Source organism: Mytilus edulis, chromosome 8 (genome assembly GCF_963676685.1).
Source record: "Mytilus edulis chromosome 8, xbMytEdul2.2, whole genome shotgun sequence".
Lineage (NCBI taxonomy): Eukaryota > Metazoa > Mollusca > Bivalvia > Mytilida > Mytilidae > Mytilus > Mytilus edulis.
Genome location: NC_092351.1, coordinates 53,568,637 through 53,640,725, shown reverse-complemented (window position 1 = coordinate 53,640,725; position 72,089 = coordinate 53,568,637). Strand labels below are relative to the sequence as shown.

General features: G+C 33.2%; 2 protein-coding genes across 2 annotated transcripts; one reads left to right on the top strand and one right to left on the bottom strand.

Moving 5' to 3' along the window:
• Positions 1–33,080: 33,080 nt before the first annotated feature.
• Positions 33,081–33,575, bottom strand: LOC139484193 (uncharacterized). The gene has a single exon (XM_071267925.1). It carries the CDS (start codon positions 33,573–33,575, stop codon positions 33,081–33,083), a length of 495 nt encoding a protein of 164 aa, XP_071124026.1.
• An 8,590-nt stretch (positions 33,576–42,165) lies between these two features.
• On the top strand, positions 42,166–55,254 carry LOC139485870 (paramyosin). Its single transcript, XM_071270518.1, has 15 exons — positions 42,166–43,048; positions 46,340–46,396; positions 47,777–47,863; positions 48,131–48,297; positions 48,643–48,721; positions 49,264–49,509; positions 49,816–50,012; positions 50,257–50,389; positions 50,651–51,108; positions 51,932–52,127; positions 52,341–52,469; positions 52,823–53,194; positions 53,439–53,639; positions 53,879–54,046; positions 54,450–55,254. Exons 1-14 carry the CDS (start codon positions 42,935–42,937, stop codon positions 54,038–54,040), a joined length of 2,598 nt encoding a protein of 865 aa, XP_071126619.1. The 5' UTR covers positions 42,166–42,934; the 3' UTR covers positions 54,041–54,046; positions 54,450–55,254.
• The last annotated feature ends 16,835 nt before the right edge of the window (positions 55,255–72,089 follow it).

The following is a 72,089-nucleotide window of genomic DNA, read 5'->3' as shown; positions in this document are numbered from 1 at the left end:
AATCCAAATACGTCAACATTTAAAATTGCTGTTCCTCCGCTAAGCAAGACTTTAGTGGAATTAATAATTTAATTACACCTCTCCTCCATTACATGATATATCTGTAAAAAAAGACTGGTATGCTCGAGTGGCTAAATGATGTCCAAATGCGGAGTGTTACCTTGTGAACTAGCACGTTAAAAAATCTTTCTCGACACTATCAGTCTAGAACAGGGTTCATATTCAGTATAACATTTGGAACTTGAATTTGTCTCTGGACAGGTCTGGATATAAGGCATATTCAACGTTCATTATATATCTACTAAATCGTTAATAAATAGAGAAGTATTTTCTTTGTACTGATTTTTATTTCATGTATTTACTCTTAATCCCTTTTTTCGAACCCAAAGGGTAGACTTGAGCACAGAAATATTGTCCACTCTTGACTTCATCATTCCTACCAACGTGAAAATTAGTTAACAGACTAAGATGGCCACTACGATGCTTTATGCTGTTGTTTTTTAATCGCTGCCTTTTGCAGCTATCATTCCCGGTTTTGGACAGTATAAAAAGTAGATTTGGTTCGATTGTGAATGAGACAACTTCAAACTATTGCTTTCCACCAAGGTCCACATGAAGCTGATGAACGCAAATTTATATAAAAAAGAAGAAGATGTGGTATGATTGCCAAAGAGACGAATGACATAGAAATTAACAACTATACATGTAGTTCACCTTACGGCTTCCCACAATGAGCAAACTTTTGTATCTAATTTTATTTTATATGATTAATGTATTGCCTTGTGTCGTTTCTTTTGTTTACTAGTATATTGAATGTCTCTGGTGGTATGAATCTTACTTCATGAAATTTAAAATTATACCCTTTTTCAATAATAGGCTACCGCAATAAAGATATAAGCTTAATAAAATAATTATTTCAGATTTTCACTCGTTCAGGAAATGTCATACGGGACAAGAATGAGTTTTAATGGCGAAAAATATTTTTTTAAACAAATGTGCATGTGTAAGCTGTTTTGTTATGTTCTATTCTATCAGGAGTTACAGAAAAGGGGGAATAAAAACAATTATGCCAAAAAACAGTTTAACTTGCGAAGCTTTCTTTGGTATTCAATGTTACAAAAATAGTTATTCTTTTGTAGATTTAGAACTTTGAACACAATTAAAAAAATGTCTATTGAAATTGGTAGATGGCAAAATAGTTAAAGAGAACATTTTATTTATTATATATACCACAGTGTGGGAACGGAACTGTACGGTTTTCTAATAATTTGGTCATTCGGGAGACTGTCAAGCGGTGCTCCGACATTTGCAAAAGAACAAGTTGCTTGATGGAAACTTTGACGAACTTTTATGTTACTATATAACGTTTCTGCTTCAAAATTTGATAGCTAAAACATTCTTTATGTAAATATGAACCAATAAAATAATAAGAAAGATATATGCATCAAAACGTTTTCCTTAGAATGGTGGAGCTCCGTGTAAAACGATCAAAATTGCCACACAACAGCGATCAAAAATGTCAAATAAACATCGAAAAATCAATGTTTGCTACCTGAATTTTCACATGTAACTTTTCTGATATATAGTCTTATCTGTCTGAAAGTTTCAAAGCCATTGTCCCTGTAGAAATCCAAATATATTCATTTTCTCCATGTCGGGTATTTTTATTGACTGTACAATCGCTTGCAAGTTTACTGTAATATCACTCGGAGCCTTCCTGTACAATCGCTTGGAGCTTTTCTTTTCATCGTTTGGCCAACTAGACTACCCCGAAAGGAGGGTAACATACTTTACCTTGTTATGACTTCACGGTCCGGCTAGCAAGCAAGCTAGTCTAAGGTAATACTTTTTCCTACACACTCATTGCATTTTGCTGTAATAGTTTCTAGGGGCATATGACTAATTATTACTCTTAAGTGGATAATGCTTACTACTATCTCTTCTGCCACATTCATTATCATTTTTGATACTTTTGTCATATAAATATTTAATAAAACTACTGCAATCCAATACAATATATGTCTGACATGATTTTTCTCTCCTTTTTCTGTTACGATTTAATAATAATTAGTTATTTGGTATTGTTATCATTTTTTTAAACCTAACTTGCACACTCAAAAGTGTTAATGATGTTTGAAGGTTTTATTTGGATGGATGCAGCCTGCATTAGTGGATCCGGTATGCGGGGAGAGGGAGTTTTGGTGGTTGAAACCCCATTTTTCCGATTATTTTTTTTTATTGTGTACGTTTCAGGGTGTTCTGTGGTTTGGATCCCCCTTTTGCAAAAAGGCGTGATCCGCACCTGGTCTGATATCGTCAATGATAGTATGATGATCCAATCATTCATCTGATTTTTATAGTTTGGTCTTCTGCTGTGCTAATTTTGGGGAGAAATGAGAGCACACAGACATTTTTAACCCTGCCAAATTCTTTATATACCTGGTTCAAGTCAAGAGCTCGTATAGTTCAGTGGTTGTCGTTGGTTCATGTCTGTCATATATGTTTTTCGTAAATTGTTTTATTATGTATTAGGCCGTCAGTTAAATTCAAAACGTATTGATTCTTATTTTTCATGTCGGGACCTTTTATAGCCGACTATAATTGCTTAAATCCATTTATTTTTTGAACTTTGACAATCATATCACATCTCCTTATTTTTATATTGATGATATAAATGTGGTTTGATGAACCAACTGTTTCGTTCATTTGTCGGATGCTATAGTTGGGAATATTGAAAAGTTCCTGAATCGTGACATTGATAAAAAAAATAATGTTGAAGGATTTTGTGTTTTCTCTGTCTTTCAGATAACAAGTCCTCTCCCATCCTTGATAAAATTTAATTTTACTAGAGCTCTTTCTGCCAGTAGCTAAAGCTTGTAATAAACAGACATCTCATTTGAAATTATACCACATCTTCTTATTTTAATATCATGTTTATTGACATATACGTGTCTTTTCTTGTATCAGTGGTAAGCTACCACCATTCCACATTCGAATTCCTTGTTACAATATCCCGGTCCTGTGATGAAAAATTCTTTGTTGTATTGTTCAAATATGTATTTATTAATTCTTTTTAAATTGCTGGTAAATAAAATATTAAGCAAAATTCAAAATATGCTAATTACCCTTCCAGAGAATGTAGTCGCCTTTTCGGTATATATAAATATTTATTTTGTACGAGGATTATTTTTATTTTTATTTTAGATTAGATTCTTAACCATATTTTGTACTGTCCTTTTCTTTTTGTCTTGTATACTTATTCAGTGGTTGCTGTTTATGTGTTACATATTTGTTTTTCGTTCATTTTTTGTACATAAATAAGCCGTTAGTTTTCTAGTTTTACATTGTTATTTCGGGGCATTTTTATATATCTGACTATGCGGTATGGCATTTGATCATTGTTGACGACCGTACGGTGACCTATAGTTGGTAATTCATTGTCATTTTGGTCTTTTGTGGAGAGTTGTCTCTTTGGCAATCATAACACATCTTAATTTTTATATGTATTGTACACATTTTGTTTTTGTCTCTGATATAGTCACCTTAAAAGAGTTCCTTGATAGAATCTTAATTGTCAAAATGACTGGTTATATGCTTATTTTCACTTCAAATACCATATATTATATAATAGGACAGCAAGAAACAACCAATACAATGCATTTGCAATGCATTTAATAAATTTTGCCAAGCAATTCTACAGGAAAGCTCCAAGTGATTGTACAGGGAGGCTCCGAGTGATATTACAGTAAACTTGCAAGCGATTGTACAGTCAATAAAAATATCCGACATGGAGAGTTGTCTATAAATATAGTTCCTGGCATTTTTTAGGAATGTAAACCTTTATTTCTGTGTTTTTTAACATATAAAAAACTATGACTAAAAGTATCAGTTATGTAATTTCTTTTATAGTGACCTTTATGATATTTTTGTATTATGGTTTATATCATTGGGGCATTGTGGGACTATGTGTCAAATTGTATGAAGGGCAACTCTGCCAATTCAAGCAGCGACGATTCGCACGTGTCTTGTGACTTCATTTCATGTTTAAGCAGTTCCAAATAAGTAAATTCTTGAGTTTACGCCAAGAGGAGCATCATCTTTTCAACTTTTGTTTCCTTTTGTAGACTGTGTACCTCAAATGTTTCATCTGAAAAATATGTCTTCACTGGGAACCCCAGAGCTGAAACGTGCACACGTCAGTTTAGCAGGGACAATACTCTGTACCCCTATTTTTGTCATTTTTGCACATGGAATCTTTACAGACGCTGTTAGTGGTAAAGAGTATTGCTTGTCATCGACATGTCTTACAAGATAGTGAATGCAGCATTCGAATAGGGACTGTTCGATTCATACTCAGAAATTTTGCAATTGTCAAAAATAGAAAACACCCTTTTTTATTCAATATAGATATTCTACATTATAAGGTGTCGACGTTAAGTTAGTAATGGAACTTGAAAAACTTTAAAAAGTTGAATTTTATACAAGACTTTAACAAAAAGGTTGCCACATATGTAATATGATGGACACATCAACCTTTAAAAATAAGACCCTTCCATTTTGATTTCATCGTGTAATCCTAACAAATCTTCTAACTTTTAAGCTTACCTCTGAACTTGTTTACAAATGATGAAAATAAAATTTCCCTTAAATTCTGCCATTCTTGTAGGTATAACAATGTTGCAAAGATGAAGAGTTTGTCCAGCGGCACATATTACAGTCATGTCCAGATTCATCATTATACCATGCTGAAAAACTCTATCGATAAATTCAATTTCAAATGAATATCGTCTTGTTTAACAAAAATAAGATATGTGTGTGAAACGTCTGAAATATACAATGATTGATTTATTCGTTGTTGGTCTTTAACGCCACTTTAATTATGTGTTTGCTATTTCATGGCGGCCAGCCTTTTGTTGATGGAGAAGAAAGCTGGAGCGCCCGGACAGAGCTACTGACCTTCGACTGGGAAACTGTCAAACATAGTTTTGGAGTCGAACTAAGCAACACGTGTAAGGCATGTAGGGTTTGAACACTAAAATAAGCAATGAAGCAATAATTTGTACCAATGACACAAGCTTTTTTATCACTTTATACAGTTTTCGTTTGATCTATAGTTTTTTTTTTTCTTTTTGGAATATAAATTGAATATAACAAGACGTGTTAAAACGAATTGAAGGAAAAAAAACGGTAGCTGAACAAAAATTGTCGTTAAGATGCTGTCCAGTTCAGGGAAATTCGTGTAGTCTGACTTACAGTCAAACTAAGCACATGCCCATGATTATTGATGTTGCTAGGTTTCTGTCTAATTGCTTTTACTTCATATTGTCACTTTGATGTACAATACATAAGTATACATGTTAAAACATAAAGTTAGGATGGTATGTCATGCATAATTGAGTGCTGAAAAGAGCAAAAGAGAGACTCAAAGAAATAAATAAAAAAAGACAAAATGATCTGATTTTCAAAAGTGACCTGTTTGGTCGCTCGTAATCGGTTGTCTATAAATATAGTTCCTGGCATTTTTTATGAATGTAAACCTTTAGTACTGTGTTTTTTAACATATAAAAAACTATGACTAAAAGTATCAGTTATGTAATTTCTTTTATAGTGACCTTTATGATATTTTTGTATTATGGTTTATATCATTGGGGCATTGTGGGACTATGTGTCAAATTGTATGAAGGGCAACTCTGCCAATTCAAGCAGCGACGATTCGCACGTGTCTTGTGACTTCATTTCATGTTTAAGCAGTTCCGAATAAGTAAATTCTTTAGTTTACGCCAAGAGGAGCATCATCTTTTCAACTTTTGTTTCCTTTTGTAGACTATGTACCTCAAATGTTTCATCTGAAAAATATGTCTTCACTGGGAACCCCAGAGCTGAAACGTGCACACGTCAGTTTAGCAGGGACAATACTCTGTACCCCTATTTTTGTCATTTTTGCACATGGAATCTTTACAGACGCTGTTAGTGGTAAAGAGTATTGCTTGTCATCGACATGTCTTACAAGATAGTGAATGCAGCATTCGAATAGGGACTGTTCGATTCATACTCAGAAATTTTGCAATTGTCAAAAATAGAAAACACCCTTTTTTATTCAATATAGATATTCTACATTATAAGGTGTCGACGTTATGTTAGTAATGGAATTTGAAAAACTTTAAAAAGTTGAATTTTATACAAGACTTTAACAAAAAGGTTGCCACATATGTAATAAGATGGACACATCAACCTTTAAAAATAAGACCCTTCCATTTTGATTTCATCTTGTAATCCTAACAAATCTTCTAACTTTTAAGCTTACCTCTGAACTTGTTTACAAATGATGAAAATAAAATTTTCCTTAAATTCTGCCATTCTTGTAGGTATAACAATGTTGCAAAGATGAAGAGTTTGTCCAGCGGCACATATTACAGTCATGTCCAGATTCATCATTATACCATGCTGAAAAACTCTATCGATAAATTCAATTTCAAATGAATATCGTCTTGTTTAACAAAAATAAGATATGTGTGTGAAACGTCTGAAATATACAATGATTGATTTATTCGTTGTTGGTCTTTAGCGCCACTTTAATTATTTGTTTGCTATTTCATGGCGGCCAGCCTTTTGTTGATGGAGAAGAAAGCTGGAGCGCCCGGACAGAGCTACTGACCTTCGACTGGGAAACTGTCAAACATAGTTTTGGAGTCGAACTAAGCAACACGTGTAAGGCATGTAGGGTTTGAACACTAAAATAAGCAATGAAGCAATAATTTGTACCAATGACACAAGCTTTTTTATCACTTTATACAGTTTTCGTTTGATCTATAGTTTTTTTTTCTTTTTGGAATATAAATTGAATATAACAAGACGTGTTAAAACGAATTGAAGAAAAAAAAAACGGTAGCTGAAAAAAAATTGTCGTTAAGATGCTGTCCAGTTCAGGGAAATTCGTGTAGTCTGACTTACAGTCAAACTAAGCACATGCCCATGATTATTGATGTTGCTAGGTTTCTGTCTAATTGCTTTTACTTCATATTGTCACTTTGATGTACAATACATAAGTATACATGTTAAAACATAAAGTTAGGATGGTATGTCATGCATAATTGAGTGCTGAAAAAAGCAAAAGAGAGACTCAAAGAAATAAATAAAAAAAGACAAAATGATCTGATTTTCAAAAGTGACCTGTTTGGTCGCTCGTAATCGGTTGTCTATAAATATAGTTCCTGGCATTTTTTATGAATGTAAACCTTTAGTACTGTGTTTTTTAACATATAAAAAACTATGACTAAAAGTATCAGTTATGTAATTTCTTTTATAGTGACCTTTATGATATTTTTGTATTATGGTTTATATCATTGGGGCATTGTGGGACTATTATATATGTCAAATTGTATGAAGGGCAACTCTGCCAATTCAAGCAGCGACGATTCGCACGTGTCTTGTGACTTCATTTCATGTTTAAGCAGTTCCGAATAAGTAAATTCTTGAGTTTACGCCAAGAGGAGCATCATCTTTTCAACTTTTGTTTCCTTTTGTAGACTATGTACCTCAAATGTTTCATCTGAAAAATATGTCTTCACTGGGAACCCCAGAGCTGAAACGTGCACACGTCAGTTTAGCAGGGACAATACTCTGTACCCCTATTTTTGTCATTTTTGCACATGGAATCTTTACAGACGCTGTTAGTGGTAAAGAGTATTGCTTGTCATCGACATGTCTTACAAGATAGTGAATGCAGCATTCGAATAGGGACTGTTCGATTCATACTCAGAAATTTTGCAATTGTCAAAAATAGAAAACACCCTTTTTTATTCAATATAGATATTCTACATTATAAGGTGTCGACGTTAAGTTAGTAATGGAACTTTAAAAAGTTGAATTTTATATAAGACTTTTACAAAAAGTTTGCCACATATGTAATATGATGGACACATCAACCTTTAAAAATAAGACCCTTCCATTTTGATTTCATCTTGTAATCCTAACAAATCTTCTAACTTTTAAGCTTTCCTGTGAACTTGTTTACAAATGATGAAAATAAAATTTCCCCTAAATTCTGCCATTCTTATAGGTATAACAATGTTGCAAAGATGAAGAGTTTGTCCAGCGGCACATATTACAGTCATGTCCAGATTCATCATTATACCATGCTGCAAAACTCTATCGATAAATTCAATTTCAAATGAATATCGTCTTGCTTAACAAAAATAAGATATGTGTGTGAAACGTCTGAAATATACAATGATTGATTTATTCGTTGTTGGTCTTTAACGCCACTTTAATTATTTGTTAGCTATTTCATGGCGGCCAGCCTTTTGTTGATGGAGGAGAAAGCTGGAGCGCCCGGACAGAGCTACTGACCTTCGACTGGGAAACTGTCAAACATAGTTTTGGAGTCGAACTAAGCAACACGTGTAAGGCATGTAGGGTTTAAACACTAAAATAAGCAACGAAGCAATAATTTGTACCGATGACACAAGCTTTTTTATCACTTTATACAGTTTTCGTTTGATCTATAGTTTTTTTTTCTTTTTAGAATATAAATTGAATATAACAAGACGTGTTAAAACGAATTGAAGAAAAAAAAAAGGTAGCTGAAAAAAAATTGTCGTTAAGATACTGTCCAGTTGAGGGAAATTCGTGTAGTCTGACTTACAGCCAAACTAAGCACATGCCAATGATTATTGATGTTGCTAGGTTACTGTCTAATTGCTTTTACTTCATATTGTCACTTTGATGTACAATACATAAGTATACATGTTAAAACATAAAGTTAGGATGGTATGTCATGCATAATTGAGTGCTGAAAAAAGCAAAAGAGAGACTCAAAGAAATAAATAAAAAAAGACAAAATGATCTGATTTTCAAAAGTGACCTGTTTGGTCGCTCGTAATCGGTTGTCTATAAATATAGTTCCTGGCATTTTTCATGAATGTAAACCTTTAGTACTGTGTTTTTAACATATAAAAAACTATGACTAAAAGTATCAGTTATGTAATTTCTTTTATAGTGACCTTTATGATATTTTTGTATTATGGTTTATATCATTGGGGCATTGTGGGACTATGTGTCAAATTGTATGAAGGGCAACTCTGCCAAATCAAGCAGCGACGATTCGTATTCAAATCAAATATATCAAGGGCGAGGTTTTAAGCACATATCCTTGCTTATTTATGTTGCTGATTTGCTGTCTCATTGTCAAATTGATGCACAATACATAGAATGAAATTCAAAACAGTGTGGCTGTGGCCATTGATTGACACATTAAATTCATCCATTGACTGGGACAATTTAAAACATAAAGGTTATTCCTGATTAATTTTTGAATTATTTTATAATTAAAGGCGTTAAGAAACCTTTGGTGACCCCACAGTTTAAACGTCTATCGTAGGTACGTCGTGAACAGTGGTCGTTACAGACAAACGTTCATGTAAATTGTCCCAGTCAATGGATGAATTTAATGTGTCAATCAATGGCCACAGCCACACTGTTTTGAATTTCATTCTAAGTATATTTGTTAGAAAATGAAGTTAAGATGTTATGTCATGCATACTTAATGACACCACTATTATATATAGTATATTCAGGAAACGTTCTATGAAGTTCTATTCAAATGACTCACGAAGAAAACAAGATTCCTTATGAAAACCACTGCGCGCATGCAGAAAAAACCAAAAGAGAGACTGAAGGAACTAAATAAAAAAAAGACGAAATGATCTGATTGTCAATAGTGACCTGTTTGGTCGCTCGTAATCGGTTGTCTTTAAATTGTAATTTTTTATGTATGTAAATTTTTAGTCCTGTTTCTTTACATATACAAATATATGGCTAAAAGTTTTAGTTATGTTAAATCTTTTATAGTGAACTTTATGATATTTTTTTATTATGCTTTCATTGGGGCATTGTGGGGCTATGTGTCAAATTGTATGAAGGGCAACTCTGCCTGTTCAAGCCGCGGCTATTCGCATGTGTCGTGTGACTTCATTTCATGTTTAAGCAGTTCCGAATTACTAATTTAATTCTTGGGTATACGACAAGACGAGCATCATCTTTTCAACTTTAGTTTCATTTTGTACCTCAAATGGTTTTTTTTAACTGAAAATAAAAATGTCTTCACTGGGTACTGAGCTGAAACGTGTACACGTCAGTTTAGCGGGGACAATACTATGTACCCCCTGTTTTTGTCCTTTTTGCACATAGAATCTTTACAGACACTGTCAGTGGTTCAGAGTATTGCTTGTCAACGACATTTCTAATAAGAAAGTGAATGCTGCTTTCGAATAGGGAATGTTCAATTCATTCTTAGAAATTAAGTATACTATAAAATTGGAATGGAAATGGGGAATGTGCCAAAGAGACAACAACCCGACCATAGAACAGACAACAGCAGAAGGTCACCAACAGGTCTTCAATGCAGCGAGAAACTCCCGCACCCAGAGGCCTCCTTCAGGTTGCCCCTAAACAAATATATATATACTAGTTCAGTGATAATGAACACCATACTAAACTCCAAATTGTAAACAAAAAACTAAAATTTAAAATAATATAAGACTAACAAACGCCAGAGGCTCCTGATTAGTATACCATCATGTAAGAAGACACCCCGGGGTTTATCTAACTGTAATGTAGGAGGGTGTAGACGGGGTTTACAGAATAGACTAAATAACGGGTGAAAGTATTAAGAATAGAGAAAAACGGCATAAAAAATTAAAACAGAACTGAAGGATACCATCTAGATACTGATGCTAAATGTCGTTGGTTCGAGCCTATAATGAAGTCATGAAAACCAAAAGTCCTCTGGGTCAGTTTTGTAGGTCGAGCCATTCTATTGAAATATTTGCTTGGATTATGAAGAGACAGCCGTGTTTATATAAGATTGCATAGATATGCATTTGAAATACCAAATAATATAATACTAAAAAATTCGTAATACGAACATATTTTTTTTTATCAAAGTTGTCAGTGACAGAACCGTATACGTACGCGCATGCGCGCATGGTTTTTAATGAAAATCTTGTTTTCTTCGTGAGTCATTTGAATAGAACTTCATAGAACGTTTCATGAATATACTTAGTGGTGTCATTCATCGTAGATAATTAGTACTTAACAAGAATATTATTATAATATTTGGCAAACTGAGTTAATAAGTACAAAAACAGTACAGTACATTTATATATCATGTCATCCCTAGTCATGTCAAAGTGTAAGAAATCTATTACTTGTTTTGCTTGTATGATTGTATATCAGTATAATGATAAAGTACGGGAATCTGGAAGTTTACAAACATCTATATTGAATTTGTTTAATGATGCTTTGTGTGGAAGTATATTTAAATGAACTCGTTCCTGGAAACAATGTGATACAAATTCACATTAATGCTATACTATGCTATGTATCATGTATCGTTATAAAGAAAAACGCATGTTCCTATATCATACATAAATAGGCACTATAGAAAGTGTCTATACCGACTTACAAACATCTATATTGTTTAATGACCCTTTGTGTTGAAGTATATTTAAATAAATTCGTTGCTGTACTCAATGTGATACAAATTGATATTAATGCTATACTATGCTATTTATAGGTATCATGTATAGCTGTAGAGAACAAGAACGTGTCCCTAGTACACGAATGCCCCATCCGCACTATCATTTTCTATGGTCAATTGAAATACAAATTAGAAAGATCATATCATAGGGAACATGTGTATTAAGTTTCACGTTGATTGGACTTCTGCTTCCTCAGAAACTACCTCGACCAAAAACTTTAACCAAAACTTTAACCTGAACGGACGAACGGACGGACGGACGGGTGCACAGATCAGAAAACATAATGCCCATAAATGGGGCATAAAAACTCATGTTCTTTCTGATACCATACAGAAATAGGCACTATAGAAAATGTCTCTACCGACCATTGAATTACTTCACCTGCTGAAATGACCCCTTACTTGCGGCACCATAGAAAATGTCTCTATTGACTTTTTTTTCTTACAAATGCTTTTAAAACCTCGCTGTAGGCACCATAGAGAGGTGAATTCTCACTTTCTTTATAACTCCCTACGAAAATGTGAAAACAATAACATTGTAACATGTATATTGCGTTTTCCTTGATACATGTACTTTCCTTACCGTGACCTATTCACAAAAATATAAAAGTTTCATTGTTGAAGACCGTACGGTGACCTATAGTTGTTAATTTCTGTGTCGTTTTTTTTTGTTTTTTTTTTAGGGGGGGTATCTTGTGGAGAGTTGTCTCATAGGCAATCATACCACATCTTCTTTTTATATTCGTAGCAGTTTAATCGAAAATCAAAAAAGAGAAGCGAACATCATTTGAAATTTCTAAGCATTTCTGAAAATAAACGTTGTTTTTATATGTTTCCGTTGACTTAATTGTAAGTTTTGCACAGGAAGTTATATAAAAGAGTGCTGATGGGTTTTTACTAAAAAGAGATGCACGGACAAAAAATATATAGAATAGAAAAAATGAACCCCAAAAGAAAAAAATGAACCCCAAAAAATACAGAATAGAGAAAAATGTTAACTTGTATTAAATGTAAGAATAGAGTAAAACAGCCTAAAAATTTTAAGAATACAGAAATGAAGGACCCCCCAGTAGTACCGACCTTCATATAAAATACCGTTGTACCACGCTTGAATTTATTGACCAGAAACCATGTTCGTTGATGCAAAGATAATATGAATGTCAAAATAACAAAATTGTTCGCCAATTTTGCTTTCGTTTTTGTCCTATCTACTACATGTGCCAGTATATAGTATTACCCTTTTAACTCTTATTTGCTTCATGCCATAATATAACAATACTTCCAGATTTTGCTTTCAATTAATAAATGTATAAGTAAAATATGTATATCTACACATAAAAAAAGAAAATGTGGTATGGTTTCCAATAAGACATCTCTCAACCAGAGACCAAATGACACAGAAATTAACAATTGTGGTAGGTCACCGTACAGCTTTTAACAATGAACTAGCCCATACCACCAATGAACTAGCCCGTACCACCAATGAACTAGCCCATACCCCATAGTAGCCATAACATGCCCTGAAAATGCTTACTTCAGAAAGACAGCATATTTATGCTTCATAAACAACAAACATATTAAAATGTTGCTGATAGAATATTTGGCATTGAATTTATTTGAAAAATATATATCAAACATTAAAAAACAAGCAAAAATTATCAACATGTAAAAATTTGATGAAAAATGGACACCGACATATACCTGACACTGAATGTGAAACAATTCCTAGCTTACATATAGGCAGATCCACATCAAATGGAAACAAAACACGTGAATAAATCACTGCTAAATTTATTATGTTGGTTTAGATATCCAATGACTTATTATGTCAACTGATTGTCTTGAAGTGCAGGAGACAAATGTCTACACACAAAATTCGAAAAACTCCTTTTGTGTTTTCTGCATTGATCAGATGGTAGTCTGTTTCCCGGCCGTTATTGAAATTCTTGACAATAATATTTGTATATTCCGAAGGCATACTGAATGTTTTACGGAGGGTACCAACCTAATCAGATGGAGACCGAGGATTTTGAACAAAGGGGAATCCCCGTTTTCTCAGACTAGTAAACGTTCGAGAAAAGTCTATGTGTTGCTCCATAAGAGGAACTTTGGTCCCCTCAATCTGGCACCGTGACCTTATCGTTATTCCAGGCTGACCCGAGATTCTGTACCGCTTGAACTATTGACGTCAAACGACAAACAGTTTTCCATTGTGGTGTCAGATATTTTGTATTATGACGTCAACATTTTAAGGGAACCTGTGTGAAATCCAGTAACGGACAAATCTATAGCGATCAGGTGTATTGTCTCTGTCGATAAAACAATTCTGCCGTTGTTGATGTTACCAGACAATTGTAACACTACTGTTAATACATTGGTATCTGTTTAAACATACTATCTGAAAAGTAAATGAGAAAAGCAAACATTTGCTCATCAGAGGGAAGGAGGGTTTGCGTTTCTTGACGAAACTATGACAGTGGATAGAAGTTTAGTGAAAACACGCGCGAAAATGTATTTGCAATTTGCAGCCATTACTTACCAGGCAATTTTTCTTTTTTTTTGGGAGGGGGGGGGGGGGGGTAAGGGAGGGGATATTCAATTTCTTCATTTCTTGCGAATGTTTGATATTTTTATTTCCTAATAAACACGACATCATGTCAACATAAATCTTCTGTCAAATCCCCTTTCCAAAAATTAGATAATGAAATCGCTACCACAATTTACTGAAGTTATTTCATTCATAATTCTACAAGATTTGATTCTTATTAATAGGAGTTACCTTCCTTGGTATCTTGGTATACACTTCGAAATACATTTTAAAGGAACTACTTTTGTTACCAGTGTAAACAATGTCCCGTTTAAATTATGATAAATTTATGCGCGATGCATAGAATCCCAAGGGTTTTCGAAAAGGAGAAACTTCAATAAAAATTAACAAATGTTTTGTTTGAGAATTATAGAATTAGTTAAACAATTCTGTGTCTAGTTATTCGTGTGTTCATTAGACAACTGACTCGCAATTTCAACCTTCTCTCTGGACGAGTATTCGATCAGTTAGTTAGTTTGCCCGTCTACACACAAATAACCTCGTCTAGAAAAATGTATAATTTTATAATATGTACTGACCTGTCAATGCACCTAAATGTACCTACAAATCCGAAAACACAATTTCAAAATCAGATTTCAAGCTGTAATACTAAACAGCTACTTTTGCACAGGTACTATTTCTGTACCAAAAGTCTGTAGTACTGGAAATCAGTACTAGTTTGTATTACAGATTTTTGGTTACACCGTTACATTTTCAGCTTTTAGAAAGTTTGTCTATTTCAAATCTCTTATATTTATGATTTTCAAACATGCATGGAATGTAGTGATCACTGTTTGTATTATTTCTGTACCAACATTTCAAGTACAAATCAAGTACTGTAAAATACAGGTACCTAAATATTACAATAGTTTTAAAGTAAAGAAATAGTACAAAATATTTAAAGTACATTCCAAGTACTACAGATTATAAGTACAGAAATAGTACCTATGCAAAAGTAGCTACGTAACAGCTAAAATTGTATTCACATCTGATCAGTTAAATGAAACTGTTGTTTTGCTGTGAGGTGTTTAAGAATATCAAAGTAAGTGAACAATGCTAGCACCTCATTTTAAATGAATGTTTTGAGAAATTCTGTCAATTGTGGTAGCATATGTGTATACAAAATGAGACAAAAGAGGGACGAAAGATACCAGAGAGACAGTCAAACTTGTAAATTGAAAATACATTTGTAAACTGACAACGCCATGGCTAAAAATGAAAAAGACAAACAGACAAACAATAGTACACATGACACAACATAGAAAACTAAAGAATAAGCAACACGAACCCCACCAAAAACTAGGGGTGATCTCAGGTGCTACGGAATGGTAAGCAGATCCTGCTCCACAATTCTCCATCAGATATATCAAACCATTTAAGAAGTTTGCAACTCAGGTTGACTTTTAGTCTTAAAAATGTCCAAACTGTGCTAACTCATAGTAGATATACTGCAAGTCGTCTTTTCGAGCAATGATGTAAGAATTACAGTTTTAATTTCTATAACTGAGAAAATATATATATATAAAAGCTGTGGACGCAAATGGTAGCAGTAACTTTTGTTAGGTTAATACATGTAGGTTAAAAATCCCTTATCCTGGATCGGAAAAAAATATGAGAAGATGTCCTACAAAACAATATGAAAATCAATCAAAAGAAAAAATCATGAGAAAAAAATCGTTAATTCTTAGTTACAACTTTCACACTTGCGAATTATCGTGTTGACGGAAGTTGCCGCATATGATTTCCCTCAAAATTGTGTATCTGATTACGAATAGATATGAGACCGCTATATATGACGAAAACAAGAAGGACTTCGTGCTCTTTTACCTATTGCGACTAGGGTTCTGTATAGACTAATTGACATTAATGATTCCGCAAACTCGTGACAGCGTTTCTAATAAAGTTGTTTATGATGCTAAAACCAACTCAAACGAGTTGTGTGAGAAGCACATGTCTAATGTTCTTTATTCCTTTTGCAAATTATACAAGTTCGAACAGTTATCTAATACACATTATGAATACATTCATTATCCTTTGATTTCTAATGCAAATATTCGTATGACTTCTGCAAGTAGATTAAGGGGGCACAATATATGGGGGGTTAACTCTTTAAAAATCAATTGAACGTATTTTTTAAATCACTTACTATAATTAGTAAAGAGAAATGAAGCTTCTCAGTGGTCAGAATAAGTCTTTGTTATATTGATATATAGATATATATCTATTGGATTTTTTCCTGATTGTGTCATGAAAATGTAGATCCAAATTTATTCATTTCAAAGTGTTGGGTATCCCTTTAAACTGACTGAATTTCTAAACAATTTTAAGGACTCTAAGAAAAATACGTTAATTTCAAAAGCTTTAATTTTTAAAAATTGCGGAAATAAGTAAACCCATTTTAAGGACTATAAAACAAAATATTGTTTAATGACTTGGCAGATTAACGAAATTTGTGACTGATGGTCAAGACGAAATAACTGTAGATTTAGTATAAGCATTCCTTGCTGACTTGCATGCAAAAGACACCACGTGAATATAATGTTATTTTAATCAAACGAAGACAAAGGTTTTACTATAGCATGCATGAACATCGATATCAGGGTTGAAGATTACAAAACAACTGTTTTAATGCTATTTACATAACCTGCAGCCTTTTTTTTTAAAATAAAACCATAATAAATTCTGTCAAACGTTATACACAATGCAATGTATTTCTGCCATTTTAAAGCACACAGAACAACGAAGACAGCAGAAAGCGCATACTGCTGCATTTAAACGCATACCTCAATTATCTGAGCACTCGATTAAAAAGAACACTAAATGTACATGCACACAACACAAAAAATACTATTATTTGCGTTTTCTAAATACAATGCATTCTGGGTAATATTTTTAAACGTGAACACCAACACGTCGTGATTGGTTAAATAAGGTCCGAAATAATCGAAATTTAGCTAATGGCACAATTTTATAATCATTTTGTTGTAAAAACAATAAAATAACCCATACATTGTTTTAGATTCTGAAATGGCCAAATTGACCATTTGTGTAATGGTTACTGGCATGCGAAAATTTCGTCAAGACGGTCAAATTGTCAATACGTGTCAGATAACACGCGACAATTTCGTCAAAATAGCTAAATTACCACTTCGTGACATGGCAACGTGCGATATTTTCGTTAAAAATTACCAAATTGCCGTGACATGGCAACATGCAAAAATTTCGTTAAAAATTACCAAATAGCCGTGACATGGCAACATGCAAAAATTTCGTTAAAAATTACCAAATTGCCGTGACATGGTAACTTGCGATAATTTTTTAAAAATTACCAAAGTGCCGTGACATGGTAACTTGCGATAATTTCGTTAAAAATCACCAAATTGCCGTGACATGGTAACTTGCGATAATTTCGTTAAAAATTACCAAATTGCCGTGACATGGAAACTTGTGATAATTTCGTCAAAACTAATGTCAAGCATATTTACTTTTCTAGATAAAACAATGGTAAAAGAAAGTACCATGATAAGAAATAAGACTTTAATCCAACTTTACTATGATCGTTTACTTATCTGACAATAGATACTGTCTTAATTCTTGTCTTCGTTTGAGTGCTTGACCCATGGCAGAACGACGCTTTTTTTGCTATATTACCCTCAATCAATTGCTGAAAAAAAAACAAGTAAAATTGTTAAGAAAAAAACATCAATGAACAAAAAATATTATAAATCGGAAAAAAACCAGAAATTAATGAAAGCAAAGGTGCAAAATTGTCACACGACAACTAAAACATCATAGAAGTATATACCAGCACACGTTTACCCATAGAAGAATTATTAATCCAAGTGGAAATTGTCAGTGCTTTCTTTAGCAGACGACGGAACTGCAGATAAAACATGCTCAGTCATAATTCAGACTCATTGCAAACTATTTTGATTCGTCAACATATTTTGATTAGACATAGTAACTGAATCGCTTGTACCAGTAGACACTCGAAGAAATTAACCTCCAAATACATTTTTCTTGCTAATTAATACATCTTTCTTATCTTAGTCATCAAGCGAAGCAGTTTTTCCATACCTATGTAACAATTAATTTGTTGAGGATTTTCCGTCAATGTATATCAATACAGATTACGCCATGATATACAGCATAGTGGGTTGGCTGTAACGTGCCAGACATTCTTGTTATGTACAGCAAAGAATTCAAGCAGGTTTTTTCTTGCTTTGTACAAGATCATTCAAACTACTGCAATGGTTAAAGCAGCCGTAAAATACATATCGGAAATATATTCATCAACAATGGACTTGCTTTTACTTTTTATAAATTGCACATTTGTATAAAGTTCCAATCTTTGACACAGGTCTGCGCATAAACTTGACACATTTTCAGTGTAGGGTACGTATAGACTGACGAGTGCTGTCCCCTGACTTGATACCTACGGTGATTTATCAGTCTGAGGATACACAGTATGGGACGGACAGATATGAACCTTGCGCCAGAGATTGGTTAAGGTCAGCATGCAGAAATATGGTTGCAGACGGTGAACCACTGAGGTTTGGTTGGCTGTTGTGGAATATCTGTACCACATATTATAACAGCTTCTACGAATATGTTTCATTTGTCGTAACCACAATCGCCTTCTCTCTCTTTTTCTGGATTGTTACAGGAATATTTGTGCAACGCTTGGATCAGACAATGCTTGTTCTTCAGGGCACCCCTCGGTTTTGTTTTAATGGGTCTTAAATTTTACATAGGGACCCCTAGGTATCTCCTTTTTTTTTTTACAAGAGGATAAAATTTGTGGTACATTTTAAATCCTTTATCACAGGCACTTGTCTCAGAAAAAAAAATCGTATATACCTTACTATAACACTATAAAGGTATATAAAATATAGGGGAAAAAAATTCTGAGACGAGTGCCTGTGTCCTTATGTCAAATACTACATTACTAGTATATAGAAGAAATATAAAATTGCTGTGTGGAATTTGCATCATTTCATTACACCTGATGTTTTTTAGCGACATGTTTTTTTCTATTTTAATTATTGCATTTTTTATGAATAAAACCCATACATTTTGTTTGTTCGTTAGTACAAGTGCAATAATATATTATAGCAAATGGTAATTTCTGTATTTGTATTTGATTGTCTTTTGTGAATTCATTCTCATATTTTTAGATTTACTGTGATTCTGAGTCTATTTATACACACGCGTATAGAAAAGAAACATCTGACAGAAAAAAAAACATTTTGCCATCACAAACGTCACTTTTTGATATAGCGATGATCTTCTTAGTACACCATATTACGTGAAAGTTCACAATGTATACGATTTGCAAGATGCGTTTATAAGTAAATCTGACATTAATGAAAGTATCCTTACGTTTAAATGATAAAAACAAAATGTATTGCATTTTTACACTTTTCACACTTACCGCAGTCTTGTCAATGTAAATATATCGGAAATTGATGACACTGTCATTAAAGTGAGAGGGTTAGCGCATTGGCGAATCCAGGGGGGGGGGGGGTTCCGGGGGTTGGAACCCCCCCCTTTTTTTTTGGCCGATCAATGCATTTGAATGGGAGCATATAGTTGGAACCCCCCCCCCCTTTTACTCTGGGTTGGGAACCCCCCCTTTTTAAAATGGCTGGATCCGCCACTGTAGCGCTATAGAACCAGGTTTAATCCACCATTTACTACATTTGAAAATGACTGTACCAAGTCAGGAATATGACAGTTCTTGTCCATTCGTTTTTGATGCGTTTTGTTATTTGATTTTGCCATGTGATTATGGACTTCCCGAATTGATTTTCCTCTAAGTTCAGTATTTTTGTGATTTTACTTTTCAGTAATTTAAAAACGTGTACAGTTTTATATTCATATGTTCATAATATTGGTAAAACCTCAATACTAACATAGAGAAGTGCTTTATGTCACAATTTAAAATTCAATAGATTGAATGACTGCTTTTAAAGGGCCCTTATGAGGAATAGATTCAGGAAAAAATGATCGTACTTCGTACTAGTGTGAAGCTAGTGTACTCATTGTGACTGGCTTTCAACAGCACTGAGGTTTAAAAATGGGACATTCTTCTTTTCTTTTTTTTTTATATATATGTATATAGTTTAGCGATTTTGAACACCTACTGGTTTCGCGTACTTACTGTCGATTTCGAAAACACATTGTGATAAAAATTAATGGCCCACCCGTCAGCCAGCCAGTCAGCTGTCCGTTGTAGGCTACATCCCCAAATCAATAACCGATTTTTACTTCGAAAATTCGGTTAACAATATCATTTTTGAAATTAGGTTATCGAGAGTGTATTACGTAATCACCAACTAATAAATTATCATTGATGCTAAAATATAAATGCAATTTCTGAGAAAACTAAACTCCCCATACCGCCCTAAAAATATCTATCAGAGCTATGATTGACATTGAGCATATTACCTCCCTTTGAATCAATCAGATAATTTGTAATTACATCATGAACTAATATAAAATGTATTCCTTAATTTTGACATTGATGAAAACCATTCAATTGTATAGATCAATCGAGATGAAATTGTTCTGTGGAATTTCTTCGTTAGAGTGTATTTTCTTTCAAATTTCGGCGTTATTGATTCGTTTGTACTTTCTGCTTCAAAGGAAAATACATGTGTGTAACACGCTCAATAGTACAAGAGTCTGAACGGGGTTTACAGATGAACCAATACCACAGAAAAAAATGGACCAAAAAACAGAGAATAGGATAAAAAAAAATAATGGGATGCTAAAATATAAAGAATAAGTAAGAATATGAGCAGAGCACAAAATGATAGATAAAGACAAATGACTGAAAAATAGAGAAAAAAAACTAATTGCTACAGAGTAGACATGGAGTTAACATCCCTTTTCACCATCTAGAACCTCGTAGATGATTGTTAAAACAGTTTTGGCATTTATTCCACATCTCCTTATTTTTAGATTAATAGTATAGACAACGATATCTATATAGATGCTTCGCAATTTTATCACTGTATATTCATATAGACACCTGCGATCTTCATGCAGTAGAATTGTATCGCTGGAATGCTGAAACTACAGTCCGATAACCATTAGCTGCCTGTCAACACCAAAATCCGATAACTTTGTGACTATTGTAAAATGTATTCAACACAACATTTCTAGAATAGAACTTTAAATCCTACACTTTTTTCCGTCTTAATGACTGACCTTTGCGATATGCTGAAGGGGGCAAATTTAGGTATTAACATCGCTTCTGAATTAATAAACTGCCTTCTTTTCGCTGATGACATTGTCCTATTAGGAAACACTGAAGAAGAGCTACAAATTCTCTTAAACATAGCGCATAAATTTGTTTCAAAATGGAGCTTAAAGTTTAATTCATCCAAGTCGAAGGTTCTGGTTACAGGTAAAAAGAAAGACTCAGATAAAAAATGGTATCTGGGGAACGATCTCATTGAAGAAGTAAATGAATACAAATATTTAGGCGTATATTTTTCAAGATCCCTTAAATCTACATACCATATAGAACAGTACCTGAAAGAAAATTTTCAACGGAAAATAAATCATGCAATTCGTATTTTAGGTGAACATGGGGATTTTAACCGTATAAATTTTGGACATTCTCTGTGGATATCGGCTATTCGACCATCACTGACGTATGGATGTTCAGTATGGTTCCCGTCATCCCAGAAATGTAAAGAATTACTAGAAAGTTTTCAATATAAAGTTGGGAAAATAATCTTAAACACAAAAATGAATATTCCTAAGTGTGCGCTCCTAGCTGAATTTGGGTGGGAGTCAATAAACAGATTTATGGATAGACAAAGAATTGCATACTACGCTAGATTAAAAAATCTGCCCAATAATCGGCTGTCTAAAATTATCCTAGATGAAATTATATCTGTTAAATGTAATGAATGGAAATATATCGAAAATATCGAAACTATTTTACAGACTGCGGGTCTTGACCATTATGCAAATGGAAACATAAACGTTAACACCTTTAATAAATTTTATGGTAACGAAACGACCAATACTCAACTTTGTAATATTTTAGGAAAGAGTAGCTTAAACTTGTACCAATCCTTTGTGGTTGTTAGTCGTAAGCAGCCGTATCTGTCAAATGTTGACGACTTCCGCTCAACAAGGCTAAAATTTTTGGCAAGAACGAATTGTCTGCCTATAAATGCAACACTTCAACGAATGAATCTGACAACAAATAATGAGTGTCAGCTATGTTCCTCAAATGCGATTGAGAATATCTTTCACGTTATGTTAGATTGTCCTTTTTTCTCGGCTATCAGAAAAAGAACAAGTACTAACATACAAGCATGTTTCGAGAATTTGAAAATGGATATCTGTTTTTCAGAGTTGCCACCCCTATCACAAATACAGTTCATGATAGGTGATCTGGGCTACTTGTATTCCCCAGACTTAGGTAATAGTTTAGATAAGATCGTTAAAAAATACCTTGTAGACGTAATGAATGAACGTTCTTTTCAAATTGATAAGATTTCCAATGTATAATATCTTGAACTGTGTGTGAACGTTTTTAGTTTTAAGTTTGATTTTTTTAATCTTTGATGGATGAAAGATTTTTAAGTATTTATGCATATGAAATTGTCACTGTAATGTACTTTTACGAAATAACCAATTTATTATGATATTTTAGCGTTAATGTATTTATAAGACTTATAAAGACATTTGCAAGTATCTTATATCATTTTTACTACAATCATATAATGTTGTTTGTAAATACTATGATGTGCATGTTTGATGACGCAGGTGTCAGTACCCCGCTGGCGCTTGCCCCCGTTGTAAAGGGGTAGTTTCACAATAAAATATATATATATATAAATCAGTACCGGATTGCGATTTACTCAACTTGGTGACAATTGATAGAAGTTTACAAGGGCACAAATATAGTTCTCCTCTGCACTTATGTAAAAATTAACTAAACAGATAGTATGATTTGTAAACAATTTTTGATTAAGTAATAGAACAAAAGAACCAACTTGATGATAATGACAAATTAGTTTTTAAATATAATATGCACTTTATATGAACACTGTGTATATCAAACATACACATCGTGTCAGATTTTTAATAGACTTCTTCACAAGAAAAACGTCCGAAAAAAATACCCAGATACTTTGTTCCGACTTGGAGCAGACAAAATAATGCTCTTACTTCTTAATGTTGCTACAATATTGGGATAGCATGCAGCAGTAATGTTTTAATGTGTCAAGGCCGAGCTTTGAACCTACGACCTCAAGATACCGAGACGCACGTAAAAAAATATTTTCTGCTGACCCTACCTTTTGCTTTTAGTTGTCTTTCTCCTGTAATTTCCTTTTCTCGCTTATTTGCAAGTATATAGTCATGCTTATTCAAAAAAATATATATTTGATTTTTTTTTTGTCTTTTCATTTTGTCGATTAATATTTAGTTTTGTTTCGTTTATTTCTGTTTTTTTTTTCGTTTCGTTTCGTTTCTATTCTTTTTTGGTTTGTTTCGAACATTAAAATCAACAGAATAAGATATTGTGTCTAGAACAAATTGTTTTCGAACATAACGTGGGCATATGTGACTGTCAACCAAAAACAGAACATAACGAGGGCATATGTGACAGTCAACCAAATCAGAACATAACGTGGGCATATGTGACAGTCAACCAAATCAGAACATAACGTGGGCATATGTGACAGTCAACCAAATCAGAACGTAACGTGGGCATATGTGACAGTCAACCAAATCAGGACATAACGTGGGCATATGTGACAGTCAACCAAATCAGAACATAACATGGGCATATATATGTGACAGTCAACCAAATCAGAACATAACGTGGGCATATGTGACAATCAACCAAATCAGAACATAACATGGGCATATATATGTGACAGTCAACCAAATCAAAACATAACGTGGGCATATGTGACAGTCAACCAAATCAGAACATAACGTGGGCATATGTGACAGTCAACCAAATCAGAACATAACGTGGGCATATGTGACAGTCAACCAAATCAGAATATAACGTGGGCATATGTGACAGTCAACCAAATCAGAACATAACGTGGGCATATGTGACAGTCAACCAAATCAGAACATAACGTGGGCATATGTGACAGTCAACCAAATCAGAATATAACATGGGCATATGTGACAGTCAATCAAATCAAAACATAACGTGGCCATATATATGTGACAGTCAACCAAATCAGAACATAACGTGGCCATATATATGTGACAGTCAACCAAATCAGAACATAACATGGGCATATATATGGGACAGTCAACCAAATCAGAACATAACATGGGCATATATATGGGACAGTCAACCAAATCAGAACATAACATGGGCATATATATGTGACAGTCAACCAAATCATGTAAGGCGACAGTTGTAAGTGTTCGAAGATTTGTAAGATTTGTTTTGCAGTATTGACTTTTAATAAAAATAGTTTGTAACCAATAAATATATATAAATCTAGAAAAAAACAAGGGGAACATGGTCTAGAAAATCATTTCAACTCAAAGATATACTTCATATATTTTAAATAGATAAAATCATATAAGAAGATGTTATATGAGTGCCAATGAGACAACTCTCCTTTCAAGTCACAACATGTAAAAGTAAACCATTATACTAGGATAAGGTCAAAGCACGGTCTTCAACGCGGAGCCTTGGCTCGCACCGAACAGCATACTTCATAACGTTTTGTCGATTGATCTATACACAGCTGTATGGTGTTCATCAATGCCAAGATGTAAATCTACAATTATATATACACAATGAATAATAGCAAGTCTAATTCTCATTTCTAATAAAGAGAAATCTGTGCCAGTAAGACACCTATCATTCATCAAATGTACATGGTATCACCAAATACATTTATAAAACCAAAAGTTACCAAACTTTGAATTATTCACGAAGTTTATAGTTATCCCAGGTACCAGACTTATAATTTCATATGCCAGACACGCGGCTCGTCTACATAAATGATAACTTCTTTTCATTTCTTTCTAGAATCTCATGGCTGCATTCGCTCTGTCTCAAAAATTTAAACGATTTGGCGACCGATGAGAAAAGGAGTGCATTTAGTTCCTATATGAATGACAGTTTTTGTTAAAGAATGTCTATCAAACGTGACAAATGCGATATATCAACAAAACAAATAACCAAACATCTAAATGATGTTATAGTGTTACAATTAATTCATATAACAAGATTTTTTTCATCTGCACTGGACATTCTATGTCGGAAAATTCTTTCAACAACGAAAATACGTTCTATTATACATGGAAAGGATAACGTTAGTTTTATATATACTAGTCAACAACAAAAACGACACACGACTTTGGAATAAAATTTATCTAAAAGTATTCAATATTAAAAAAATGAGATATACCATTTTAAAACGATTTCAATTGCAAAGTATGCACATTTATTAATGAATATCAAAACCTGTCGGAAAGTAACTAAATTCTGTGTAAACGATCATAGGGTGCACATTATTTTTTGCGGAAAGTTGGATAAAAAATCGACACACAATTTTCTGAGTACTAAATGAATTTTCAAATTTGTTGAAAAATAATTAATATGCTAATCAAGTTATGTTCATGTTATAACTAATGGGTTAAAATATCGTTTTTCTAAATTTTTGATAAAAAAAAGTGTTTTTATAAATCTCTAAAAATGCAAAAAAAAAAATGTTTTCGTCGCAAATCAATTCTTTACATATGAAAACAACACACTGTAAATTTGGAACCTTTCGGATTAGTTTTAAGATTGAATTTTGAATTTCACTTTTCACAAACTTTCTATGGTAAATCAATTGATAATTTATAAATTTTAACGATTTTTTGTAGGGCCGGACTTTGCTTTACAAATAAAATTGTAAGATTTTTTAAAAAGAATTGATGGCAAACATTGTCTTTACCTTTAAATGAGATGTTGGCATCATTATTTGGAATTTCTGTTTGTAAAATTGTCGTTTAATGTAAATCTTGTAAAAAAAAAAGAAAAAAATCGCCAAATGACGTCATGAAAGCGAATTTTTTTTTTTTTAAACGGAATTATATTTCCAAGGTCATTAAGTATTACTACCTTCAATATTGGTCCTATAAACGGAAAACTTCATCTGTAATTTAAAAGAAAAGTCGTGTATCGTTTCTTTTGTTGACTAGTAAACTATTGTACCGTTATGGAATATCCGTTTCACAAATGATGGCGGATATGATCAAATTGTCATTACTACAGTCCCGTCCTCTTTCCATCGAAATCGAAAGTAACCTACCGAATTAGACTTTTTACTGGGTTTGTACTGACATGAGCAACACGACGGGTGCCACATGTGGTCAGGATTTGCTTACCCTTCCGCGGCACATGAGTAACCCCAAGATTTTTGTGGGATTCCTGTTGCTCAGTTTTTTTGTTTTAAAAAGAAGGAACACCAGAAAGCATCCTTACAAAATAAAATATCTGAAGAGCATCGTCGAATTTTGATTGGCATTAAACATGTATTATTTATGCCATCCTCCTTCGATACATTTTGTAATTTCTATAGAAAGCTGTAAGGTTTAATTTTCATTTCATAGGCAATTAGTAACAGCATGGAATTATACAAAATATATTACTTGAAATTTACACTGTAGATTTGATGAAAGCCACACAGCTGCTTTTGGAGCGGTTTAAGAGAAATTGATCTTCAAATTTAATGAATCGTATTAAAACACTTTCTTTCGAATGTCTATGTAATTGAAAATATTTGTTGTTGCATTTTAGTCCATATCGTTTGGCGTATGGAATCAAAATGTAAGTTTTCGAATTATCTCTATTCAACTGACTGCTTGTATTATATACTGAGTGCATATATAAACGCAGCATAATATAATGCGTGCCATTAGAAACCATCATCAAGTATATTGTGAAAATAAAACACAACTGGGTGAAGATAGATACACATCATCAAATAAGGTTTATTCAAACAAAACACAGTATCAAGTATTGTTATTTATCTTACTTCCTATACATTTCTAGGAATGTGATTGGTTAAAAGCCGTGTATATTTCATATTAGGTTAGTACGGAGGCGGGGCTTATCTCATACAAGGTTAGTAGTGGTTTTACGTCACTTTATATTCCATATAAGGTAGTAGGTAGGCGGGTCTTATTTCATAGACGGTTAGTTGTGGTGTTACGTCCCTTTATAAAAACAAAACGGTAATGAGAAAAAAATCGTAAAGGTTTCAACAGACGAAGAAATTAATGATTAAGATTGAAATAAATTTAAAAAAAAACACATTTAAACCTAACACGTTGTTATTGTTGGTATCTGTTTTTCAGGATCAATGGAAGCATTCTCTCATAATGCTAAGGGAGCTACCATTTAATTTTTATGGGGGGGGGGGGGGGGGCTATGATGAAAAATTTTGTCCTGCATTTTTTTTTTAGCTGTAATCTCTGTCCTGCCTTTTTATTTTTCACTCTGTTCGGTCCTGCCTTTTTTTTTTTTTAGTTTATCCTGACTTTTTTTTACCTAAATTGTCGTCCTGACTTTTTTTTTTGCAAGTGTCTCATCCTGCCTTTTTTTTTTACTCAGAACTCCTGTCCTGCCTATTTTTTTCAAATTTCATCCTAACAAACACAACAACAGGTATTGTTTATACAAAAAAGAACAAAACATCAAATAATGTTCATACAAATACAACATCAAGTACTTTTTATACAAACACAACATCAAGTACTGTTTGTACAAACACAAATACAACATCAAATACTGTCTATACAAACACAAACACAACATAAGTACCGTTTATATAAACACAACCACAACACCAGATATTGTTAATACAAACACAAACACAACATTAAATACTGTTATTCAAATACAACATTGAGTACTGTTTATACAAACACAACATCAAATACTGTTTATACAAACACAACATCAAGTATTGTTTATACAAACACAACACTAGGTACTGTTTATACAAACACAAAAACAACATTAAATACTGTTATCCAAATACAACATTTAGTACTGTTTATACAAACACAAGGTCAAGTACTATTTATACAAACACAAATACAACATCAAATTCTGTTTAAATAAAAACAAACACAACATAAGTACCGTTTATACAAACATAACCACAACACCAGGTTCTGTTTATACAAACATAACCACAACACCAGGTACCGGTTATACAAACATAACCACAACACCAGGTACTGTTTATACAAACACAACATCAAGTATTGTTTATACAAACACAACACTAGGTACTGTTTATACAAACACAAAAACAACATTAAATACTGTTATCCAAATACAACATTTAGTACTGTTTATACAAACACAAGGTCAAGTACTATTTATACAAACACAAATACAACATCAAATTCTGTTTAAATAAAAACAAACACAACATAAGTACCGTTTATACAAACATAACCACAACACCAGGTTCTGTTTATACAAACATAACCACAACACCAGGTACCGGTTATACAAACATAACCACAACACCAGGTACTGTTTATACAAACACAAACACAACATCAAACACTTTTATCCAAATATAACATCAAGTCCTGTTTATACAATCACAAACACAACATTAAGTACTGTTTATACAAATACAAGATCCAGTACTGTTTCTACAAATACAACACCAAGTACTGTTTAAACAAAAACAAACACAACATAAGTACCGTTTATACAAAAACAACCACAACACCAGGTACTGTTTATACAAACACAAACACAACATCAAACACTTTTATCCAAATATAACATCAAGTCCTGTTTATACAATCACAAACACAACATTAAGTACTGTTTATACAAATACAAGATCCAGTACTGTTTCTACAAATACAACACCAAGTACTGTTTAAACAAAAACAAACACAACATAAGTACCGTTTATACAAAAACAACCACAACACCAGGTACTGTTTATACAAACACAAACACAACATCAAACACTTTTATCCAAATATAACATCAAGTCCTGTTTATACAATCACAAACACAACATCAAGTACTGTTTATACACAACACCAAGTACTGTTTATACATACACAACACAAGGTACTGTTCATACAAACACAAACACCACATTTAATATTCTTATCCAAATACAACATTAAGTCCTGTTTATACAAACACAAACACAAAGTCAAGTACTGTTTATACAAGCACAACATCAGGGACTGTTTATACAAACACAAATGCAACATTAAATACTGTTATTCAAATACAACATCAAATACTGTTATTCAAATACAACATTAAATACTGTCTATACAAATACAAACACAACATCAAGTACTGTTTATACACACACAAACTCAACATTAGTACTATTGTCTTGTGTAAATGCCAAATAAAACATCAAACATCAGGCACAGTGTACAAAATAAACAACACCAAGTACTGTTTACAAATACAAACACAACATCAAGTACTGTTTTTAGACGAAATGGAACAGGAACATCATGTATTATGTTTACATAAAGAAACGCAACATCAACTATCATGTACACCAAGAAAAACAACATCAAGTACCATGCACAAATAGAAACACAACACCATGTAATATGCACGAATAGAATCAGAAAATCAAGAATTGTGTACAAAATGAAATAGAAACAAAATATGAAGTACTGTGTGAATAGAGTAACACAACATCAAGTACTATGCACAAATAGAAACAATATCAATAAAACAAACGAGACTTCAAGTACAATATATAAAAAGAAACACAACATGAAGTATTGTGTACAAATAAAAACAAACATCAAGTACTGTGTACTAATATAAGCACAACATCAAGTATTGTTTACAAATAGAACATATACAAAACATCAAGTATTGTGTACTAATAAAACACAACATCAAGAATTTTTTACAAAAAGAAACAAAACACCAAGTACTGTGTACCAACAGAAACACAACACCCAGTACTGTGTACAAATAGAAACACAACTTGAAGTTCTGTTTACAAAAAGAAACAATACTTCGGGTTCTGTGTACTAACAGAAACACAACACCAAGCATTGTTTACAAAAAGAAACAAATTATCGAGTACTTTGTACTAATAGAAACACAACACCAAGTGATGTGTACAAATAAAAACGAAGCACCAAGCACTGTGTACTAACAGAAACATAACACCAAGTATTGTTTACAAAAAGAAACAAATTATATCGAGTACTGTGTACCAATAGAAACATAACACCAAGTACTGTTTACTAATAAAAACACAATATAGCTCTTGTTTGTCTTTGCGTCGGTTTTTTTTTTCTCTCGTGCATGAAATTTGAATCAGCCAAAAAATATAAGTTTGTTGTCTCATTTCATTTTTTTTTCCTTGCTCCTAATCTGGAGAGAAAAACGTCATCCATGTTGGCACGATGGCCATCCGTTTTCATACAGGGCCATTTTGATTTTCTGATCACAAAATTAATGGAATTAATAAAAGAATACGTATATGGGGGAATTACACACATCTACATTGCGTGTTATAGCAAGATAATCAAGAGTTTACAACTAGCCTTCTGTATAGACACTACCAACTGGTAAAGATCATTGATGATCTTCATATTATTTTCTTCTATTTGTCTTTCTTTTTGTATTATAAGGCTTCTTATTAACTATAGCCCACATATACATAGTACACTAATCGGGTCTTAATGAATGCGACAGTTTTATTTGTATATGATACACTCGAGAGTCAGAACATGTATAAACATCCGCTTTTCGTGACTTCTGTTTTATAAAACAAATGAAATATTTACTGTTATAAACCAACTTGAATGCAATCATCGAAACATACACCCTCGACGATAAAATATTAAATAATTTTAAAACTGAATTATGGGATGTCGTAAAAAATATTCGTTTTTGCGTGCTGACCATCTTGGATTTCGGATCAGCATGGAGATAATAACAAACGTACAGGTAACAGCAAATGAAAAAAAAACAAGAAAAAACAAGAAATAAAAAAAGAAATGATAAAATACAATACAAGATAAAAATATAATGAAAAAAAAAAATATGTAACAAAAGATAAAAATGATAAAAGATAAAAAAAAAAATAAAAAATAAATAAAAATGAGTAAAGATAAATAAAGATGAAAATAAGTAAAGATTTATTGATTTGTTGAGAGGAAGCAAACGTTGACAGAATAATTAAGTGGTCCTTAAAGCTGCATTTACTCAAGAGTGTGTACCAATCTTCTTTCTGTTTTGTTCTTCAGAAAGGAAGCACGAATAATGATCAATTGACGCTAATTATCTACTTATTGTATAGTAAATGATGTTTCTGTTTAAATAGTTGGCATACAATCCAAGATGTAGTTAACTCAAATAATACAGCGCCCCCTTACGGTCAGTGTCCTCCTGAGGTGAATGAGTGTTCAATGTATTGAATGGTCATTTCCCTTTTTCGAAACAACCAGCTCTACATGTATGCTCATATTAAACATTTATTTACCAAGACACCATTCGAAATAGAAATCAGATAGTTAAATTGGTAAGAGATCTGAAGAAGACTCATATACTCAATACTGACTTTGACACAAGCAAAAGAAAATGAAAAGAATTTAAATAAAATGCATCTCTGAGTGCAACCTAATACGACCGCACAGGTCAAACACTGAACAGTTGGGACAAGTTTGGGAACAAATATCTTAAAAATCGATTGCACAATAACTGAGCAATAGAAAATTTCTTCTTGGAACTTATCATCAAAAAAATTTAAATTTCAAACATTTTGAAGAAAAATATATAATGAAATGCATAAATAAACCCCAACCCCAAAAAAAAATTGTAAAAGACTCCCCCAAATGTTTTTGTCCCCCCCCCCCCCCGCATACACACACCTTTGGAGATATTACCTCAAAACTCAATTCCGGCCTTTCCTTTGTGGTATATGGAACCTTTTAGAGTTTTAATTGTTAACTCCAAGCTATTTATTGAAAAGTAGAATACCCATTGTTACATATAGATATCGGCTGTTTTTGATAAAACATTGGACATGTATCATGTACTTACATCATTATTTCATGCAAACATACTGATATCTTCACAATTTAAACATTTGGGCTAAATTTATGACGGTTTTTGTCTTAATTGGATGTGACCGCTCTTGTGTTTAGTCTTAATATTTAAAGATATGTTTTATTTAATGACAATACATAACATACATAAATGTTGAGAGTGAACACGAATGCGGTCACTCCATTTACAACAAAAGATTTTTCATATTTCAGCTTAAAATTTGTATATATTATATATATATATACAGTATAATTGATATGTCAATGGGTAAACGGGGTAGAATGAAATTTCACAGTGAGCAGTATAATTGATATGTCAATAGGTGAATGAGGTTGAGCGAAATTTCCCTGAGGGTAGTATAATTGATATGTGAATGGGTGAATGGGGGATGAGTGTAATTTCACTGATGGTACTTGTATAATTGATGAATCAATAGGTCTTCTTCTTATCGTTCGCCTTTACACTTGAATACCATTCTCCTCAACAAATCTGGTGGTCTTCTGTAGGGCATCCACTGGTCCATATAGTTTCTCTTTGAGTGTTGTTTCTGAGTGCCATATCTTCTCTCTTAATGCCTGATGGATCTTGCATGACTGTAAGAGGTGTGCCGTATCCTGCTCTGCTTCTCCACAAGTACACATTGGAGATGGGACAACTTTCATGACTTCGTGTAGATGTTGGTTGAGTCTGTTGTATCCTGTCCTCAGTCTAAATATGGTGGCTTGTTCAGATCTTGTTAGCTGGTGGTAACTGTCTTGTTGCAGTGGTGTGTTGAACAGAGATTTGATGATGGTCTTCATCTCTGTGTAGCAGACTGGATTTTATTCATGTTGTTGTTCAGCACCATACTTTGCTAATTTATCGGCTTGTTAATTACCCCAAACTCCACAGTGTGAAGGGATCCACTGAATTACTGTTGTCAGACTTTTGATGTTGTATAAAGCTTGTTGGAGTTGAGGTATCTTGTCGTTCTTCAAAGCTTGTAGCACAGAGAGGGCATCGGTCAGGAATACTACTTGAGTTTTATTATCGATTTTGTTGTTGATGGAGTGTGCAGCATGAGTAAGGGCTTCTTGTTCAGCTTTGTAGTTTGAACAATGTAGGCCTGTTGGTATTGCCTCTGATTGTTGATATCCATTAAGGTACTTAATGTATATACCAGCCCCTCCTTTTGTTGTTGCATTTGTGGCTGACCCATCTGTATATACTCTTACCCAGGTTTCTGAAGGGTACTCTTCTTCAAGCATGCTCATTGTCAAAGTTTTCTTTACATTGCTAGTCTGTTCATCTTTGGTGGTAATGAGCGGAACTGAGGTCTGGATGGTGACATTTCCAAGTTTATCTTCACACGGGTTGTTATCCATTGTGAAAGATGTCAATATATTTAGGTAAAGCTTCCTGGTGTTTTCTTTGTAATGCTCTTGTCTCTAATGTAAAGCTGGATCTTTTGAGTCTGCCTGATGAGAGTTGTTTCAGTCTGGTATTCATTGGGTGGTCTTGTGAACAATGATACTTGGTGGCCTGTTTCATGGCTTTGCACTCCCTTCTCCTACCTAACGGTGGTATGTTTGTAATATTCTCCATACTTCTTATTGGTGTTGATTTCATAGCTACTGTGATGATACGTAGTGCCTAATTCTGAACTTTGTCTAAAGTCTGATGATGAGACTTGGCTGCAGTCATCCATGTGCTAGATCCCTATTCAAGGTGTGGTCGTACATTTCCTTGGTAGACAGATTTCAAGATTTTTTCATTTGCACCCCATTTTGTTCCTGCAAGTTTCCTCATGATGTTCAATTTTCTCCTAGCCTTAGCTTCAGCTGCTTTTATATGATGCTTCCACGTCATTCTTTTGTCAAAAGTTACCCCAAGGTATGTTTGTTAGTCTTCCATTTTAAGTTGAGTATCATCCAAAATCAGTTTGACAGGTTGGGTTTTGGGAGAGAGTTTGAAGAGTGTTCCTGTTGTTTTTTTTTCTGTTGATGGTAACACACCACTGCTTAGCCCATGTGACTATCATATCTAAGGCTGTTTGTATTCTGTATTTAGCAGTAGATGCGTACTCTTCTGAGCACCAGAGAACAAGATCGTCTGCATAAAGTGCTGATTGTACCCCTTTTGGTAACTCATGTACTAGGTCGTTCATAAAGAGTATGAAAAGAGTTGGTGGTAATACTTCTCCTTGTGGGACCCCTTTTTTTAAGAGTAGTTTCTGTCCACATTGCCCATATACCAGTACTCTTGCTCTTCTATTATACAAGTAAGCTTTGGTCCATTTGTACATTCTTCCACTTATGCCATATCTAAGCATTTTTGCACAAAGTCCGTCTTTCCATACTTTAACAAATGCTCTTTGAAGATCTACAAATACAGCCAATGTTACTTTCTTTGATTGGAATGCATCTTCTACTACCTGCGATAAATATGTAGTCTGGTCTTCTGTGCTTTTGTATTGTCTAAAACCAGCTTGTTCATGTCCAGTGATGTTCTCCGACTCTAAATACATGTGCATGCGCTTGTTTATTATGCGCTCCAACAATTTACAACAGCTGCTTGTTAGGCTGATAGGACGATAACTTGAGGCTTTTGACTTGTTCTTTCCTTTCTTTAGTATTGGCATCATTATTGCTTCCTTCCAGCATTGTGGGACTTGACCTTGTCTCCAGCTAAGATTGAATATGTCCAGAAAAGTATTCAGTGATGAGTTTCCTAGGTGTTGTAGCATCTCATTTGTGATGTTATCTGGACCTGGAGACCTTTTCTTCTTTAGCTTTCTTATCGATTGTTTTCATTTCAGACATTGTGATGTCAGTCTGCATGATCTCATGTGCTGGTGTCTTCTGTCTTTCTCTAATTTCTGTTCTTATCTCTTTTTTTTCGTGAGGTTGGGATGTTGGTATTGCTTACTTCTTCATTATAACCTTTTGCAAATGCATTTGTAGCAGCTTTTCCTTCAACTTCTAGTGTTATCTTTTGGCCTTTACTTCCCTCATCATTAAGAGCTTTTGTCAAATTCCACAGCTTTGTTGTAACCTTTTCCATATTCAGAGATGATGTTTTTTTATCTCTCCATCCTCTTCTCTGGCATTCACGTTTTGTTTTGAGGTGTTTTGCCTTGCTTTGTTGGAGTTTGATGTTATTCTCCTGGCTTTGGTTTGATTCAGCATCTTCGCTTGTTCTTGTAAGTGCATCATGTGTTTCATGAATTTCATTGGACCACTATGGCTTGTAGTCCTTTCTCACACCCCTTGGTATAGTTTCTTTTGTCGCTCTTACTATGCTTGCATTGAATATCTTGACAACATTGTTGATGTTCTTTCCTTCAGTAACTATGTCCTTTGTAAGTTCAAATGTTCCCTAGTTTACCTTCTTGTAATTCCATCTTAGTTATTGAGCATTATTAGGTGTTTTTGTTCCTCTGATGGATAGTATAACTGGGCGATTTTCACTGCCCCCTAGCTGGTCACACAACTTTCTACTGATATTCTGGTGTACATATCGTCAGTACAGAAAGCTAGGTCTAGTGTAGTTGTTGTGTGCCATCGGCGAGAATAGAAGGTTGGTGTATCAGTTGGATCATTGACAAGAATAAGATGGTGTTCATCTTGACAATCTTCTATGGTTTCTCCTCTTTTATCTATTGTGTTGGATCCCCAGCTATGAGATTGGCTGTTAAAATCTCCTACCATGAGAAAGTTACTGTCTGATATCTGTATATTATCGAGGGAGAGTTTCTTATCATTTGGACAGTATAAGTTGACAATATTGTAAGAGCTTTGCCCGATGGTGACTTTGCTTTCAAGATATTCTGCTTCCTCCATATACTAGTATGTTTTAAGCTCCCTGGTATTTATGTTGTTTCTTACTAGGGTCATAACACCTCCTTTATTTCTTTCTTTTCTGTCACTCCTGAAAACTTGGTATCTTCTGACTTTAAAAGGTTTTCCTTCTTGCAAGTGTGTTTCTTGAATACAGCAGATGTTAACATTGTTTTCATGTAGAAAATACTGCAGTTCATCTTTTTTGTAAGATGCCCCTTCTGCATTCCAGTGCATGATGCTAATGAGTGGTTGTTCTTTCAACTTTGGCTTGGTGTTTTTCCGGCCATTAGCTCTCCTTGTTCGTCCCCGGACTCCACAAGACGAAACAAAGGTCCCTCCAGTAGCATTTGATGGGTTCCTTCGAGACAGGGAACCCGGCACTGCACCTGCCTGGTGGGTCCTCAAAGGGCGAGCACCATATCGATTGGTTGAGATTTCAAGTGTCATAATGGCTGTTTGTGCGTGGTGTTGTGGTCTGTTAAGAGTGCGCTATACAGCCCAAGAATCAATTGGTGAACGGGGTAGAGTGAAATTTCACTGATGTCACTTGTAAAATTTACGAATCAATAGGTGAACGGGGTAGAGTGCAATTTCACTGATGATACTTGTATAATTAATATGTCAACGGGTAAATGGGGATGAGTGAAATTTCACTGATGGTACTTATATATAATAGATATGCCAATGGTTGAATGAAGTAGAGTTAAATTTCACTGATGGTACTTGTATATAATTGATATGCCAATGGGTGAATGAAGTAGAGTTAAATTTCACTGAAGGTACTTGTATATAATTGATATGCCAATGGGTGAATGAAGTAGTCAGTTAAATTTCACTGATGGTACTTGTATATAATTGATATGCCAATGGGTGAATGAAGTAGAGTTAAATTTCACTGAAGGTACTTGTATATAATTGATATGCCAATGGGTGAATGAAGTAGAGTTAAATTTCACTGATGGTACTTATATATAATTGATATGTCAACGGGTGACATGGGATGAGTGAAATTTCACTGATGGTACTTATACATAATAGATATGCCAATGGGTGAATGAAGTAGAGTTAAATTTCACTGAAGGTACTTGTATATAATAGATATGCCAATGGGTGAATGAAGTAGAGTTAAATTTCACTGATGGTACTTGTATATAATTGATATGCCAATGGGTGAATGAAGTAGAGTTAAATTTCACTGAAGGTACTTGTATATAATTGATATGCCAATGGGTGAATGAAGTAGCGTTAAATTTCACTGATGGTACTTATATATAATTGATATGTCAACGGGTGACATGGGATGAGTGAAATTTCACTGATGGTACTTATACATAATAGATATGCCAATGGGTGAATGAAGTAGAGTTAAATTTCACTGAAGGTACTTGTATATAATAGATATGCCAATGGGTGAATGAAGTAGAGTTAAATTTCACTGAAGGTACTTGTATATAATTGATATGCCAATGAGTGAATGAAGTAGAGTTAAATTTCACTGATGGTACTTGTATATAATTGATATGCCAATGGGTGAATGAAGTAGAGTTAAATTTCACTGATGGTACTTGTATATAATTGATATGCCAATGGGTGAATGAAGTAAGGATAAATTTCACTGAAGGTACTTGTATATAATTGATATGCCAATGGGTGAATGAAGTAGAGTTAAATTTCACTGATGGTACTTATATATAATTGATATGTCAACGGGTGACATGGGATGAGTGAAATTTCACTGATGGTACTTATACATAATAGATATGCCAATGGGTGAATGAAGTAGAGTTAAATTTCACTGAAGGTACTTGTATATAATAGATATGCCAATGGGTGAATGAAGTAGAGTTAAATTTCACTGATGGTACTTGTATATAATTGATATGCCAATGGGTGAATGAAGTAGAGTTAAATTTCACTGAAGGTACTTGTATATAATTGATATGCCAATGGGTGAATGAAGTAGAGTTAAATTTCACTGATGGTACTTATATATAATTGATATGTCAACGAGTGACATGAGATGAGTGAAATTTCACTGATGGTACTTATACATAATAGATATGCCAATGGGTGAATGAAGTAGAGTTAAATTTCACTGATGGTACTTGTATATAATTGATATGCCAATGGGTGAATGAAGTAGAGTTAAATTTCACTGAAGGTACTTGTATATAATTGATATGCCAATGGGTGAATGAAGTAGAGTTAAATTTCACTGATGGTACTTATATATAATTGATATGTCAACGGGTGACATGGGATGAGTGAAATTTCACTGATGGAACTTATACATAATAGATATGCCAATGGGTGAATGAAGTAGAGTTAAATTTCACTGAAGGTACTTGTATAATTGAAATATCAATGTTTCTAAAGGATCTTAATTTTTCGTTTTCTATATGTACATATATACATGTATAAGAAGATGTAGTATGAGTCCCAATGAGACAAAGTCCCTATATGTGTAAAAGAAAACCGTTATAGGTTTAAGTATATAACCGGTACCACTGAGACTTGGCTCACACCGAACAGCAAACTATAAAGGGCCCCAAAAATGCTATAGTGTATCATCAACAGGAAAATCAACGGTCAAACGTTTCGGTAGGCGCCAAGTTGAACCTTCGCCCAACCTGAAACAATAGTTTAACATTGCAGCATAGACAGACAGACTAAACTTAATAGCTTAACTCAACCAAAAGACATATAAAAAAGAAGATGTGGTATGATTGCCAATGAGACAACTGTTCACAAGAGACCAAAATGACACAGACATTAACAACTATAGGTCACCGTACGGCCTTCATCAATGAGCAAAGCCCATACCGCATAGTTTATGTATGTATAAATGCAATGTAAACACTTTCCACCACTCCTTATATCTAACTAATATTTCATGCATGTTCAGGACGTTCTTACTAATATGAATATCGGTTGTGGTTTGCCGCTTTATCTGCTGTAACGTTTATTGACACAAGTTATAAAATAATACATAAAAATTACGATGATTTGAATATATTTTTTAGTTTTCAGGGTTTGTTTAGTCAGGAACGAACCTGGTGAAATTTTATTCTAGAAATGAGGTTTTTTGTGTAATATACGCACAGAAATAAGCATTCGATTTATTTTTAGATTTTTTTTTTAATTAAAAAAGACCATTTTCAGTTGAAATTTTTGTTTGAAAGATAACAAAGGAATATTCTTATTCTTCAGTCTAAAACAAACAATGCCACAAAAAAAAATCGACATTAAATGAAAATAAATTTCTGGAATCATTAAATGTGTGGTTCTCTTATAGTATGTTACGCAGTTTGCTATCCAATAAGGACTGATCTTTTAAGACAATTATATCAAATAAAATTCAGCATGAAAATTTGGCACAGAGATAACAACCTAATCAAAAAGCAAAAACAGCCGAAGGCCACCAATAGGTCTTTAACACAGCGTGAAAATCCCGCACCCGGAGGCGGGCTTCAGCTAGTCCCTAAACAAAAATGTGTACTATTTTGGTGAAAATGGACGTCTTGCTAAACTTCAAATAATATAAATGAAACGAATTAAAAAAAAAACGTACAAACTAAGAAAGGCTAGAGGCTCCTGACTTGGGACAGGCGCAAAAATGCGACAGGGTTAAACATGTTTTGCGAGATCCCACCATCCCCCTTTACCTCTAGCAAACAAACATCAAAACGCACACCAAAACGCACAGTAAGACTCGGTGTGAAAGAAGTTCGATGTCAGAATAGGTAACAAAAGAAACTAAGCAAAATGACAATGATACATAAATTAACAAAGGACTACTAGCAGTAATTTTACTAACAAGCCAGCTCCAAAAACCTCAATTAAACTGATTGAAATACATGTCTTATAATATGAAAATCAATCATAATCCCTCATATAACCCGTATAATTTCTCCGTATGTTTAAAAAAAATTGTTAGCTTTTAATGTTAATGTCGACATTTTTGTGCTTTGTAAAGAATATTACCATAAACGATTGGGTTTGAAATACTGAACGTATAAGATGTCTGCATGTTAATTAGCTTATAATTACGAATGATGTCCTTATACCGATGATAAAGTTTAGTTAATCATTAACTAGTTTGTTATATCGAAAAAAAACTTGGTGTAATAATTTTTTCCGTAATACAGAAAATTTATCTCGTTAAAAACAAATACGTTGTTACATACTTGAGCGAATCGAACAAGTTGAGTTATATAAACACCACAAGATATAAGGGACCGTCACTATCTTAAAAGGATAATTAACAATAGGAAAAATTATCTTTTCAATCAAATAATTTTGGTATAAAGTGTCCCTTTAAAGATATAGATATCAACATTCAGGAAAGGGCAGTGTTTGTTGTTAGTATTAGCTATATTTTATAATTAGTTCAACATGATAAATCTCTTTAGTGTACATACTGAAGTCGTCATTGTTGAGAGTCAAGATATCATCAAAATATCCAAAAGAGTTATTGAATTTTTGTATCAGATGTTGTTTCGATGAGTCTTTGCTGATTTAGTCAAATAAATAGTGGCTCATTGCTTTATTTTTTTTATTTATTAAGAATTTTTGTTACTATAAAAATACATTCTCAAATGGCTGCCCTTTTTTTCTTTTTTATCCTCACTGCTTTTTGGTATCATTTTTAGTTTATATCAACAGGAAGAGGATATAAGGACAGAACATATTTGTCGTGTTCCACATTGCGTGTTCTTATGACCAGTTACATATTACACGACCTTGTACAGGTTCAAACCAAATGCATGCATAACAGCAGAGATCAATCGAACGTTCACCTCACTTTCTGACTTTATTGTCATTAGTTAATTGGATTAATTAATTGTATAGATTCATGAGTAATAAGATTAGTCTGTTAATAAATATCTTGTTTGTCTTTCTGATTACACCTGCGGGTAACACACGTGGGAGTCATTAGGAATGTCTGTTTCAGATACAACCATGAAAATAAGGAAGTACAACTGACCATGCAAAGATAGTCCCCCTTTTTCTATCCTTTTCAGATTAAAAATAAACTTACTTGCAATACAGTAACATTGTAATGATTATTAGGAAACAAGACTTAAGAAACAGTAATTCTCTAAATTAAACGTGAAATAAAGGAAACGCACTTCGTGGCACAAAATTCCTCCACGCAATTCACAAATTCTAAAGCATACAAATGCGCTTGCGCTTTTGTGTCTTTTTTGACACAGTCAGGCCTACACTGACCAAACCTTGCAACAAGTTCAAGATGTCGTTAAGTACTTGTTTGAAATTAAAATGATGTATGTAAATATACCAGTCGAGATTCAATGCATTATCGAGGTTTGCGATTAGTACATACGACCAAAATTCACCGAACATCATCTGACGTCGAAATGTTTTATGAACTATATTTCTATGACAGTACATATGTATAAATAGGTTTTATCACGGCCTCATCATATCTGAGGTTATGAATGGGTTTACAGAATTAAGAAAAGAGAATAATGGGCCAATGAAACAGAAAAATGGGAAAGAAAAAAGAAATAGGCTAAAAAAAAGAATAGAAAATAGTACAATGATAAAATAGAAAGAAGAGAGAAAAAAAGAGAAAAAAATAAAGAAGAGAGAAAAAAAGAGAAAAAAATAAAGAAGAGAGACAAATGACCTAAAGAAATAAAGAAATGAAGGACACTCACCCAGACCCTCATATATCAGAAATTCCAATGAAATAAGGGTGATAAACTGTAGTTAGCGTAACGTTCAGTGGCAACTATTTCATTCATTTTCATGGCAATCCAATAAAATAAGAAAAATAATAAAGTCATTTCATGATGTTTTAAGCCAAAACATTGCTTCCCGCTTTTTAAATGTTTAACATAATCGGAAATGAAATAATTCCTGAAAATTAACCAATTACATCTAAAAAAATCAACTATAACATATGAATACAAAAAAAATAATTATATATAAAATGAGTAATAATGTATAAAACAATGTTGAAACTGTTAAACATATTTTCAATTATTTTATATAACTTATTCAGAATTGTCAAACATATCTTGAATAAAGAGAAAATACTGCGTACAATATTAAGTTCATGATTATAAACTTTGAACTAGCATACAGTATCAATGCAATGTTACGTAACAGAAATGTGTGCTTCCATCGCGATACGCATCAACATGCAAGATAAGTAAATTTTCTTTAAAAAATAACAATAAATAATTAGTAAATTGTTGTGACAGAAGCAATATCACAATGCGGAAGTCAGCAATGTTAATTTCATAGAAATTAAGTGAAACGAACATGCTGAGTATCAGGATACATATATGGTACCTGAATTACTTATAATTTGACACACTGCACATTACACAAAATGCACATGTTATGATTGTTACGCGAAAAACTCACTAGATCGTCATTCTATTACAATTACATTAGTCAAAAACGTGTAGAACGTGTGCCTTCCGAATAAGGGGGTAGGTGTATATACCTGAAGCAAAGGGGGAAGTCTTTAATGTTTGTTTTCATCGGTGTTTTTCCTTGCTTCAAGGTAAATGTTTATGAATTGATTTTGATTAAGAGAGAAATTAACGGTGCATTTACTCTGACGTGCAAGCACATGACCTCCTTAGCAACGGGGAACGCGCGTGGTTTTATCCTTTGATCTAACTATCTGTATCGTGTTTCAAGCCATCTTCCACATACTTTCTGATTAGCGCCCTCTAGCGGTGGGTAGGCGATATATATGTAAATTGTAAATCAGTATTTAAGCATTCATTCGGGCGTTCAAAGTAGAAAGCTTCACAAAAGCCTGTGTCGAGCAGTGGTAAGGAAGGATAGCTCCATTTCGCATTCGTTTTTTAATACCTTTATTTTTGTGGATATAGTGTAACTTAGGACAGATATTCAAAATGTCGTCTTTATATCGTGATCTCGACTCAGACGTTTCCAGCAGCACAAGGATCGTCAGACACTCATACAATGTTTACAGAGGCAGCTCCCCAAGCAGCCAAAATAGACTGGAGGTGAGTAAATGTGTGAAAAAAATGTTGAAATATGCTTTTTTGTGATGTCTTTCGCTTGCTTTGTTTTGCAGAGAAATCTGCAGTATGCGATAAAGCTCTAAACATGTTTTCAAACCTAGAAGTTTTAAGGTTATAACGTTTTAGGATGTTATATACAAGAAGAAAATACGAAATGCCAATGTAATTGTGCAGTAATACGAATAAGTGTGCTTGCTATTGCTTCAAAGCTGAAATATTGGATTTAAAAAAGAATTGAAACATATGGAATAATACTCTAGGAAATTGCTTTTACATGTGATGCTATCGTTATTGTTATACCTTTGCCATGAATGTTTTCAAATGGACTTGTTTTCAATCAGCAAAGAATACTTTGGATCGTACTGCTTTACATTGTGAGCTTGGAAAACCCCCACCACAGACTGCTTGTTAACCAACATATGCTTTACAATATGGAAAACAAGGAATAATTAACGTCAAGTTGGCTTCTGACGCAATAGAAATTCTTTGAATGATAGTATAAGTATACTATCTTATCTCTTGCATAAAGTTTTATGTATCGATTTAAGATATTAACTGTTTACAACTTAATGTAAACATAGCCTAACGTGGATGATTGCACAGCATGCACAGACAAAGCTCACTTGGAATCTAAGTACATTACGATTTATATCAAAAACATTTGCCTTCTTATCATGTAATCTACTAAAATGGCGTGAAGGGATTCGAAATTGCTATCTTAAGTTTGGAATTTGAACAATTCAAATCTTAGCCAACTGTTTCTTAAGTGGTTCTGGAATTTAGTTTTTTACAGCAATTCAAAATCAACATATAAAAATTCTTAATTATACCTGTATCATATCAAGTTAATTAACTGATTGCGAATTGGCAAGGTCAAACAAGGTCATACAATATTGCTGATCTAAGCTATCATCTTCGTGATTGATCGGCACTTTCCGCCAATTGGCATCCACGCCTATTTTGGTCATTACAAGGATGCGCTCAGCAACCGTTGATGTTGTTAATAGAGAGTTACATTACATCAATAATAATATACAATACATAGGAATTATGATAAGGAAGCCATTATACTTGCTTTATTTGTATTGATTATCCCTAGACAAAAACAAAAACATATCCTGATTATAACTTGAAACATTTTATTAAGAGAAGTTACTAGAAATAATCAAAATAGATAGGGACTCGACGAAAGCTTTGATATTCACATCATACTGACGTTGTCTTACATGTCTTACAAATGTCTCGAATTAAGAATTACATGATTAATAAGTTCAATTTTATTTTTAAAAAAAACGTTTATTTTTTAATTAATTATTTAGCATGTTTAGCTTATTATTTAATTATTCATATACATATCGAGTTAAAATTCATTGGATTGTCAGTACAGAGCTCCACACTTTAAAAGCTTTATTAAACTGCATGTTAATAGCTTTCTGGATTACATTAGAAAAAAGTAAAATCACAAAAATACTGAACTCCGAGGAAAATTCAAATAGAAAAACCTCTGATCAAATGGCTATATCAATAGCTCAAACGTCTTCCCTTAAGTTTATCGAATGAGAAACATCTACCTTTGAGAATGACATATTTTGGCACACAGAGCATACGAATCAATCCTATTGTTTAATTAAAAGACCGTAATAAAATGACAGTTATATTATTTTTTTCTGACAGATAAGGAAAACAGAAGAGGGTCTGCTCGATTAATTAGACATGATCTCTTTGACAGCTTTGAATCTATAGCTTACCAATGTATCTTAATATCAATTTCTCTATTCTTGTATCAGTAAGAAATTCCGGAAACATTGCCAACTATTTATCATATTTGGTTCTCTGTTAGTGGTTGAGAAGGAATGCTTCATCATTTATCATCCAGACATATAACTCAGCATGATTTGTCCTCAAGGAATACAAATGATAAAAAAAACTTATCTTTATTCAAGAAAAATGATAATATAATAATATTATATTATGTCCATTCGACTCATTATGCTTTCGATTCGAGACGTTTAGCCAAGATCCGTATATATCTCAAATCAAATTTTAAATTTACAATGATTTTTAAAAGTGAGTCTGTTAATCATGTTAATCATGTTAATAAATTTATATTACTAAGTACACAACTTGTGTTTCCAAAATGTTTTAATTTAACAGACTTTTTGTGTAAAGAGATATAATAACTTCCTTGTTAGTTTTTCTGAACAAAATACATTTTAAAGATATTATTTATCATGTTTATAGACATACACAAGAACTTCATAAAAGCATGCATTTAAAACTTGTACACTTTCTTAGAAGTTTTTATAGTCGCATGCATAAATGAAAGAACTGCTTCTATTTACAAAATATTTGCAAGGGTTTATACTAATGTATTATCAATGGTTTTGACGGTCCATTAAATTGGGTGAGCTGGCCTTAGTTTATATTTGATACCACTTATAATTTGTTAGACAGTCACGGAAACTGATGGCGATGAGGACGATGTCAAGATTAGAAAAACTATAGTAACAAAGGTTATAAAGCGAGCAGAAAAACTCCCAGCTCCTTCTACAATAAACGTCTCATCTGTAGAAACTGTACAACAAAGGTTTTTCAAAGATGAGGAACTTAGATTACAGGTATAGGGTGAAAACTCCTGTCCACGGCACCCAAAAAAGATCTGTCACTTTTCCGAAGATTTTGTCCTGTCATCACACCTGTACCATGGTCAACTGAAATCCTACTGCACAAACTACCTAAAATATCCAAATGTCCGTAAAACAACATAATTTTATGTTTTGAGTTGTAAATCCCAAATACAAATATCACAACTATTTCTAAGATTTGTATATACAATTGCCACTGAATTACTTGTTTTCTTGTTTTTTCACATCCATTTTGACTTTTGTTTTTGTTTTTCAGTGCATGCTTACCTAGATCTTATTCTATCTCACGTTTCCTTAACACTTCTAATACACAATTACCCTTTATGTTATTGGTGGTGTGTCCATATAAAAGTAGTTATACAACAACTTTCATATTGTTCGTAAATAAATAAATAATCTTACGACTTACTTAATCTTTAAATAACATGATAATTGTGCAATTATTAAAAAGTAAAAGTTTTATTTAGAATAGTGTCGTATCGAAATTGTTTTTAAATGTTATTTGTGAGTTTTTGTTTGCAAAACTAATGCTTCCATTAACGCTTTGGTTTGAATAAAATGTGTGGCTTCATCTTTTAGTAGTTGTTATATTTTCATTTGTTAATAATTTTTATTTTACTTTTTACAGTCCAGAATCCGGGAACTCGAAGATTCCTTAGATTCCGAGAGGGAGATGAGATTAAGGGTATGTATAGTAATACACCGAGTTCAGAAATACCATTCAAATTCGTCTGACAAATTTCAACATAACTGGGTTGTTAATATACAGTAAGACTTGTCTTATTTTATCAAGAAAAAATAACATTTTCTAACTGGTACACTGGCAGACATGTCAGTCATATACCCTTGTCTCTACATCAAGCACGTTGAAAAGTTTTAGATGTAACTGCTTATAGTCAGTGTATAAAAACATACAAAGGAACAAGAGCATACTATGATAACAGGAAGTGCACATCTGTTATTAGATCTAGTTATAAAAATAATCACCTATTGTCTGGTCATTAAATAATTAATAAGAAATGTATTTTCCTCAACCCTTCGTTTGCACACATAACCTGAAGGTATATGATTATCCTCATCTAGTGTAAACAATTGGCACGTGCCGCGCGTGAATCGTGCAGTAATACCATTTGCTATTAGTTATCATATATTCTATCTAACCTAAATGCAGCTGTTCTTAATCATAAAAAATCAATATAGCAGATAATTTCCTACAACATTCCAGACATAACAATTCAAGAGAAATTATCTGTTAAAGTGTGGATTTTATGTCCTGAATAAAATGATTAAATCTTCATAAATAAAATATTAATTAAAATTATCTATTTAATAAATCATTGAACTTTTCAAATCAAAATATATTTTTGAAATATATCTTAATTATAGTGAATAAATCATAGATTGGTGATGCTACTGGGAACTATCGATAACATCTAACAGCAATTTGTAATTTGTAATAGAAAAGCTATAATTACTTCTCGTAGTGTAGGAGTGAAAACGGTTGCCAAGTCATCAAACACGTGTAAAGTTCCTATATTAGTACTTCACTGAAACTCAATACACTCCTGTGTACATTCCAAAAATATTTCGGCTGGGTTCGTTCTTACCTACACACGTTTGATCGAAATTAAATGAATAAATAAACGTAACCTAAATAATATAAATGAAACCATGAATATTTTCATGATAACTTGCACTAGTTTATGAAATAAAAAAATATAAATGATAATGATGTCGATTATAAAATAACAACAATATTAAAAATATTAATAATACACATGATAAAACTCTTGCACATTTTTGCACATTAAATACAAAACTTTATCAAAATACTTGTAAAACAATGTGAACGGAAAAGAAAAAATACTTTGTGTATCCATACAAAAACGTTCATACATACACTTGACAAAACTAAACTCAAATAACGAGATATTGAATGGCTGTTATGCATCTGAAAGTCACAATGTAACTTTCAATTAAAGACAAAACTAAATTCACAGATTTAGTTGTATACCCACAGAACCACAACTAAGTGTTTTGACGTCTTGTCTCTCTTGTTTTCCAGTATGAAAAACAAAGCGCGGAGCTGACCTTCCAGTTAGATCAAATGGCTGACAGACTCGAGGATGCCATGGGAACATCAACAACTGTAGTATGTATTGAAGATGAATGTCATTTTATATTAATATGTCACCATCAATTCCAAATTCAAAAGTAAAAATACAAGCTTTTGTAAAGATCATATTCGTTTCTTTAATTCAAGTTAAACAACAAACTGATAGTCAAGGATTTATAATTTAGTGATTTTTTTAATTTCTAAAAGTTATCATATCCAATCTGAAAATTTTAGACAACATATTCACCTGAATAACAAAACACAACGACATTCGAGAAGTAAAATATGTTTTTCAATTTTCAGAGTGAAGTAAGCAGGAAGCGTGAAGCAGAGGTCAACAAAGTTCGCAAAGATTTGGAATTGAGCTGTGCTCAGTTCGAGGCTACAGAACAAAACATGAGGAGGAGACACCAGGAAGCCCTCAATGATCTGACCGACCAGTTGGAACATATGGGTAAATCTAAATCCAGGTAAAAACATACTTGTTGTGTTATTTAAGATAAATAAGAAGATGTGGTATGGTTGCTAATGAAACAGCGAACTCTCCACAATTGACCAAATACAAATCTGAGAGTACTTGCAGTTGCTGACAGCTAGTTCAAAGCCAATAACAATAAAGTAATAAAAATCAAGCATTTAAGACTTAAAAGAGATATTTTTTCCACTGATGATTCTTATTTGAAATCATTATATTTTAAAATATAAACGAATTTCATCATATAATACTGAGCGTTTTCGTTGTATGTTCGAATTAAAAGATAAAACAGTTATAAAAATTTCTATCAAATAAACATTGTCTTTTTTTATCATTTCAGAGCTGAGAAGGAAAAGAATCAACTGATCATCGAGATTGATTCTCTCCAAGCTATGAATGATGGTCTTCAAAAAGCCAAGGTATAACTTTACTCACTGTTTTGTTTTTAAATCTTTATATTACATCAGTTTCTCTCTACTTTTCGCTTAAATATGTAAATATGAAACATAGAGATAAATTAATATATTTAAAAGCCAGTCGAAACTTGTCTGAAAGCCGAAACATCCATCTTAGAGGGGGAAGACAGGGAGAAGGGGGGTAGGAGAAAGGAGAGGAAGGCTGGGAGAAAGGAGAAAAAGTTGGAGAAAGGATAACAAATAAAATATCTCTCCTTTTAAAAAATGATCTAATATTTTAAGAAAAAATATCTCAAAAGGAGATGTTTTATTCTAATGAGAGAAAGGAGAATGGGGGTAAGAGAAAGGAGAAGAGGGGTGGGAGAAGGGAGATGGGTACCCCCCTGTCCTTCCCCTCATCTAAATTTGTTCTCTACTTTATACTATATTCACACTGAGTATGTTCAGTATTGTTGTTTCTTTAACTGTTCAGTCTATAGTATGCTTCCTGTTATTTATCAAATTACTTTTTATATAAATATAATATCCTTTATTCAACTTGATAGATGTCAGCTGATTCCAAAATCGATGCCCTTGAGGGATCAAACAACCGTCTCAAAGTTGCTGTTGATGACCTTACTCGCCAGTTGAACGACTCCAACCTTTCAAAGGCTCGTCTCACGCAAGAGAATTTCGATCTCCAACACCAGGTTCAGGAACTGGACGGTGCCAATGCCGGTCTCGCCAAAGCCAAGGCCCAACTTCAAATTTTGTGTGACGATTTGAAGAGGAACCTTGATGACGAGAGCAGGGTCAGTAAAATGTTTACTTTTTGTCTTTTTGTATGGTAGTCTCATTCTCGAAAGCAGGGTTATATACATGCTTACATCCATTTCATTTGAATTTGGTGGAGAGTTGTCTCATTGGCATTCTTACCACATATCTCCATATTTTTTTACAGTAAAATACTTGATTTTGGACTTTTTGTTTAACAAAGTATTCAGTTAAATAATAAAATAATTTCAAACTATACACTAAAATTATCATTGTATGTTTACATGAATTTAATTAATATTAAAAGTGCAAAATGTTAAATCATATTCAAAACATTTTTCCAGCAAAGACAAAACCTTCAAGTACAATTGGCAGCCATTCAGTCAGATTACGATAATTTGAACGCCCGTTATGAAGAAGAATCCGAAAATGCCTCCAGCCTCCGTGCCCAGCTCAGTTCACTCAGTGCCACATACGCAGCTCTGAAGACCAAATACGACAAAGAACTCATGGCCAAACAAGAAGAGCTCGAGGAGATTAGGTACAAATTGTCTTTAATAATTCTTTTTGCTGGAGGATGAATAACACTTTCTCCTTGGATGTAAAATTAACCAAAAAAAATAAAGAATAATCTATTTGAAAATTATTTATCTTCTCATAAATTTATGTCTCTTACTGAAAAAGCAAAAAGTAAAACTACTATCTTTATTTTCATGTGCATCTCGAAAGTTAGATTTATCGGTCTTTCACACATAGAATATCACGTGACTTCTTTTATCTTACAGACGCAGACTCAGTATCAAGATCCAGGAACTCGAGGATACCTGTGAACAGCTCAGAACCAGATGCAACACTCTTGAAAAAACCAAGAACAAGCTCACTATTGAGATTAGAGAAATCACCATTGAACTCGAGAACGTACGTAATTTTCCGTTCTATTCATTAATCTTTATTTTAATAATTATCAAATGAACATTTAATGTTGCAAATATTGATCAAAAGTTTGATTCAGATGACCGATTTTTAACTTCTAAGAATTTATAGCAAAGCATTTTGTGAAATTTAACTCATCCAGCATCAATGAAATTAGTCATAGATCAGCGGAAGGAGAAGTAATTATTCGTCTCAAAGATAATTTCTAATTACCCTCTATATTATTTTTTTTTCGTACCCTTGCAGACCCAAATCATTGTCCAAGACCTCACAAAGAGAAACAGACAACTTGAGAACGAGAATGCTGCCCTACAAAAGAGATGTGATGATCTCTCAGCCGAGAACGGTCAACTTAGAAACGAGAAAGCCAACCTTGAAGCCGAATGTGCAAGACTCAGGGTTGCCAACGCTGAACTCGCAGAAAAGAACGCCAACTTGGAGAGAGAGAATGCTGGACTCCAGAATGCCCTCAGAGAGGCCAACAATGAGTTGAAATCTGCCAACAGAATGATCAACGAACTGACAGCACTTAAAGCACAGTTGGAGGCTGAGCGTGACAACCTTGCAAGTGCTCTTCGTGACACCGAAGAGGCTCTCCGTGATGCTGAAGCCAAACTTGCCGCCGCCCAAGCTGCCCTCAACCAACTTAGATCCGAGATGGAACAAAGACTTCGCGAGAAGGACGAAGAAATTGACAGCATCAGGTATGAAATTGATTAACAAACAAACGGAAGTAGTATAGTGAATAAGGGAGTAACTATTTAAGCTTTTCCGAAAAATGGCATTAATTATATTTATCAAATTTTTTACAATTATTTAAAATTAAAATTATGGAATAAATAAATAAAAAGTTTCTTTAATGTAAATTATTAAACATTTTTTTATTGATTAATATCAAAGGACCAACATATGTTAAAAAGAAACATCTGTTATTTTCAATTAGAAACCGAAACATAGGTATTATTTTTCTATTTACTTTTTTTACCTTAGCAACCATGCAAGTAGGTGTGGGTGTAGCAAAATATTAGATAATAGATAATTAAATTCCTTGCAATAAAAACAACAAAAAGTAAGATAAATGACGCACTCAGATGCAGATTATATGATAAAGGGTGATTCTTCTGAACTCTATATAGATACATAGGTTTAAGATGATATTATAGATAAGCCTCGCATCCAGATTCATTATAAAATTTTATATCTACAAGGTCAGTTCACAGCAGTCTTTAATCAAGATTCCCAAAATACATGAAATTTTATCAGATTCTCAACTTCTTGAAGCCAAATAAAAATCATTCAGCAGTTTTTCATCATGGCCGGCAGAAGTTATCCGCATCAACGTTCATTTGCTGCAGTTCCGATCACAACGTTTGTGTTCTAATAACATCTTGAGAAAAGATACTGCTTTCGGATTTTTAGTTGCCATATGAAGAGAAATTCTCCAGTTCTGTAGATTAGTTTCTATATTTGTTTGGTTCTTGGTTTTGAATTCAGGGAATTCGGATAACATTTAATTTACATTTACAGGAAGAGCAGCGCACGTGCAATTGATGAGCTCCAGAGAACACTTGTTGAGGTAGAAACCAGATACAAGACTGAAATTTCAAGAATCAAGAAGAAGTACGAAACTGACATCCGTGAACTTGAAGGTGCATTAGACAACGCCAACCGCGCCAACGCCGAGTACTTGAAACAGATCAAGAGTCTTCAAAACAGAAACAGGGTAAGAACATCTGTTTTTTATATAATTTTATTTGTAAATATATCAAATTGTTCTAAGAATAAGTTATTTAAAAAATTACAGGGACAAAGGGACATCCCTGGCTAATTGTTACTCATTCTCATTTCATAAAAGATTCCGATGCGGAATTTGATGTCTAAATATCTTAGTTGTTTACAAAATATCACAAATTGTTTGTTTATTTTCTGCTCAAAGGAATTGGAATTGCAATTGGAGGAAGCCACACGTCAATTGGATGACACTAGAAACCAACTGTCAGTTTCCGAAAGGAAGCGTATCACCATCCAACAAGAACTGGAAGATGCCAGGTCTCTATTGGAGCATGTAAGTATAAGTTTTACTAATATCGAGATCGATTATTAATTTAAAAGGAGGCTTTTTGATTAATTGAAGTTAGTTTGCTTTACGCCGCATCGGCACAAACGGCTATACTGCGACTAAATATATTTTTTAAATAAATTCAATCTTGAAAAGAAAGTATTTTATCACTACTATAATAAGTTATTGAGATAAAAAGTTAAATGGACTTTTTGGATTGTTTATGACATGACGAGCTAATTGCTATATTACCTTACTTTAAATTTAGTAATTGACTTCTGCTCATATTCGGTAAATTAAAATTGTTTGAATTACAATGTCTGATTTGAGATATGAATTGGATATTTATAACTTTACAGGCCGAGAGAGCCCGCAAGAATGCCGAAAACGAACTTGGAGAAGTAACAGTCCGTCTTACCGAAGTACAACTTCAAGTAACAGCCCTTACAAACGACAAACGCCGTATGGAAGCCGACATTGCCGCCATGCAGAGCGATTTGGATGATGCCCTTAACGGACAAAGAGCTGCCGAGGAACGTGCTGACCGTCTCCAAGCCGAGGTCAACAGACTTGCTGATGAGCTCAGACAGGAACAAGACAACTACAAAAATGCCGAATCACTCCGTAAACAACTTGAAATCGAGATCAGAGAAATCACTGTCAGACTTGAAGAGGCTGAGGCATTCGCCCAAAGAGAAGGAAAGAGACAGATTGCCAAACTCCAGGCTAGAGTAAGTATATTCTTAATAAGAAGTTAAAATGTTCAAATCAGGCAATTAGTATCTTTGAAGAGTATGAATATTATTTCTTTACTTCCGGTTGCTTCATTTATTTGTTCAAACAGATAAGAAGTTCCATATATCTCTTCAAAACATGTTTTATGTAAATCTTTAATTAACTTCGATCTTCCACAAGATAAAAATAAATCGAAAAGTTCAAATGTGCATATATACTAATTACAATTTTCTCTTTTAGATCCGTGACTTGGAAAATGAATTGGAAGCCGACCAGAGACGTCTTAGAGAAGCTGCCGCATCAGCCCGTAAATTCGAACGTCAATGGAAAGAAACTGTTCAAGCCTCTGATGAGGACCGTCGCCAGGTTGCCGAACTCACTAGCATCACCGATCAACTCACAATGAAATGCAAGACATACAAGAGAATGATCGAAGAGGCCGTAAGTGTTCTTTCTGCTTTTTGTCCTTCATTTTTTCGTTTTGAAAAATTAAGGAAAAGAATATATAAGTTCCAAAGAAAAATCAAATACTAGAATAGAAATGATAATACATTCATAAGTATCAAATAATTTAATATCAAAGAGTTAAAGCAAACAAATTAATTTCATTAATATTTTTTACAATTCAGTAGCAATAGACATATCATATACTATAAATCTTTTCCAATAATCCATTGCAGGAAGACGTTGCAAGTATCACTATGAATAAATACCGCAAAGCCCAATCATTGATTGATGAAGCCGAACAGAGGGCAGATATGGCGGAAAAGAACTTGCAAACCGTCCGCAGATCACGATCTATGTCTGTCTCACGGGAAGTAACCAGAGTAGTCAGGGTCTAAATTCATGTAAGTTTAATACTGGTCCCTTGTTTGGGAATACAAAATGTAGTGTAAAGGTCAATGAGACAGCGACATCATAAGGGATATTTCCCATACATAAGATTTTAAAGACATTTCCCAAGAAAACGTTATACTGACACGTCAAAATCACAATCAGTTTTTAGTTTAGTTACTACAGTGCATAAAAAGCGTTATCGACTTCGTTATACACAAATCTTATATCTGATGTATGAAATTATATTACAATAAGAAATCGAAATTAATTTTGCAATCTTTAACATCGTAGTTATACAGATTCAAACTGTTTGCAATTTAATGATCGTGAATATGGTCACACGTGATATGTCATAAGAAATGATCCTATCATTTGTGAACATTTGAGTAATTCATTTATTTTCTATCTTTTCAGATTTCAAGGAAAAAGACTTCATTGAATCATCATTTTTAAAAAAAGAGCTGTGTAAATGTTGATACGTGACAGTAATAAGAGACATAATTCCAATTGTTTCCCTTAATTTATATTGTACAGATTTATATTTATTTTTGTTGAACATTCATATCTGGTGCGTATCACTGCGCGTGTTTGCTGCATGATTTCAAAAGGATTATTTTTTTCTGTTTTGTCATAAATTGAAGTAAATTGGTCGGAACCAATGCTCGGCACAGCGAAGCATGCACACAGTTTTCATTTTCTTGTACTGATGTCAAAGAAGTGTCTACAGTGGCCTTTTTATGGCAATAAAGAGCTTAGTGACGTGCAGGGAAATGCTTTGTTGAAATAGCACAATTTTATCTATATTTTATTTTCTAAAGTGCAATATTTCATTTTTATTTATTTTCCATTGTGATATACAGAGAGAAGATATTTTTATTGTTTTTATACATGTAATATTGAAGAAGAAGTTGTGTACAGAGTAATAAGGACTGTTTGCATAAGAAAGATATATATGTCGTTTGAATATTTAATTCTGACTATTATAATGTTGATATTTTGTTGATGTTAATGAAAAAACAAGAGAAGGTAATAATGCATTTCCTGTAAAACATTTAGATGATTTAGATCTAGTTCAGAGGTCCAGCTAGTGAACGATAGCTCTTTATCCGACGAACATGAATTGTAATGTACGTCTACCAATGCTGAAAAAATAAATTCCGTCACTGTTGCTTTAACTTCTTGCTTTATTGTTTTTAATAAAATGATGGAAGTATGAAAACTTGTTATTGTTGTATTAAAAAAAAACACACACAGCGCAAAACCTTTAAAAAAGATGAAAACTCTTCAAATTGATGGAATAAATCAGGTTTGACCCACCATTCGCTTCGGACAATGCTTGTGCCGTGTCAGGAATATGACAGTTGGGTTTCAATCGTTCCATTGGTTAACATAATCTAACGTTTGAAGTTGGCAGTTTTTATGGCCTTCATTCTTTTTAATTTAACTTGGAGTTCGGTATTTTGTTAAAACTTGTTTTCAAAATAGCCTTTGTGTTGTTTGTTGTTTAGATTTGGTACCCCCAAAATTGTGTTTTTCATATAATGATTTGAGGTTTTAATAGAATGGCAGTGCCATCTTTCTTTATGTAAAATGCAGTATTTGATCGAGACTAAAATTATATATATAGTTACTACGGTAAACTAAAGGATGATTAAGAGATAAGGTTGTATGGTTCATTTCCAATGAGATGACTATCTATGTAAGAAAATGGAACGAAGTTTTAACTATAAAAGGCAAAGGGATAACACATTTTTACATAATTCACGAGAAAGCAAATGATCTGATTATGGTAAAAAAAACAGTAAAAGAAACCCACAAAAACAAATATATCATTCAGTCACAAATGACAACCTCTGAATTGAAAGCTCCTTACTGGGAACAGTCGGACTACATATGTGTGTAAGCGCCCAGGCTTCACTCTAATCTGTCGCAGTGGTGTAACAGAACAACAGAAGAATAAACTCTGAAAATTATTTGGAAAGGGCTTGACTTATCGGATCCACACGAAACAAAAATAAAGTACCGATCTAAGAGTACTCGTACTTTCTCATCTCTAGTTCCACCCAAACTAACAATGTTTTTTAAGGTAAAAATATCAGTCATTACACATTCAACCGATCAATTAAGTGCAATGACGTCTGAAAGTAACATGAGCAAATAATGGCTGTTCTTCATCTTGTCAGCTGCTGAAAATTCTGCAAAGACCACATAAGAAGGCTACCAGCATACACCAATATAAAATATTGCAGAAAGCTTTTACGTCAATAGTAAACTTTGATACCAATCGATAACGTATGATTTAAATTCAAACTTACTAGTATTCGAATCCACAATTTATAATCGAGCTTGACAGTTGCTAAAAATTCTTCAATGATGGAAATACACATTGCAATCACAAAAGCTACTTGCATAATTGACTTCATATGGGACATTTCTATATGTATCGATACTCGATTTTGAAATGGCATGATTATGCTAAAAACAATAAAAACAAAAACAATTACAAATATGACAGATGATCACCAACGACAACCCCTCAATAAAAGGCTTCTGACTTGAAACAGTCGGATTACACATGTGCGTAAGCGCCCATGCTTCCCCCTAAATTTCCACAATGGTGTAACAGCATAACAGAAGAACAAACTCTGAAAAAATAGTTTGAAAGGGCTTGACTCATCGGATCCAAATGCCATGAAACAAAAACAAAGTACCGATCTAAGCATACTCGTACTTTCATCTCTAGTTACACACCAACAAAAATTGCTTGCCCAGATAAAAAAAAATTAAGCATTACACATTCAACCGATCGATTAAATGCAATGACGTCAAAAACATTCTGAGAATAACACAAGCCTGTGCAAATAATTACAATCAAGTTTAATTGGTTTCTAAATCCTCGATCTAGACATGATGAAAAGACAATAAACGCTCCCATTAAACAACAACATCAAATCCTACCAAAGCTCAATTGGTAAACTTCGATAATGTAGATACTAATTATCATTATCAATCGATGAGGTTCAGGATTCGATGATTAAACATTAAACGCTACTACTATACAACTAGATTAAATACTATAGAAAGTCTTTACTTCATTGATGCAATTCGATAATATCGATACTCGTTTTCAATCTAAAAAGTTCAAGATTCAATGATGGAACATTAATAAAAAAAAGCTCTCGTCATTCAGCAAGATCAAATAATATCGAAAGCTTTTACTCCATCAGCTTACTTCGATAATATCGATACTCGGCATCAATCTATGAAGTTCAAGATTCAATTATGAACATAAAAATCTCTCATAACTCAGCAAGATCAAATAATATCAAAAGCTTTTACTCAATTGGTTAACTTCGATAATGTAGATACTAATTATCATTATCAATTGATGAGGTTCAGGATTTGATTATTAAACATTAAACGCTACTACTATACAACTAGATTAAATACTATAGAAAGTCTTTACTTCATTGATGCAATTCGATAATATCGATACTCGTTATCAAAAAAGCTCTCGTCATTCAGCAAGATCAAATAATATCAAAAGTTTTCACTCAATTGGAACGCTTCGATAATGTGAATACTAGTAACCGTTATCAATTTATGACGTTGAGGATTTGATGATGGAACATTAAGTGCTAACACCATGTAACAAGAACAAATACTACCCAAAGTGTTCACTTCGTCGGTACACTTCGACATATATGGTACTCGATATGCATAACATTCAAGATACAATGATTGAATATTAAACGCTTCCATCATACACGAAGATCAAATACTACTTAAAGCGTTTCCAACATTGGTATATTTCAATATTATCGATACTCGTTATTAATATATGACGTTCAAAATTTAATGATGGAAAAGTAAACGCTATCATCATACGGCAAAAAAAATACTACTCAATGTTGTTACTTCATCGGTTCACCTCGATATATATCGATTATCATTATCAATCTATGTCGTTCAAGATTCAATGATGGTACATTAATTGCTACCATTATACAAAAAGATCAAATACTACCAAAGTTTTTACTTTATTGGTACTCTTCGATATATATTGATACTAGTTATTAATTTTTACGTTCAAAATTAAATTATGTAACATTAAACGCTACCACCATATAGCAAGACCAAATAATACCCAAAGCTTGCATTTCATTGGTAAACTTCGATAATTATCGATATCCCTAATCAAGACTCAACTATGGAATATTAACGCTGCCATCATATAGTTTGATCAAATATTATCCAAAGCTTCTACTTCATCGGTTCACTACGATACTTATCTATTCTCGTTATGATAAATCTATGACTTACAAGATAGCATGATGGAACAATAACGCAATCATGATCCATCAAGGTCAAATACTAGCCAAAGCTATTTGATTGGTACACCGCGATAATATCGATACCCCTATCAATCTATGACGTTCAAGATTCAATGATGGAACAAAAGACGATGGTCACGATACCATCAAACAGCTTGATCAAACACTATCCAAATCTTTTACTTAATCGGTTCACTTCAATATTTATCGATACTCGCTGTCAATAAGCGATGTTCAAAATTTAATTATGGAATAATAACCGTTTGCACAACACAGCAATATCAAATGGCTTTCTAAAGCTTTCACTTCAGCAATATATTTCGATATTTATCGATATCCCTTCATGGCCCAAACTAGACAGTTGCTTGAAATACCCAACATTTTGACTCCGGTGGTAAACTTGGATATATGAAAATTGATAATTGATCATCTGGACAAAACCACGTGTGTTTTGTACTAGTTCTTTTTTACAGGTTCAAACCTTTTTATAATGTGAAAAAAGGCTAATAAATAAAATGAAAGACTGTTTTTTATTCTTCTTTCATTTTGTTTAATTAAAGCACTAGTAAATATGGCATATAGTATATATGACAAACGAATGTGGCGGAGTTAAACATGTTTGTTAGCGCTCAACTCTCGACCTAACCTGGGACAGTGGTGTACAAGTACAACATAAGAACAAATTTATTATAGTCAGTTGAAAAAGGTTTAACTCATCAGATGAACACAAATGGAAATATACCTAACAAAAGGAGAACGTAGACGGGTACTTATACTGTACATCCCATAAACATTTAGACACCAACTACAGATCTGACAATTATACTGATCATAGCTAGTTTAAACATATTTGTTTATAGTGGATTGGGAAACAAGTTTTTCAATTTATATCAATCCCTTGGACCTTTGCGGGTGCTAGTGTTGCCTTGTAGCGGCATTAGCCTGCTCTTTTTCGAAATCTACAAGGGTCTCTTTAACGTGGAAAAGATATGGCTCTGTCTTGACACGTGTCAGCCATTTATCGTTCTCTCCCGACGGACTATCATCGTTTCTTCAAGACCATATACTCGCAAATTGGGTCAAGGGAGAGCCGAAAATTTAGTTTCTGACATTTTCATCCCGGAACGGAAATCGAGCAAGGAATCTTTGTGTTAGTAGTAATTACCTATAGCTATGTAAATGTATATCAATACTCGTTATCAATATATTAAGTTTTCCAGAAAGGCATATGTATCAGACAAAATAAATTACATAATATGTCAGACTTAAAAAGCAAAACAAAATCAACATTGTTTTATATGTTTTCGTTTTTTTTTTATAAATCAAATAAAATAGGTTGCGGTAGGGTTACACGAGTGACCATCTTACGGCCCAGAATAGCGAAATAAAAATCACTCAACAGAGAACCGGGAATTAAGCTCACGCGTAATCAACAAAAATTATGGGCTTTGTTCATTATTGAAGGCCGTGTGGTGACCTAATGTTGTTAATTTCTGAGTCAGTTTGTCTCTTGTGAAGAGTTGTCTTATTGCCAATCATACCAAATAGAAATGGAAAGTCCACAATAGAAAAACAGTTTTGATTGCCTCCGGGGAGGAAGTTACGAATCAAATCTACTCTAACATCGTTAGGTTGATTTTCTGGGCAATTTATACATATTCTAACGCCTGGTATTTCTTAATCATAAGAAATCCGATGGACAAGGTATAATTTGCAGTTGTCACTACACATAGGCAGAGATATACATATATTAATTTACAGTGATTGTATGCTTCTAAAAATAAATTAGCATCCTGTAATTATACTGAAGAGATGAGTAGATGATCATTTCTGTACACTAAAAAGAATACCTCGTGTCTGTATCAGAGATCCTTGTTTAATTCCTACAACAAGGTAACACCTCCCGAAACGAAAGCTTATTTTTATAAGCTAGAGTTAGAGGATGGGATAAGGTCTCTGCGCAATGCTAGGCGGTGTTGTCGTAGAAGTTAGAAATAAAAAGTACAGGTTCCAGCCCCGGCGCCGGGGAGGAAGTTACGAATCAAATCTACTCTAACATCGTTAGGTTGATTTTCTAGGCACTTTATATATATATATATATACTTATTAAAATATGAACCAGGAAAATCATCGGTTACATATGCACTAAAATAAACAATGAAGCAATAGTTTGTACCAATGACACAAGCTTTTTTTATCACTTAATACAGTTTTCGTTTGATCTATAGTTACAAGATAGTGAATGCAGCATTCGAATAGGGACTGTTCGATTCATACTCAGAAATTTTGCAAAATTTGTCAAAAATAGAAAACACCCTTTTTTATTCAATATAGATATTCTACATTATATGGTGTCGACGATAAGTTAGTAATGGAACTTGAAAAACTTTAAAAAGTTGAATTTTATACAAGACTTTAACAAAAAGGTTGCCACATATGTAATATGATGGACACATCAACCTTTAAAAATAAGACCCTTCCATTATGTTTTCATCTTGTAATCCTAACAAATCTTCTAACTTTTAAGCTTTCCTCTGAACTTGTTTACAAATGATGAAAATAAAATTTCCCTTAAATTCTGCCATTCTTATAGGTATTACAATGTTGCAAAGATAAAGAGTTTGTCCAGCGGCACATATTACAGTCATGTCCAGATTCATCATTATACCATGCTGAAAAACTCTATCGATAAATTCAATTTCAAATGAATATCGTCTTGTTTAACAAAAATAAGATATGTGTGTGAAACGTCTGAAATATACAATGATTGATTTATTCGTTGTTGGTCTTTAACGCCACTTTAATTATTTGTTTGCTATTTCATGGTGGCCAGCTTTTTGTTGATGGAGAAGAAAGCTGGAGCGCCCGGACAGAGCTACTGACCTTCGACTGGGAAACTGTCAAACATAGTTTTGGAGACGAACTAAGCAACACGTGTAAGGCATGTAGGGTTTGAACACTAAAATAAGCGATGAAGCAATAATTTGTACCAATGACACAAGCTTTTTTTATCACTTTATACAGTTTTCGTTTGATCTATAGTTTTTTTTCTTTTTGGAATATAAATTGAATATAACAAGACGTGTTAAAACGAATTGAGGAAAAAAAAACGGTAGCTGAAAAAAAAAATTGTCGTTAAGATGCTGTCCAGTTGAGGGAAATTCGTGTAGTCTGACTTACAGTCAAACTAACCATATGCCAATGATTATTGATGTTGCCAGGTTACTGTCTAATTACTTTTACTTCATACTGTCACTTTGATGTACAATACATAAGTATACATATTAAAACATAAAGTTAGGATGGCATAATTGAGTGCTGAAAAAAGCAAAAGAGAGACTCAAAGAAATAAATAAAAAAAGACAAAATGATCTGATTTTCAAAAGTGACCTGTTTGGTCGCTCGTAATCGGTTGTCTATAAATATAGTTCCTGGCATTTTTTATGAATGTAAACATTTAGTACTGTGTTTTTTAACATATAAAAAACTATGACTAAAAGTATCAGTTATGTAATTTCTTTTATAGTGACCTTTATGATATTTTTGTATTATGGTTTATATCATTGGGGTATTGTGGGACTATGTGTGAAATTGTATGAAGGGCAACTCTGCCAATTCAAGCAGCGAGGGACTATTCGCACTTGTCTTGTGACTTCATTTCATGTTTAAGCAGTTCCGAATAAGTAAATTCTTGAGTTTACGCCAAGAGGAGCATCATCTTTTCAACTTTTGTTTCCTTTTGTAGACTATGTACCTCAAATGTTTTATCTGAAAAATATGTCTTCACTGGGAACCCCAGAGCTGAAACGTGCACACGTCAGTTTAGCAGGGACAATACTCTGTACCCCTATTTTTGTCATTTTTGCACATGGAATCTTTATAGACGCTGTTAGTGGTAAAGAGTATTGCTTGTCATCGACATGTCTTACAAGATAGTGAATGCAGCATTCGAATAGGGGCTGTTCGATTCATACTCAGAAATTTTGCAATTGTCAAAAATAGAAAACACCCTTTTTTATTCAATATAGATATTCTACATTATAAGATGTCGACGTTAAGTTAGTAATGGAACTTGAAAAACTTAAAAAAGTTGAATTTTATACAAGACTTTAACAAAAAGGTTGCCACATATGTAATATGATGGACACATCAACCTTTAAAAATAAGACCCTTCCATTATGTTTTCATCTTGTAATCCTAAAAAATCTTCTAACTTTTAAGCTTTCCTCTGAACTTGTTTACAAATGATGAAAATAAAATTTCCCTTAAATTCTGCCATTCTTATAGGTATTACAATGTTGCAAAGATAAAGAGTTTGTCCAGCGGCACATATTACAGTCATGTCCAGATTCATCATTATACCATGCTGAAAAACTCTATCGCTAAATTCAATTTCAAATGAATATCGTCTTGTTTAACAAAAATAAGATATGTGTGTGAAACGTCTGAAATATACAATGATTGATTTATTCGTTGTTGGTCTTTAACGTCACTTTAATTATTTGTTTGCTATTTCATGGTGGCCAGCTTTTTGTTGATGGAGAAGAAAGCTGGAGCGCCCGGACAGAGCTACTGACCTTCGACTGGGAAACTGTCAAACATAGTTTTGGAGACGAACTAAGCAACACGTGTAAGGCATGTAGGGTTTGAACACTAAAATAAGCGATGAAGCAATAATTTGTACCAATGACACAAGCTTTTTTTATCACTTTATATAGTTTTCGTTTGATCTATAGTTTTTTTTCTTTCTGGAATATAAATTGAATATAACAAGACGTGTTAAAACGAATTGAGGAAAAAAAACGGTATCTGAAAAAAAAAATTGTCGTTAAGATGCTGTCCAGTTGAGGGAAATTCGTGTAGTCTGACTTACAGTCAAACTAACCATATGCCAATGATTATTGATGTTGCCAGGTTACTGTCTAATTACTTTTACTTCATACTGTCACTTTGAAGTACAATACATAAGTATACATGTTAAAACATAAAGTTAGGATGGTATGTCATGCATAATTGAGTGCTGAAAAAGCAAAAGAGAGACTCAAAGAAATAAATAAAAAAAGACAAAATGATCTGATTTTCAAAAGTGACCTGTTTGGTCGCTCGTAATCGGTTGTCTATAAATATAGTTCCTGGCATTTTTTATGAATGTAAACATTTAGTACTGTGTTTTTTTAACATATAAAAAACTATGACTAAAAGTATCAGTTATGTAATTTCTTTTATAGTGACCTTTATGATATTTTTGTATTATGGTTTATATCATTGGGGAATTGTGGGACTATGTGTCAAATTGTATGAAGGGCAACTCTGCCAATTCAAGCAGCGAGCAACGATTCGCACATGTCTTGTGACTTCATTTCATGTTTAAGCAGTTCCGAATAAGTAAATTCTTGAGTTTACGCCAAGAGGAGCATCATCTTTTCAACTTTTGTTTCCTTTTGTAGACTATGTACCTCAAATGTTTTATCTGAAAAATATGTCTTCACTGGGAACCCCAGAGCTGAAACGTGCACACGTCAGTTTAGCAGGGACAATACTCTGTACCCCTATTTTTGTCATTTTTGCACATGGAATCTTTATAGACGCTGTTAGTGGTAAAGAGTATTGCTTGTCATCGACATGTCTTACAAGATAGTGAATGCAGCATTCGAATAGGGACTGTTCGATTCATACTCAGAAATTTTGCAATTGTCAAAAATAGAAAACACCCTTTTTTATTCAATATAGATATTCTACATTATAAGGTGTCGACGTTAATTTAGTAATGGAACTTGAAAAACTTAAAAAAGTTGAATTTTATACAAGACTTTAACAAAAAGGTTGCCACATATGTAATATGATGGACACATCAACCTTTAAAAATAAGACCCTTCCATTATGTTTTCATCTTGTAATCCTAAAAAAACTTCTAACTTTTAAGCTTTCCTCTGAACTTATTTACAAATGATGAAAATAAAATTTCCCTTAAATTCTGCCATTCTTATAGGTATTACAATGTTGCAAAGATAAAGAGTTTGTCCAGCGGCACATATTACAGTCATGTCCAGATTCATCATTATACCATGCTGAAAAACTCTATCGCTAAATTCAATTTCAAATGAATATCGTCTTGTTTAACAAAAATAAGATATGTGTGTGAAACGTCTGAAATATACAATGATTGATTTATTCGTTGTTGGTCTTTAACGTCACTTTAATTATTTGTTTGCTATTTCATGGTGGCCAGCTTTTTGTTGATGGAGAAGAAAGCTGGAGCGCCCGGACAGAGCTACTGACCTTCGACTGGGAAACTGTCAAACATGGTTTTGGAGACGAACTAAGCAACACGTGTAAGGCATGTAGGGTTTGAACACTAAAATAAGCGATGAAGCAATAATTTGTACCAATGACACAAGCTTTTTTTATCACTTTATATAGTTTTCGTTTGATCTATAGTTTTTTTTCTTTCTGGAATATAAATTGAATATAACAAGACGTGTTAAAACGAATTGAGGAAAAAAAACGGTAGCTGAAAAAAAAAATTGTCGTTAAGATGCTGTCCAGTTGAGGGAAATTCGTGTAGTCTGACTTACAGTCAAACTAACCATATGCCAATGATTATTGATGTTGCCAGGTTACTGTCTAATTACTTTTACTTCATACTGTCACTTTGAAGTACAATACATAAGTATACATGTTAAAACATAATGTTAGGATGGTATGTCATGCATAATTGAGTGCTGAAAAAGCAAAAGAGAGACTCAAAGAAATAAATAAAAAAAGACAAAATGATCTGATTTTCAAAAGTGACCTGTTTGGTCGCTCGTAATCGGTTGTCTATAAATATAGTTCCTGGCATTTTTTATGAATGTAAACATTTAGTACTGTGTTTTTTTAACATATAAAAAACTATGACTAAAAGTATCAGTTATGTAATTTCTTTTATAGTGACCTTTATGATATTTTTGTATTATGGTTTATATCATTGGGGAATTGTGGGACTATGTGTCAAATTGTATGAAGGGCAACTCTGCCAATTCAAGCAGCGAGCAACGATTCGCACATGTCTTGTGACTTCATTTCATGTTTAAGCAGTTCCGAATAAGTAAATTCTTGAGTTTACGCCAAGAGGAGCATCATCTTTTCAACTTTTGTTTCCTTTTGTAGACTATGTACCTCAAATGTTTTATCTGAAAAATATGTCTTCACTGGGAACCCCAGAGCTGAAACGTGCACACGTCAGTTTAGCAGGGACAATACTCTGTACCCCTATTTTTGTCATTTTTGCACATGGAATCTTTATAGACGCTGTTAGTGGTAAAGAGTATTGCTTGTCATCGACATGTCTTACAAGATAGTGAATGCAGCATTCGAATAGGGACTGTTCGATTCATACTCAGAAATTTTGCAATTGTCAAAAATAGAAAACACCCTTTTTTATTCAATATAGATATTCTACATTATAAGGTGTCGACGTTAATTTAGTAATGGAACTTGAAAAACTTAAAAAAGTTGAATTTTATACAAGACTTTAACAAAAAGGTTGCCACATATGTAATATGATGGACACATCAACCTTTAAAAATAAGACCCTTCCATTATGTTTTCATCTTGTAATCCTAAAAAAACTTCTAACTTTTAAGCTTTCCTCTGAACTTATTTACAAATGATGAAATTAAATTTCCCTTAAATTCTGCCATTCTTATAGGTATTACAATGTTGCAAAGATAAAGAGTTTGTCCAGCGGCACATATTACAGTCATGTCCAGATTCATCATTATACCATGCTGAAAAACTCTATCGCTAAATTCAATTTCAAATGAATATCGTCTTGTTTAACAAAAATAAGATATGTGTGTGAAACGTCTGAAATATACAATGATTGATTTATTCGTTGTTGGTCTTTAACGTCACTTTAATTATTTGTTTGCTATTTCATGGTGGCCAGCTTTTTGTTGATGGAGAAGAAAGCTGGAGCGCCCGGACAGAGCTACTGACCTTCGACTGGGAAACTGTCAAACATAGTTTTGGAGACGAACTAAGCAACACGTGTAAGGCATGTAGGGTTTGAACACTAAAATAAGCGATGAAGCAATAATTTGTACCAATGACACAAGCTTTTTTTATCACTTTATATAGTTTTCGTTTGATCTATAGTTTTTTTTCTTTCTGGAATATAAATTGAATATAACAAGACGTGTTAAAACGAATTGAGGAAAAAAAACGGTAGCTGAAAAAAAAAATTGTCGTTAAGATGCTGTCCAGTTGAGGGAAATTCGTGTAGTCTGACTTACAGTCAAACTAACCATATGCCAATGATTATTGATGTTGCCAGGTTACTGTCTAATTACTTTTACTTCATACTGTCACTTTGAAGTACAATACATAAGTATACATGTTAAAACATAAAGTTAGGATGGTATGTCATGCATAATTGAGTGCTGAAAAAGCAAAAGAGAGGCTCAAAGAAATAAATAAAAAAAGACAAAATGATCTGATTTTCAAAAGTGACCTGTTTGGTCGCTCGTAATCGGTTGTCTATAAATATAGTTCCTGGCATTTTTTATGAATGTAAACATTTAGTACTGTGTTTTTTTAACATATAAAAAACTATGACTAAAAGTATCAGTTATGTAATTTCTTTTATAGTGACCTTTATGATATTTTTGTATTATGGTTTATATCATTGGGGAATTGTGGGACTATGTGTCAAATTGTATGAAGGGCAACTCTGCCAATTCAAGCAGCGAGCAACGATTCGCACATGTCTTGTGACTTCATTTCATGTTTAAGCAGTTCCGAATAAGTAAATTCTTGAGTTTACGCCAAGAGGAGCATCATCTTTTCAACTTTTGTTTCCTTTTGTAGACTATGTACCTCAAATGTTTTATCTGAAAAATATGTCTTCACTGGGAACCCCAGAGCTGAAACGTGCACACGTCAGTTTAGCAGGGACAATACTCTGTACCCCTATTTTTGTCATTTTTGCACATGGAATCTTTATAGACGCTGTTAGTGGTAAAGAGTATTGCTTGTCATCGACATGTCTTACAAGATAGTGAATGCAGCATTCGAATAGGGACTGTTCGATTCATACTCAGAAATTTTGCAATTGTCAAAAATAGAAAACACCCTTTTTTATTCAATATAGATATTCTACATTATAAGGTGTCGACGTTAATTTAGTAATGGAACTTGAAAAACTTAAAAAAGTTGAATTTTATACAAGACTTTAACAAAAAGGTTGCCACATATGTAATATGATGGACACATCAACCTTTAAAAATAAGACCCTTCCATTATGTTTTCATCTTGTAATCCTAAAAAAACTTCTAACTTTTAAGCTTTCCTCTGAACTTATTTACAAATGATGAAAATAAAATTTCCCTTAAATTCTGCCATTCTTATAGGTATTACAATGTTGCAAAGATAAAGAGTTTGTCCAGCGGCACATATTACAGTCATGTCCAGATTCATCATTATACCATGCTGAAAAACTCTATCGATAAATTCAATTTCAAATGAATATCGTCTTGTTTAACAAAAGTAAGATATGTGTGTGAAACGTCTGAAATATACAATGATTGATTTATTCGTTGTTGGTCTTTAACGCCACTTTAATTATTTGTTTGCTATTTCATGGTGGCCAGCTTTTTGTTGATGGAGAAGAAAGCTGGAGCACCCGGACAGAGCTACTGACCTTCGACTGGGAAACTGTCAAACATAGTTTTGGAGACGAACTAAGCAACACGTGTAAGGCATGTAGGGTTTGAACACTAAAATAAGCGATGAAGCAATAATTTGTACCAATGACACAAGCTTTTTTTATCACTTTATACAGTTTTCGTTTGATCTATAGTTTTTTTTTTCTTTTTGGAATATAAATTGAATATAACAAGACGTGTTAAAACGAATTGAGGAAAAAAAACGGTAGCTGAAAAAAAAAATTGTCGTTAAGATGCTGTCCAGTTGAGGGAAATTCGTGTAGTCTGACTTACAGTCAAACTAACCATATGCCAATGATTATTGATGTTGCCAGGTTACTGTCTAATTGCTTTTACTTCATACTGTCACTTTGATGTACAATACATAAGTATACATGTTAAAACATAAAGTTAGGATGGTATGTCATGCATAATTGAGTGCTGAAAAAGCAAAAGAGAGACTCAAAGAAATAAATAAAAAAAGACAAAATGATCTGATTTTCAAAAGTGACCTGTTTGGTCGCTCGTAATCGGTTGTCTATAAATATAGTTCCTGGCATTTTTTATGAATGTAAACATTTAGTACTGTGTTTTTTAACATATAAAAAACTATGACTAAAAGTATCAGTTATGTAATTTCTTTTATAGTGACCTTTATGATATTTTTGTATTATGGTTTATATCATTGGGGTATTGTGGGACTATGTGTCAAATTGTATGAAGGGCAACTCTGCTAATTCAAGCAGCGAGGGACGATTCGCACGTGTCTTGTGACTTCATTTCATGTTTAAGCAGTTCCGAATAAGTAAATTCTTGAGTTTACGCCAAGAGGAGCATCATCTTTTCAACTTTTGTTTCCTTTTGTAGACTATGTACCTCAAATGTTTTATCTGAAAAATATGTCTTCACTGGGAACCCCAGAGCTGAAACGTGCACACGTCAGTTTAGCAGGGACAATACTCTGTACCCCTATTTTTGTCATTTTTGCACATGGAATCTTTATAGACGCTGTTAGTGGTAAAGAGTATTGCTTGTCATCGACATGTCTTACAAGATAGTGAATGCAGCATTCGAATAGGGACTGTTCGATTCATACTCAGAAATTTTGCAATTGTCAAAAATAGAAAACACCCTTTTTTATTCAATATAGATATTCTACATTATAAGGTGTCGACGTTAAGTTAGTAATGGAACTTGAAAAACTTTAAAAAGTTGAATTTTATACAAGACTTTAACAAAAAGGTTGCCACATATGTAATATGATGGACACATCAACCTTTAAAAATAAGACCCTTCCATTATGTTTTCATCTTGTAATCCTAACAAATCTTCTAACTTTTAAGCTTTCCTCTGAACTTGTTTACAAATGATGAAAATAAAATTTCCCTTAAATTCTGCCATTCTTATAGGTATTACAATGTTGCAAAGATAAAGAGTTTGTCCAGCGGCACATATTACAGTCATGTCCAGATTCATCATTATACCATGCTGCAAAACTCTATCGCTAAATTCAATTTCAAATGAATATCGTCTTGTTTAACAAAAATAAGATATGTGTGTGAAACGTCTGAAATATACAATGATTGATTTATTCGTTGTTGGTCTTTAACGTCACTTTAATTATTTGTTTGCTATTTCATGGTGGCCAGCTTTTTGTTGATGGAGAAGAAAGCTGGAGCGCCCGGACAGAGCTACTGACCTTCGACTGGGAAACTGTCAAACATAGTTTTGGAGACGAACTAAGCAACACGTGTAAGGCATGTAGGGTTTGAACACTAAAATAAGCGATGAAGCAATAATTTGTACCAATGACACAAGCTTTTTTTATCACTTTATATAGTTTTCGTTTGATCTATAGTTTTTTTTCTTTCTGGAATATAAATTGAATATAACAAGACGTGTTAAAACGAATTGAGGAAAAAAAACGGTAGCTGAAAAAAAAAATTGTCGTTAAGATGCTGTCCAGTTGAGGGAAATTCGTGTAGTCTGACTTACAGTCAAACTAACCATATGCCAATGATTATTGATGTTGCCAGGTTACTGTCTAATTACTTTTACTTCATACTGTCACTTTGAAGTACAATACATAAGTATACATGTTAAAACATAAAGTTAGGATGGTATGTCATGCATAATTGAGTGCTGAAAAAGCAAAAGAGAGACTCAAAGAAATAAATAAAAAAAGACAAAATGATCTGATTTTCAAAAGTGACCTGTTTGGTCGCTCGTAATCGGTTGTCTATAAATATAGTTCCTGGCATTTTTTATGAATGTAAACATTTAGTACTGTGTTTTTTAACATATAAAAAACTATGACTAAAAGTATCAGTTATGTAATTTCTTTTATAGTGACCTTTATGATATTTTTGTATTATGGTTTATATCATTGGGGTATTGTGGGACTATGTGTGAAATTGTATGAAGGGCAACTCTGCCAATTCAAGCAGCGAGGGACGATTCGCACGTGTCTTGTGACTTCATTTCATGTTTAAGCAGTTCCGAATAAGTAAATTCTTGAGTTTACGCCAAGAGGAGCATCATCTTTTCAACTTTTGTTTCCTTTTGTAGACTATGTACCTCAAATGTTTTATCTGAAAAATATGTCTTCACTGGGAACCCCAGAGCTGAAACGTGCACACGTCAGTTTAGCAAGGACAATACTCTGTACCCCTATTTTTGTCATTTTTGCACATGGAATCTTTATAGACGCTGTTAGTGGTAAAGAGTATTGCTTGTCATCGACATGTCTTACAAGATAGTGAATGCAGCATTCGAATAGGGACTGTTCGATTCATACTCAGAAATTTTGCAATTGTCAAAAATAGAAAACACCCTTTTTTATTCAATATAGATATTCTACATTATAAGGTGTCGACGTTAAGTTAGTAATGGAACTTGAAAAACTTTAAAAAGTTGAATTTTATACAAGACTTTAACAAAAAGGTTGCCACATATGTAATATGATGGACACATCAACCTTTAAAAATAAGACCCTTCCATTATGTTTTCATCTTGTAATCCTAACAAATCTTCTAACTTTTAAGCTTTCCTCTGAACTTGTTTACAAATGATGAAAATAAAATTTCCCTTAAATTCTGCCATTCTTATAGGTATTACAATGTTGCAAAGATAAAGAGTTTGTCCAGCGGCACATATTACAGTCATGTCCAGATTCATCATTATACCATGCTGCAAAACTCTATCGCTAAATTCAATTTCAAATGAATATCGTCTTGTTTAACAAAAATAAGATATGTGTGTGAAACGTCTGAAATATACAATGATTGATTTATTCGTTGTTGGTCTTTAACGTCACTTTAATTATTTGTTTGCTATTTCATGGTGGCCAGCTTTTTGTTGATGGAGAAGAAAGCTGGAGCGCCCGGACAGAGCTACTGACCTTCGACTGGGAAACTGTCAAACATAGTTTTGGAGACGAACTAAGCAACACGTGTAAGGCATGTAGGGTTTGAACACTAAAATAAGCGATGAAGCAATAATTTGTACCAATGACACAAGCTTTTTTTATCACTTTATATAGTTTTCGTTTGATCTATAGTTTTTTTTCTTTCTGGAATATAAATTGAATATAACAAGACGTGTTAAAACGAATTGAGGAAAAAAAACGGTAGCTGAAAAAAAAAATTGTCGTTAAGATGCTGTCCAGTTGAGGGAAATTCGTGTAGTCTGACTTACAGTCAAACTAACCATATGCCAATGATTATTGATGTTGCCAGGTTACTGTCTAATTACTTTTACTTCATACTGTCACTTTGAAGTACAATACATAAGTATACATGTTAAAACATAAAGTTAGGATGGTATGTCATGCATAATTGAGTGCTGAAAAAGCAAAAGAGAGACTCAAAGAAATAAATAAAAAAAGACAAAATGATCTGATTTTCAAAAGTGACCTGTTTGGTCGCTCGTAATCGGTTGTCTATAAATATAGTTCCTGGCATTTTTTATGAATGTAAACATTTAGTACTGTGTTTTTTAACATATAAAAAACTATGACTAAAAGTATCAGTTAT

Excerpts from the sequence above, each read along its gene's own strand:
- LOC139484193 (XM_071267925.1), bottom strand. The coding sequence starts at position 33,575 with ATGGATAACAACCCGTGTGAAGATAAACTTGGAAATGTCACCATCCAG.
- LOC139485870 (XM_071270518.1), top strand. The coding sequence starts at position 42,935 with ATGTCGTCTTTATATCGTGATCTCGACTCAGACGTTTCCAGCAGCACA. Across the intron at positions 48,722-49,263 it reads ATGGTCTTCAAAAAGCCAAG|ATGTCAGCTGATTCCAAAAT; the intron begins GTATAACTTTAC and ends TCAACTTGATAG. Across the intron at positions 50,390-50,650 it reads TCACCATTGAACTCGAGAAC|ACCCAAATCATTGTCCAAGA; the intron begins GTACGTAATTTT and ends GTACCCTTGCAG.